Source organism: Polypterus senegalus, chromosome 9 (assembly GCF_016835505.1).
Source record: "Polypterus senegalus isolate Bchr_013 chromosome 9, ASM1683550v1, whole genome shotgun sequence".
Taxonomy (NCBI): domain Eukaryota; kingdom Metazoa; phylum Chordata; class Cladistia; order Polypteriformes; family Polypteridae; genus Polypterus; species Polypterus senegalus.
In genome coordinates this window covers 14008381-14080469 of record NC_053162.1, presented here as the reverse complement: position 1 = coordinate 14080469, position 72089 = coordinate 14008381, and the positions used below count along the sequence as shown (strand labels likewise).

Genomic DNA, 72089 nt, shown 5'->3' with positions numbered 1-72089 from the left:
GTCTGCTGTGTCTCCCAGCACAGTCTCAAGTGCATGGAGGAGATTCCAGGAGACAGACAGGCAGTTACTCTAGGAGAGCTGGACAGGGCCGTAGAAGGTCCTTTACCCATCAGCAGGAACCTCCAGTATCTGCTCCTTTGGGCAAAGAGGAACAGGATGAGCACTGCCAGAGCCTATAAAATGACCTCCAGCAGACAGGCCACTGATGTGAATGTATCTGACCTTGGACAAAAAGAAACAGACTTCATGAGGGTGGCCTGAGGGCCCAACATTCTCTAGTGGGCCCCGTGGAGCTTGATTGACATTTGTCATAGAATACCAGAATTGGGTGGCCTGTGCCTTTCACAGATGAGAGCAGGTTCACCCTGAGCACACATGACAGACGTGAAAGGGTCTGGAAAAGCTGTGGAGAACGTTATGCTGCCTGTAACATCATTCAGCATGACCACTTTGGTGGTGGGTCAGTGATGGTCAGGGGAGGCATATCCATGGAGGGACGCACAGACCTCTACAGGCTAGACAATGACACCCTGACTGTCATTAGGTATTGGGAAGAAATCCTTGGACCCATTGTCAGACACTATGTATCTTATGTCATGTCCAAGGCAACCCTCATGCCTTTATTTATAATGTAATAATTAATTTTATAATAATATAATTGTATAGCACAGCTCCAGCTGATTCAAAACTCAACTGCAAGAGTCCTGCCACAAACCAACAACAGTGAGCACATCACAGCCATCCTGCCCTGCTCCCTGTGTCTTACAGGATTGAAAATCAAATTTTATTATTAACCTGCCCACTAAGGTCCTCTCATTCTGTGCCCCTCACTAACCTGCACTCTGTGGGTGACAGCAGGGCCCTCAGCTGTATAGCGCCCAGACTTTGGAATGACCTCTCAAAATTAATGAGGTCAGCTCACTCCAGTCATTTTTGTTTTTTTAAGTTATTAGTTTAGGAAGACGTTAAGCAGACCTGACATTCTGCCCCTTCTTTCAGTTTACCCCGTCTATCTGTCCAGGTACACAGGGTTTGAATTTTTATCACAATTTATGTATTTTGTTCAAGATTTTTTTGTAGTATTATATGTTGTATTTTAGTCTGCATTATTGTCTTTTATTCCATTTGAATGTTTTGTATATCCTGTATTTATCTTTATTTAGTGAAGATATTATTTGTAGCCAATGTTCTTCTTTCTGTATTTTGGGCATAGGAAGGGTGCTATATAAATAAAATGTGTTCTTATTAGTATTTTTTTTTTCTTTTGATGACCTATCGTTTATAAATAATAAGTGACAAAAATTAGAGTGGTTCTATATAAGGCAATTAATCCATCCATCCATCCATTTCCTAACCCGCTGAATCCGAATACAGGGTCACGGGGGTCTGCTGGAGCCAATCCCAGCCAACACAGGGCACAAGGCAGGGAACCAATCCTGGGCAGGGTGCCAACCCACCGCAGTAAGGCAATTAATATATAGCATAATTCAGTGTAGAATATGTATTGCCGTTTTCTTCACATATACATGTTTAAAAATATTAGATTGGCTTAAATGTTTATTCTAAATAGGTTTAGAAGAATATTGCACGGTACATTTTAAAAAATGTAATAACTTTTATTATTAATGTTTTACTAAACTCTAGCGTGGTGTAAACATTGTAATTATATTGTATATTTCATTTTATGAATGCAAACAAAAAACTATTTTCAATTAACACAGATCTTGATAATTTTAATTTTGTCGACATGTTAAATGGTTTCCACAGACCCGAACACAACGTAAATGTTAATAGTTTATTTCACAGAAACAAATTAAATTTACATTTATGTTTACTTGTTTGGTTGACACATTTATCCAATGCGACTTACAACATTAATGATACAATTGGCTACATTTCTTTTGGTCAGTTGTTTGGAGCACAGGATATATATATTATATTGTATATAATGAATATTATTATGGGGGAGTTGCCCGAAATTACTGGGCGAAATTACAGATTCATCATGAAGTGTCTGCTGCAAAAGTGGCACTTGATAGCCGAAGGTTTACATCATTCTAACGACGATTCACAATCAAAAAAACAGGACCCGCTAGAACACGCCCTCTCTACTTTGCCAAGTGAAAGTGAAAATTTTCATTTCAGGGCTTATCTCATCTTGCATGTGTTGTCACGGAAAACAAAGTAAACAAAGAAATAAATACATGAAAAAATAAGAAACACAATATATTTCGCAATACACTTAATCCTTTATAATTACATTTCATGTTGTTATCATGCATTTATTGTCACATTTCAGAGAACTTTTATTCCTTGCAAATTTATTTATTTATTGTTACCTGACCTATTCCTTCATATATATAAACGTATCTAGCTGGAATATCTTCTGACTCAGTATCTGCCTTCATTTCAGCCAACAAGGAATTACATCCTTTGTCTGACAAACTCACACTGAGGACTTCCAGCCAATGGGTTATTCAGCAGAAGTGTGTCAGACGCTACAGGGGCTCCTTCATACCAACAGCAATACTTCTGCATAAGGCCTCACTGGGACTGCGACTGACACAAAAGATGTTTTATTTTTAATTGTCTTGATTTTTAGTCATTCTGGTATGTGTTCAGACCAAAGTGTGTGTGTATATTTATGTATGTATGTATGTATGTATGTTATGGCATAGCAATGGATTGTGCAAAGCACTAGGGCCTACAAGCTTGAGGGGACCCACTAGGGGCCGTATAGTTTAAAATAAAAATAAATTAATAACTAAAACAGCGTTTTCACAGTCTCGATGCAGTGGCTTCAAGGTTCAATGTCTTGTTACCATCAACACTGACCTACAGTATATAGTAGTATCCTATCAGCCAGTGTTGTGGTTTTAATCTGGTACAAATTGAAATTGCTTCATTTTATAGCACAGAATAGTTTCTAATTTCCAGCTTATGTTACATTTTAATCATCTTCCTTCACAAAGTTGACTTGCAAAAGGAAGCGGGTCCACATTTTACATATATTTATGAATATTATTATCCACGCCTCCCACTCTCCATTTCCACAGTTTTTTTATTTTTGCTAATTTACAGCAGCTATAATAAAGCGATTAAAAAAGTTATTGCAGTCTTCATTTAGAGAGCTGGTTTGTCACCAGTGTGTGATCTGATAGTGATGTGGTCGCAGATGTCACTTCCCAGCCGGCCCCTAGGATCTAGTGGCGAATAAATTACTAACAATTATGCTAGACAGGAGGGGTCCACCTCAGGACTATCTATCTATCTATCTATCTATCTATCTATCTATCTATCTATCTATCTATCTATCTATCTATCTATTATATACTGCCTTTCCTATCTATCTATTATATGCTGCCTTTCCTATCTATCTATCTATCTATCTATCTATCTATCTATCTATCTATCTATCTATCTATCTATCTATCTATCTATCTATATTCTCATGTTGTATGTGTTTTCTATTATTACTATGATGCTCCTGTCACTAATCCTATGGAGATTTACAAATTCCCTTGACAGATATGGAAGGATATGCTAATCAAAATGCGACACCTTTCCAAACTGTCGAGCGGTGATTAGTCAGAAACAATAACCATAGCTCAAAACTTCTAGATTCTTGTGTGCTTTGTTTTATTAATCATCTTCTGTTAAGTGGATGTCCACTGTGAATCTAAACAGGGAACTGTCCAACCTCTGGTCTTAGCTCATACACCACCCTCTATCTAGTCATTCAGTTGTGTGCTTACAATGGTCTAAACACACATATTTTGTGCTAAGACATTGTTAAACGCATATCTCTGGAAAATCAAAGTAGTCCACAAACAGTAAGCCCCCTCACATGGGATCACATTTTTGAAGAGAGGGCTCCTGACCAATGAATGAGAGGGAGGCGTAGTAAAAACACAATCCTGTATGTAGGTGTAGCCTTAGCCTACATGTTCCAGGAGAAGGCACTTGATAGAAACCATTAAAACCTCATATTTTCTCAATACAACAAAGATTCTGAACACTAAAAAATATATCTGGCTTTTTACAGAAGCTCTTTAAACAAATTAAATTTACATTTATGTTTACTTATTTGGTTGACACATTTATCCAATGCGACTTACAACATTAATGATACAATTGGCTACATTTCTTTTGGTCAGTTGTTTGGAACACAGGATATATATATTATATTGTATAGAAAGAAATTTTAAAAAGAAAGAAAACTTCTGACTTGGCACTCCCAGTCCCATTATGCAGACATGTTGCTATTGATATAAAGGAGTCTTCATCGTGTTTCTTGACCCACGTCTGCTGAATATTCATTGGCTCAAAGTCCTCTGTGTTGTTGTGTCAGAGAGAGGATGTGCAGCGTTGTTCATAATAGCAATCTATGAGTTTTGTTTTACTTCTCTCTTCTGCTGCAACCTCCAGGGCGTCCAATATGCATCACATAACTGAGTCTGCCCTTTTTATTAGCATGTTGATTCGATGGTCCTCTTTTGAAGTGATGTTACCAGCCCAGCACACCACTTTGGCCATCACAGATGTGCAGAAGGTGTGAAGATTGTCATTAGTGACATCAAAGAAAAAGAGTCTGCTTAGTCCTTTTTATTACAGTTTCTCTGTGTTTCAAGACCAGTCCAACATGTCAGTGATATGGACCCCCAAGTACTTATAGGAGTGGACCACCTCTACATCCCCTCCTTGAACTGTGACCGGACACAGAGGCTTTTTCATGTGATGAAAGTCAATAAGCGGTTTCTTGGTTTTGCTGATGTTAAGTTGCAGACAATTTCTTTGCACCAAGAAACAAAGTTCTCTCCCAAGACTCTTCTCTTCTGTCTCATCCCCCTTATCAATACACCTCGTAAGTGCAGAATCATCTGAGAATTTCTACAAGTGACCCAGCCTGCTGTTGTATTTGTAGTGTGAGGTGTGCAGAGTGACGAGTAAAGCAGACAGGCCTGCTCCTTGTGATGCTCTAGTATTCCTCACACAGTCCTTGAGTCTCACAAACTGTGGCCTGCTTGACAGACAGTCCATCATCCAGGACCCCACAGGTTCATCCACCTGCATATCTCGGAGTTTACCCCTTAACAGTAATGGCTGGATGGAGAAATCAAAAAACAGAATCCAAGGTGGGGGTTGATTTGTTTCAAATCTAGTTTTGTTAAACTTGACTTGCTTGTATGAAATGTTATTTGACTTTAATAAAACCAATAAAATGCAAAAATAAATAAATAAAAACAGAATCCTCACAGTGCTGCCAGCTTTGTCCGGCCTTGTGTAGATCATTTCATCCTCCACTCCAATCTTTGTCTAACAAGCAATCTGCGTTGGGTTAAGATGGTCTACCACCATTGTAGTCCAGGACCAGTCTGTCACATGGATTATGCAGCATGAGTAACATGAGATATTTCTGTATGTACATTTTTGATACTCTTTGCTGTTGTCCAGCATCACCAGTGGGTCCCATTCTATCAGAAACATACAGTTATGTGAACCCTTTAGAATTTTCTATATTTCTGCATAAATATGACCTAAAATATCATCAGATTTTCATTTAAGTCCTAAAAGTAGATACAGAGAAACCAGTTAAACAAATGAGACAAAAATATTATATCTGGTAATTTATTTATTGAGGAAAATGATCGAATATTACATATCTGTGAGTGACAAAAGTATGTGAACCTCTAGGGTGATCAGTTAGTTTGAAGGTGAAATTCGAGTCTGGTGTTTTCAATCAATGGGATGCCAATCAGGTGTGAGTGGGCACCCTGTGTTATTTAAAGAACAGGATCTATCAAAGTCTGCTCTTCACAACACATGTTTGTGGAAGTGTATCATGGCACGAACAAAGGAGATTTCTGAGGACCTCACAAAAAGAGTTGTTGATGCTCATCAGTCTGGAAAGGTTATAAAACCATCTCTAAAGAGTTTGGACTCCACCAATCCACAGTCAGACAGATTGTGTACAAATGGAGGAAATTCAAGACCATTGTTACCCTCCCCAGGAGTGGTCGACCAGCAAAGATCACTCCGAGAGCAAGGCGTGTGATAGTCGGCGAGGTCACAAAGGACCCCAGGGTAACTTCTAAGCAACTGAAGGCCTCTCTCACATTGGCTAATGTTCATGTTCATGAGTCCACCATCAGGAGAATGGCAAGGTTGCAAGGAGAAAGCCACTGCTCTCCAAAAAAAATTTGCTGCTTGTCTGCAGTTTGCTAAAGATCACCCGGACAAACCAGAAGGCTATTGGAAGAATGTTTTGTGGACGGATGAGACCAAAATAGAACTTTTTGGTTTAAATGAAAAGCGTTATGTTTGGAGAAAGGAGAACACAGCATTCCAGTATAAGAACCTTATCCCATCTGTGAAACATGGTGGTGGTAGTATCATGGTTTGGGCCTGTTTTGCTGCATCTGGGCCAGGACGGCTTGCCTTCATTGATGGAACAATGAATTCTGAATCATATCAGAGAATTCTAAAGGAAAATTTAGGACATCTGTCCATGAACTGAATCTCAAGAGAAGGTGGGTCATGCAGCAAGACAACGACCCTAAGCACACAAGTCATTCTACCAAAGAATGGTTAAAGAAGAATAAAGTTAATGTTTTGGAATGGCCAAGTCAAAGTCCTGACCTTAATCCAGTCGAAATGTTGTGGAAGGACCTGAAGCGAGCAGTTCATGTGAGGAAACCCACCAACATCCCAGAGTTGAAGCTGTTCTGTACAGAGGAATGGGCTAACATTCCTCCAAGCCGGTGTGCAGGAATGATCAGAAGATACCGGAAACGTTTAGGTGCAGTTATCGATGCAAAGAGGAGTCACACCAGATACTGAAAGCAAAGGTTCACATACTTTTTCCACTCACAAATATGTAATATTCGATCATTTTCCTCAATAAATAAATGACCAAGTATAATATTTTTGTCTCATTTGTTTAACTGGTTTCTCTTTATCTACTTTTAGGACTTGAGTGAAAATCTGATGATGTTTTAGGTCATATTTATGCAGAAATATAGAAAATTCAGGGTTCACAAACTCAAGCACAACTGTAGTTATGAGAGCCTTATTCTCTCTTCAGACATCTTAAATAAGGCCTCCATTACTTCACATACTGTAGATTAGGGTCATACCATGTCTAAATTCAGCCCTGCCCATACTGTATCTAGGGCTCCCCATCTGAAGGTGTTATCAATAATAAAATGTGTGTTGAGAAACGCTACTGTTTAAGCTAAGAGTCCCGTTGGACGCACCGATGTTGTGTTAGGACTGAGGCTGCAAGCTCAGCGTCACACGCTGCTGAATGTTTGCCAGATCTTTTAAAAATATGACAGTCTTCTTCAGGGCCTTTGGATCATGAAGGCCTAGTTTCTACTAATTCAGGTTATTTGATTAATTGCTCGAGAAGCTTCTAGTGGAACACATGTTTTTCTTCTTAAAAATAGCTGCAGATTTCCAGTGCGGTTTCAAACTCTGGGCACAACAGACACAGAGCGTATGTAAGGTGGTTCTGTGGGCGCCTTGTTACAGACGTTGTGTGCCCTGCACGGTGTGCTGAACTCTTAAAACCTGACACAAACAGATACAGACACAAGTTCTTTCACAGCAAACAAGTGTTTTATTCGTGGGAAATGCTTTTTAACTGTTTCTCACAGCTCAGTGCCCAAGTACAGTAAAGCACACAATACTTTCTTTTCTTAATTTTTTCTTTTTCTCTCTTTCACTCCTCTACCTCCACTGTTCCCAGCAAGCTGTGTTCTCCATCTCCCAATTCTGGCTCATGGAGCAGTGGCACCAGGCTTCCTTTATTCTGCACACAGCAGTGCTTCCAGTGCCCCATTAGCATGGTATGCATAGTAGGGCTACGCAGTCCCTGTATTACCCAATGGAACCCAACAGTGTTGTACTGAACTCCAACTCCCATGAAGCCCTGTGGGAATCCGAGGCACTTATGCAGCCCAGGGGGGCAGACATCTAGTGTTCCAGGTGAAGCAACGCCCGATTCCTGTTTTCTCTCCCGATCCTTCTTTTATTAAGGTATCTCAGCCAGGTAAGGGCCCTGGTTGTCCGCCATAATTGTTAAAGTGATGTGATCCATTTTATGGCACCACTTCTTTTTCTGGCCAAGCTTAGAAAGAGACAAAGTCTACCATTGCAGCAAATATGAGCAAGATAGTGGTGGTGCATATGTAGCTGACTGGAATCTGACTTTCTCTTTCCAGAAACAAAAGGTGAAAAAAAGGGCATCACACAAATGGCTTCTCCCCTAAACCCTCAACAGTATTTTCGGTGCTTCTCTTTTCTTTAATAACACATTACATATAAAACTATTTACAAAATATTGTTCAGATTTCCTAGAGAAAACTATTTACAATATGCTTAGCCTCACACAATAAAAAATAAACTTTATAATGATAGATTCTTATCAAAAAAATAGAGTAGTATACCTTTCCAAAAACAAAAGGGAAAAAAAAAGAATAGGGCGTCACACAAGCAGCTTCTCCCCTAAGCCTATTAAATAAGAAATCAAATCAATTACAAATTATTGTAAAAAAAAGTTTTTACTACAACATAAATAAAATATGTACAGTAGAATAAAAATGAAAACCCAAAATACATATTTGGTCAACTGTACATAGCACCTGTGAACTTGGATCCGGACACAGACAGACGGACATCTTTGTTTCCACCACACACTGTTTATTTACAATAATATTTACACAAATAAGTCACGTGCACAAACCCCAGTGCCTCCAGCACCGATTCCCCCAATGTCCAGGCCACACAGTCCTGTGCCTCTTTTCCTCCTGTCCTCACTCCAGCTCCGTCCTCTTCCACCCGACTTCCACTGCTGACTGGAGGGAGGTGGCCCCTTTTATAGGAACCCGGATGGGCTCCAGCTGCTTCCCGGCAATCTCCCGCAGACACACCCCTGTGTGGCGGAAGTGCCGGCTGCGCACCCGGAATAATAAGGCACTGGGGAGCCACCTGGAGGTGGCCACAGGCCCCTACAGGGCTGGGCTTCCAAGCCCTTTACCCGAGGCCCCCAACATAACCAGGACAGACGCCCCCTCACGGTCTGGAGGAGGCACAAGCCCTCCTCTCGTCCTCCTGGGCGTCCCGGCCGGGGACCACACACCGAATTACATTAACACGCTGTTCGCGATGCTAAAAAAAAATATAACCATTAACTTTTTCTTAATTTTCAAATGTAAGCATTCAAAAACTACATGTAAGAGCTAGGGAAAGATACACATAACTGAATATACACTTTGAGGACTTGACCCGGACACAGACAGGCGGATATGTCGTTAATCCTCACTACACGTTTATTTACAATATTTACAATATTAATAATGGTCACTCAGACCCAGTCAGTGCACAACACCCCAAATACTCAGTCCTGGCCACACAAAATGCCTCTCTTCAAACCGCCTCCACACCTCTCCTGTGCTTTGTCCTTCCGCCTCCCGACTCCAGCCCTGAATGAATGGAGACGGCCCCTGTTATCCAGTTCCCGGATGAGCACCAGATGTTCCTGGCATTCCTCCCTTGGCCACGCCCCAGCGTGGCGGAAATGCCGGCTGTCCTCCCGGCAGCTCTCCGGGTGTTGTCCTAAATCTTCCTCCCAGCACTTCCTGGTGTGGCGGAAGTGATGGGGCAACAGGTCCCCAAGGCATTGGGGCGCCTCCTGGCGTTGACCACGGGCCCCTACAGGATGGAGCTTCCATGCCTTGAACCCATGGCCCCCAAAGCAACCAGGAAGGCAGCCCCCACGTGATCCCAGATGGGCGCATGCCCACTTCCGGTCTACCAAGGTGTCCCGCCCGGGTCATCGCCCCTGGCATCCACGACAACTTGAACATTTTCAAATAATATACACGACAAATAAAATAAAATAAAAATCAGAAAAAGTTTGGGGAGAGCTGATAACACCACCTACCCCCAACAGCATCCACCGCGCATCTGGCGGCAGAGCCAAGAAATGTGTTGCATGCAGGTTGTGAGATGTAACACTAATTAACGCCTGTACCATAACACATTATACAATCTGTATGCTATTATTTACAAGAATAATTGATTTTGGGGAAATTCATAACTAAAACAAAACAAAATTACAAGTGACAGATTACACTTTGCTACACATGCACGTTGTGGACTCGAGAGCAAGCATCTCAACCCACCAAGACCCAATACATCAGCACATAGTTTGTGTGGAGTTGTCCAGCATTGACGATTTTTCTAACAAGACAAATCAGGTTTCAGTTCAGCGAACATCATAGAATCTTCATAGAGGAATGCCACTGTAGCAAATGCAGCACCACCTGACAAAACCACAGGAATATACCATAGTAGTCGAAGCCCGCCGTAGCATACGGTGGTGTAAGAATAGGAACGGAAAATGGTGAGAAAGGAATTCAGTATAACAAAGGCTTAGAAAACCACCGTCGCAGTATAACGAAAATAGCAAGGAGCGAAACCAATGCCAATGGTTGAGAGAGTACCTTCTTGCAGCAGGCTATGGAAAACTTAGACATATAAAGATAGACGCCCAGTCGACACGATACGTCAGCGCGTCTATCATATTGCGAGTGGTAAAAGTGCCATTTAAACTAATACAGGTAGACGTGGAAACCGGGTTTTCTGATGAAAAAACAATAAAGTTTTAAACAGTATCGTTTACATACAACAGATTTTGGCAAATCGTTTACATGCAATTATTTATATCCATTTATTATTATTTATATCCATCAGTGTGTGTGTCTCTCGCACGCGTATCTATGTGTTTCTTTCTCTTTCGCACGGGCATGTCTGTGTGTGTGCGTGTGTGTGTGTCTCTCTCTCGTGCGAATGTCTGTCTGTGTGTGTCTCTGTCGCACGTGCGTGTCTGTCTGTATGTGTGTGTGAAATAATTCCACCCGTATACAGTAAGTAACATTTCTCGGACTGCTTTCTGTCGTGCGTTCCCCATGACGCGAGAGGAGGATTAGAGTGGGCGGGCGGGGCTCTGTCGTGTGTACCCCATGGTCGGGCGACTTGGTCGATTATATATATAGAAAAGCAGCCGGTATCGAAAAGAACAATGAAAAGTCAACATGGCTCTGAGATTCATATGGACTGTAGCAGAGACGAAACCGACTGACGCTGTGTTTGGTGAGGCGTTCCGTGCGGGAACATGAGCAGACAGTTCGCATGCTTCGAGAGCGAGGGTGGACGGGGCAGGAGAGTTAGAGTTGGCGGGCGGGGCTCTGTCGTGCGTATTCCATGGTCTTAGAGTTGGTGGGCGGGGCTCTGTGAGTTGGCGGGCATGGCTCTCTGTCTTGCACTCACTGTCTTGCGTGCCCTAAGTGAATTATATATATATAGAAGTGCTGCACGTACAATAAAAGTACATCATTATATACTGCTGAATACACTTTGATAAAATTTCTTTAATTTGGAAGCACTATACAGAGTCATACACAAGTCCCAAATAACAGGGAGTGCATTTCCCTGCAGCACCCTTTTGTGGCAACCCCCTGGACCCCAGCAGGGCTGCATTTCTGGACTACAATCCCCAGCATTCCCTGCTGGTGTCTGAAGGGCGCCACTATCCAGGGCTGCTGCCATCTAGCATCCTGGGGGAATGAATATCCCTTAGAGCCAGGTCTTTGGTGTCCTTCCCTTCCACCCTGGCCCAGAGAAGATACTACAAATATATCCGGTCGGGACACCTGTCTATCTGCCTGGGGCTTCCCATCCGGGTAAGCAATCTGCAATTCCTGGTTGGGATGTCTGTCCATCCACCCAAGAAGTCTGTTTCGGGTCTGGCACCTTTCTATTCTCTGGAAGACTCCTGTCCGGGTAAGGAACCATCCTCTCTCCTGGTTGGGAGGCCCATCCATCTGTATATATATACTGTAAAGAAATAGATAAAAAATTATAAAGGTTTGGGGTTTCCCACCCCATATACTGTAAAAAATCAAAGAAAAATAGCAAATTATTGCCACGGTCAAGTACATGAAATCAATGTAACATTTGACAGTCCAAAGATGGCGGCGGAGGAATATTTATGTAGGAGGGGCTGGAAATAGAGGTATGCTGGGTAGGAACTGAGATGGATGATGGGATCGATGACGTCATACGGAGCAGACAGAGGAAGGGCGGAAGTAGTGCAGTATGGGAACTGGTGAAGGTAGACTCATGGTGGCGGTGCGTCTTTCTTTCTGTAGGAAACAAAGAAAGAAAGGTTAGTACCCCGCCACTCCCTCCTGGCATATGACTTTACAATCTCATTTAGGTCCATCCGCGGCCCCCTATCCGCGTGACAATAAAAATCTTTGGTTGAGATGTGATCATCTCGGAGAGACACTTTGAAGTCCCGCAAGACTTCTTGCACGTCACGCCCTACTTACAAACAATTTCTCTGAGACACTTTAATGCCCCACGAGACAAGGAAGTGAGGCATAAGGACAGCTGCTGTACAGGCTTTTAAATGATCGACGCGCAGTACAACATGCAGAACATGCAGCTCGCTAGCAGCTAGCAGACAGCCAGCAGCTGATCCATCCACATCTCCTTAGCATGCGTTCAGCCCCCCCCCTTCACAACGCAAGCGGCAGAGACGCAAAGTGGGTGGCCCCTGGGGGTGGGGGTTATAGGGTGGGTGAGTGAAGCGAGTAGGGGCACAGACCCCTAGTATATAGATATATATATATATACACTGTATATATATTAGCCATCCCCTACACCCATGTAGTAGTGAAACAGGACAGTGAGGAGGGGCCGCCCGGCTCCCCACTGCTGACGTCACGCCTCCCCCTCCCATCGGCCCACAGCCTCTGTCTCAGAGTAACACGAATATATCGCTCCTGCAAGCGAATTATGATTCTTAGCGCGATGAGAGCTCGTGAAATCAAATGGAATGTTCAAGCAAATTATAGAAAGAAGCTAAGCAGAGGTGAGATACATGCCCCGAGGCTGGCATATGAGTGAGGAGGGCCCTGTCCCATACTCCTCCCCTCAGCCTGCTGCATATCTCTCAGATTTGCGCAAATAAATCGGTACCACAAGCGAACTATGATACTTAACATGATGAGAGAAGCTGCAAAATCAACCGGAATGTTCAAGCAAATTATAGAAAAAAAAACGATCTAAATCCGTTAAGTAGTTCACTCGCGAAAAGTGGACAGAGAGACAGACAGACTTTTAATTTTACTGTATATATATATATATATATATATATATATATATATATATATATATATATATATATATATATATATATACTGTGTATATGCATACACACATATATACACACACACACAGTGGTTTCAGAAAGTATTCAGACCCCATCACTTCATGCACACTTTATGGTGTTGCAGATTTAATTTTAAATGGGTAAATCTGACATTTTTGCCAGTCAATAACCCGTAATGGCAAAGTGAGGATGTCATGAAGTTGCTTGGGTTCAAAAGCACAGCTGCCAAAAACAGTCGAAACGGCCCACTAGAGGGGGAAAACACCATCAAAATACCCCATCAAGAAACCCAAAGGGTGAAGACAAAGCTTAATAAAAGCTTAATAAAAATAAAAGGTTTATTTTACAAAAATGGTTGTGCGAGCACAAAGCTTCAAAGAGCACAAAGGAGATGCCTGAAAAGGCAAAGCAAAATTCTGAAACAGAATCCAAGAGGCAAAGTCATAAACAAAGCACAGGGTCAAAAATCCAGAAAACACAAAGTAAAGCAGTAGCACAGGAACTCGCCCAAACACTCTCCACTCCAGCTCGTTCAATGAAACGCCAGGAATTATGGGGAGGCCCGCTCTTAAAACCTCACAGTGTGTGGTGCTGGGGTGTCACCCCCTGCTCTTGGGTCCCAATCCAGGTGGTTTGTTGTGTGGTGGGTGCGGCACCGTGCTATCAGAGAATGCTCCCAACAAACCTCCCTTAAATAGGGAGGAGGGCCATTCCTGGTAGTGATGGACAGGTGGTCCCGCCCCTTGTGAGACCACCCACAAAGCACAACAGACATAACTAAATCTCTCTCCCTTTTCTGAAAATATATTTCTCTGTATAAATATATAAAATCCAACATCTGTCTGTCTGTATTTCTGTCTCTTTTCACGAGAGAACTACTTAATGGATTTAGATTGGGTTTTTTTCTATAATTTGCTTGAACATTACGGTTGGTTTCTCTCATCGCGCTAAATATCATATTTCGCTTACAGGAATAATTTATTCGCGCTAATCCGAGACAGAGGCTGCAGGCCGAGGGGAGGGGAAGCGTGACATCAGGAGTGGGAAGCCAGGCAGGGCCCTCCTAACCTCACACGCCGGTCTCCGTTCAAGTCAAACTACCTCTGTGTTTTGGAGTGTAACGTGCCTCTGCTTAGCTAGCAATACCTGTTTGTTAATTGATTTTTAAAGTTTGTTCTGTTTCACTACTATACGTGCGGAGCCATTGGGAACGGCTAGTAAGAAATAAAATGAGCATTAATACAAATAAATGATAAAAAATGAAACAAGACAACAACAACAAAAACAACATTTATTTATATAGCACATTTTCATACAAACAGTAGCTCAAAGTGCTTTACATATTAAAGAATAGAAAAATGAAAGACACAATTATAAAACAAAATAAATCAACATTAATTAACATCGAATAAGAGGAAGGTTTAATGGCCAGGGGGGACAGAAAAAACAAAAAAACTCCAGACGGCTGGAGAAAAAATAAAATCTGTAGGGATTCCAGACCATGATACCGCCCAGTCCCCTCTGGGCATTCTACCTAACATAAATGAAACAGTCCTCTTTGGATTTAGGATTCTCACGGAAGGACTTGATGATGATGATGGTCACGTAGACTTCTGCCTTTTAATCCGTTCATCATTGTTGGAGCATCATGAAGCTTTGAGTAGGTGGAGGTGGCGCAGGCCACAAAGAAACCGGAAAAAGAAACAGAAAAGAGAGTAGGGGTCAGTACCGATTTTAGAGCCACCATGAATAGTTATTATTAAGACAGACATGAAACACAACAATGAACAACAACCAAGGGGAAAAAATGCTGTCTGAAACATGACAGAGGACATGTTCTCCGAAAGGTTTCAAATGTATTAAAAATCAAAAACTAAAATCTCTTACCCATAGAAGTATTCAGACCCTTAATTCAGTACTTTGTGGAAGTCCCTTCGGCAGTAATATGTTAGCTATTAGGTAGAGGTACAGAAATATTTCCCCAAACACTAGATTACCTCTTGAAGTGCCAATACGGAGACACTTTTGATTGATAGATAGACAGATAGATAGATAGATAGATAGATAGATAGATAGATAGATAGATAGATAGATAGATAGATAGATAGATAGATAGATAGATACTTTATTAATCCCAAGGGGAAATTCACATACTCCAACAGCAGAATACTGATAAAGAACAATATTAAAGTGATAACAATGCAGGTATAACAGACAATAACTTTTTATAATGCTAACGTTTACCCCCCCAGTCTGACGCTGAAGCTGCTCCTCTGTCTGGAGATGATCCTGTTCAGTTGATGCAGTGGATTCTCCATGATTGAGAGGAGTCTGCTCAGTGTCCGTCGCTCTGCAACAAATGTCAAACTGTCCAGCTCTGTGCCTACAATAGAGACTGCCTTCCTCACCAATTTGTCCAGGCGTGAGGCGTCTTTCTTCTTTATGCTGCCTCCCCAGCACACCACTGTGTAGAAGAGGACGCTCACCACAACCATCTGATAGAACATCTGCTGCATCTTATTGTAGATGTTGAAGGACGCCAGCCTTCTAATGAAGTATAGTCGGCTCTGTCCTCTCTTGCACAGAGCATCAGTATTGGCAGTCCAGTCCAGTTTATCATCCAGCTGCACTCCCAGGTATTTATAGGTCTGTACCTTCTGCACAGTCACCTCTGATGATCACGGGGTCCATGAGAGGCCTGGGCCTCCTAAAATCCACCACCAGCTCTTTGGTTTTTCTGGTGTTCAGTTGTAGGTGGTTTGAGTCGCACCATTTAACAAAGTCCTTGATTAGGTTCCAATACTAAAAAGATACAGTTCTGACCATTTGGCTCTTTCAGTAAAAGTAACAACTCAAAGATCCAGGCTTGTAAGTGGAATGGCACTTTATAAGATTCCCCAGAACTGAATTATATATTTCTGACCTGCCTGCTAGTGGACCTCAATCCTGTGTTTCAGCAATAAAGGTTCCTGTGTGTATATTTTGGGCTCTTTTGGAGGTTTGTATTCCAAGTCAGTGCTGCATTATATACTGCATATGCAGATCTTCTAAAACAGGGGTCCCCAACTCCAGACCTGGATGGCCGCAGTGGCTGCAGGTTTTCATTCTAACCCTTTTCTTAATGAGTGACCTGTTTTTGCTGCTAATTCACTTTTTTTAAACTAATTTTACTTAACTTGCTCTTGAAGACTCAGACCCTTTAATTGTTTCTTTCCTTATTAGCAGCCAAACAATAATGAGATACAAAATGAGCCAAAACATGACCAGCAAACTGTGTCCATCATACAATATCTGAAAATAAAGAAAGATGAATGACTCAGGAATGCTGATCTGCTCAGGTCCACTAAACATTCTACCAGTGCTCTTAGAAAAGAGAAAATCAACAGTTTCGGAAATGTCTGCTATTGCACAATGAAAGCAGCAACAAGCCATGGAATTAAAGAAGGGGTTTAATTAACAAGAAGAATCGGCGCCTGATTGAGCAACTGGTTGGAGTTTTGATGCCCTGACTTAGTTGGTCTTCTGTTGGCTCCCGCACTTCACATTTCATTTTTGTTTGGGTGTCATTTAAGGAAAGAAATGAAGCCATTCAGAGGAACGATAAAGAAATCCAGGGAAACAAACCTTAAAAAACAAGCCCATTAAAATGAAAGGAAAAGCAGTTAATTAACAACAAAAACTGGTCACCAATTAAGAAAAGGGTTAGAATGAAAACCGGCAGCCAATGGAGCCCTCCAGGACTGGAGTTGGGGACCCCTGTTCTAAAACAAATAACCATTGTAAAACATTATAACTCGGAAACTGCAGTGAACTGTGCATGCAAAAGGGGAAAGGTGAACATTTTTCTCCATACTTTAAACATCTCAGAATGACTGCCGTCTATCAAAGCCATATGTTGTTTTTCTCTGTACCCTGTTAGTCATGTCTGGTGTGATGACCGAAGTGAGAAGTTTAAAACCAGAGGTGCATTACAAATGTGAAAATACTCAAGTAAAGTGAATCAGTCAGAAGCCGAGTTCATTCTCATGACTTGTTCAGATGACCCCAAACTCAAATATGCCTAGGAGGCCAGCAGCTGGATAAAAGAACATTTTTATTATAGAAAAAGGCAATTACAAAATACACAAGTTAGTAGGTTAATAAAAATTAACAGGAAGACAGGATAACAAAAAAAAAATACGTCCTCAATCTCTCTCTTGATAGGTCTCCTGCCTGCTCCTATTAATCTGCTTCTCTTTCTTTCTTTTGCCACACTTCCTTCCACCACTAATCCTCCCAACTTGAAACTCTTCTTTGTTGGCATCTAGAAGAGCCTTTTGAAACCTGTGTGGAATGTCCCTCTTGGGAGGGCTCTGGGACTACTACCATTCCCAAGCCGAGACCTCCTGAGGTCATCTGTGGGTGGTTGAGCATTTAGTTTCAGGGCCCCTACACTGTGGAGTGGTTTGGCTGCTACTATAAGAGATGCCCTTTCAGTCTCAGCATTTAAATCTCGGCTGAAGACTCACTGCATCAGTTTAGCACACCCTGACTAGAGCTGCTGATTAACTGTACAGACTGCATCTCTGTTGTTGGTCATTAGCACTTAAACATAGTATGATAGTTAGAATTTGTTCCTAACCCTCACCTATTCTGCTTCTCTTCTTAGTACTCAAATGTGGCCCTTGGTTGTTTTACCTGCCTAAGGTAAAGTCTTCTCTGATGGAGGATCGCAGGAATCATCAGGTAGAAGGGTCCTTTCATCGGATTGGCTGGCCCAGTACTGACTCAACTGTGGAATGGCCAATAGGGGGAGGCAGGTTGATGGCCGAGGTCTCCAGGACTCTGAACAAATCCAAATCATATTATGGGATGTCATCTACTGTTGAATTCTGCTCTGTACTTGTAATATTTCTATTGTATTATTATACTGTATTGAGGATTACTTGTGTTCTGTTCTGTGTATTGTATTGTATTTATCCCTTTTTTTGACACCCACTGCATGCCCAACCTACCTGGAAAGGGGTCTCTCTTTGAACTGCCTTTGCCAAGGTTTCTTCCATTTTTTCCCTACAAGGGTTTTTTTGGGAGTGCTGTCAAGAGGCAGGGCCTGTTAAAGCCCATTGCGGCACTTCATGTGTGATTTTGAGCAATACAAAAATAAATTGTATTGTATTGTATTGTACCTGGGTGGAGCGGAGTGTAGTGGCCTCAGAAATACTTGCATGTCTGGTTGTTATACTTAAAGGGCTAGGCCATTCCCAGGTGAAGACAATGTCACATTAGAAGACTTTTGTGGGGATTTGCAGTCTTTGGCTTCATTTATATTATCTTAACTAGTCGAAGGTATTCAGAAGAAGATCGTCTAATGTCTAACTAGTCTGTGAGTGGCTACGATGAAATCAAAGACATAAAAAAAAATGCAAATTTATTAAAAAAAAAACAAAAAACAGATAGTACCCCAGTTTACTTTGGTGTCTTTTTTATTAATAATATTTTATTTACTCTTAGCATACATTCAGTTACAGGACTGAAAGCAGCAATTGTAAAAAGAATTGTAAAGATGATTGCCTTATAAATATTCAATCATTAGATTTGTTTTACTAATTAGGGCTTAATTTTAAACGTTGCATTTTTTCGTTATAAGTCATTGCACTATTTAAAGGAATGCCTTGCTGTCTCAAACAAATAATACTGTGCAATATCCAGAACTGTCAAACAGATGGACAAATGTGAGGGTTCATTTTTTTGTCTCTTTTACTGCTTCACCTCTCCAATGATACGGCACCTGGTCGAACGCAAAATCACCACGGAGCACCACGTAGGATTACAAATAAATTCCTTTAGTGATTGTTATTACAGTAAAATACTATGTAATTACTACTTTGCACTGCAGGCAAAAAAAAAAGAATGGAGAGCGCCCCCAGTTTACTCTGGCGTCTTTTTATTATTATTTTTATTTAAAAACTCTTGTATTGGAAAAAAAGAAATGGATGTCCACATGTTAAAGTACAACATCACGTACCTACACTGGGGACCTGTGATCGCCAACAATTTAACTGACTTGGACTGACAGACAAACCATTGCCACCAATCAGTGTTTGCCTTTAGTTTTGCCAAGGTGCCTACCATTTCCGTACACTTTTACTTGTCATCACCCCTCTGATTGTGAGCACGTCATCGCTAATTTTGAGCAGCACCACATTTAATTGTGAGCGTCATCTCGTTTGAGTGTGTGCGTCACCTTAAGTGTGCGTGTCACATTCAATTGTGCGCGTCACCTTTTTTAATTGTGTGGCACCACATTTAATTTTGAGCGTCACCTCGTTTGAGTGTGCGAGTCACCTTGTTTAATTGTGTGTGTCACATTTAATTTTGAGCGTCACCTTTTTAAATTGTCTGGCACATTTAATTGTACACGTCACCTTGTTTTATTGTGTGGCACCGCATTCAATTTTGAGAGTCACCTCAGTTGAGTGTGCGCGTCCCCTTAAGTGTGTGAGTAACCTTGTTTAATTGTGTGTTTCACATTTAATTTTGAGCGTCACCTTTTCAAATTGTCTGGCACATTTAATTGTACACGTCACCTTGTTTTATTGTGTGGCACCGCATTCAATTTTGAGAGTCACCTCAGTTGAGTGTGCGCGTCCCCTTAAGTGTGTGAGTAACCTTGTTTAATTGTGTGTGTCACATTTATTTGTGAGCATCACCTTTTTAAATTGTCTGGCACATTTAATTGTGCATGTCACCTTGTTTGATTGTGTGGCACCGCATTTAATTCTGCACGCCACTTTGTTTAATTGTGCGCATCACACCTTTCAATTTTTTGTCACTTGCCTTTCGAGGCCACCGTACCATCCATCTGTTGAGATTGAGATTGTATAAAAAAGTTTTTTTTGTGTTTTTTTAAACGATTTTTAAAATTTGTGGAATTTTTAGGTCCTCCCCTTGCATCTACAAAAGGCCCTTTCACATTACAAGACTATTAAAACTATTTCAGTCACAGCCTTCATTTACAAATCCATAGGTTTGATTGTACCTTAGTCGTAGGGTCAGCACTGTGTTTTCAGGACAGCAGACAACGACAAACAACAAATACTCATCCGGAAGAACAATGCATAAAATGCAGCAACCAGGAATGCAGAACGCGGGTGTTTTGAACTCACAAACAAAACAGAAGCTCATCTGCGTGACGTCTTGTATTTCATGTACCATGATAGAATGGAAAAAAGAAAAAAGGGCAAGGACTGAGGCTAAACTCGCCATACCTTTTAACCTGCCACACGCTATTGGGTGTCAGAAAAAGGGCCGAGTACAACTGTGTGAAAAGGCGGCCTGCAGTTGTGTAATTTGACATGCCCGTGGTTTTCAGTTGTTATAACTGACATGGTCAGGCGATGAGATCAAGTCTGACAAACCCTACAGTTAGAAGTGGCGTAATGTGACAGTGGCCTAAGGTTTAAATGAAAACTAATAAAATCCATCCTTCCTTTAAATGTTCATGCAGAGGCTACATCATTCTCTTTGGTGTTTGCTAAATTATAACATTTTAAAAAGGACGCTTTCGCTAAAGGAAATCTCTATATTGATACTGATATGGAGGTCAAACCAGCCTATGTTGTTTGAAAGAACTGCTCCAAATATGGAGGTCGCTACCAGGCACAGGACATCTCCGATGCTGCGTCGCTGTTTCGCCGAGTGTGGACAGGAGACCAGCCAAATTCAGTTAAAGCATCCCCAGCAGCCAAAGGCCTTTGCCAATTGTGATGCTGTTTTCCATGTTGCTTCCTCTTCCAGGTTCGAGGTTTTGTGTTCATCTGCAATGAAAATAATCACAAAAGATTTGTATGGAAACAATATCTTGGAGTGCTGACCTTGTAAACCATTTCATGTTCCAAAATATAGACAAAAAGAAATGGGAGGAGAGGCGGCAGGGTGGTGCAGTGCTGGCATTGCTGCCTCACAGTAAGAAGGATAGGGTCTGCATCCTGGTCTTCCAAGTGTGGAGTTTGCATGTGTCTCCATGTCTGTGTGGGTTTCGGTTTTCTCCCACAGTCCAAAGACACACACGTTAGATGGATTGGCGATGCTGAATTGGCCTGTGTGTGTGTGTTTGTCCTGCGATGAGACAGTAGCAGGATTTGAACCCACAACCTCAGGATCCGAGGTCCAAAGCCTTACCCACCATGCCACAATGCCTGCCTTGTTGAAAGGAAGCAATGAATTTCAATGCTATCTGTGAATGTGGCAGCCCAAGACATGCAGTGGATTCAGTGCGTACATATTCAAGTAGAGCAGTGCGGTGGTGAGAATTTTGGCAAAAGGGAGGAATTTTGGTGCTTGTTGTGACGTATTTGAGGTGATTTGGTGAATAAACCAACCTTTATTTGAACCTGGCACTGTGCTTGTGTGTTCGTGTTGGGGTTTGGGACGTTGACACTCTGGTTTCCATCACACTGTCACATTGTGGTGATTTGACAAAACTTTAATATCACTTAATCAAAAAGATTTTTTTTTTTAATTAGTCTACATTGGTCTTTGATCGAAAGTCCAATATGCTAACCATTTGACCAACACCGCTAATTCAAATATATCTCTGTTGGCTAAAAGCTACAGTACAGTATATGTGGGTGTTTACGGAAAGTATATTAGGAAGTGAGACATTTAAATGTGACGTAATTAACGTACAGATCTGGGTCAAAATTGATGAAATATTGCATTGTCACCGGAGATCAGTACACGTGCAAAGCTTGAAGGAAATCAGTTTGATAAAAGTGGGTAAAAAACTTGATCCAGTCAAACAAGGAGGGCAAGCTGAATAAAGTTGTGTAATAATCTCTCTATTGTAAAAATAAAATCTTGGAAGGAGATGAGACATGATTTCCTCAGAAAGACACTTATACATCCCGCGAGAAAGAGATTTAACCAATCCCAGGGCCGGAAATAAAAAGACAAAGACTAGATGACAAAGTAGAACGTTGTAAAGAATTAAAAAATGTTGGTACGATACACATGCAGAGCAGGATAGTACGAAAATTCCAAAGTCTCAAAAAAAGGATAGTAAAGATCTCATGAGCGCAAATAAACGGAAATTATTACTCTGAAATAATGGAACAGCGAAAAGAGATCGAATATATTGTTTGGATTTTAACTGAGACTTGTAGATCATCTAATTTGTGTTGCCATCAGGGAAAAAAAAAAGTAGTGTTTCTTCCCAATGAAGAGGCGTATCTGCGAGAATTAAAAGATTTAAAAAATGTTGGGGCAGTCAGTACACATGCAGAGCAGGTTAGAGATAATCAAAGTACGAAAACTCAAAAGTCTCATAAAAAAGGATAGTAACGATTGCATTAGCGCAAACGAAGGGACATTATTACTCGGTGAAATCGAGAGTAAAAGACATTGAATATATTGCTCGGATTTAAGCTTTAAGTCGGAGACTTGTAGATCATCTAATTCAGGGGTGACCAATATGTCGATGGCAATTGACCGGTAGATTGGAAAAGTAGTGCAGGTAGATTGCATTGCATTCAAAAAACATTTTTTTAAACGTTAGTCTGTCATGCATCCTCCCAATGGCATTTGCCACTTGATTGACATACAGGGCGGCCAGTCTGAGATCTCTGAGGTCTTCTAACACACTGGTCATCCCGCACACACGATCACACGTGTGAGCTACTGCAAAACTCCGGCTATCTAAGTAATCTAGTTAGCCTTCCGATTTATATCAACTAAAGAAGGGATTTAAAAAAAATTGTTGTTTATGGGCTGGATGTGGAAATGGAAGAGGTTTTTTTTTTCTCACAATGTCACAATCGAAGTGCGTTTGTCTGATCTGTCAATCTATCATTGCTATTCCAAAGAAGGAAAATGTGGAAAGGCACTTTTGAACTGTTCATAAAAACTAAGAAACTGACCTCCTTCCGAAAAGCGATCTGAGAAAGAGAAAGGAGAGGGAATTAAAATCGCAGTTAATCGGACAGTCGTCATTTTTCACTCGGCTGAATTCAAAAGCAAAGGCAGACATGCCGAAGCATCATTCTGGGTGAATCACTTGATCATTAAGCATAAGAAGTCCTTCCAAGATGGAGAGATGATAAAAGAGGCCGTCGTTGAGTTAGACGGCTAGGGAGAAAATCCTGCTGAGATTTCAAGACCCCTAGCCGGGGAAAAAGGAGTTTCTCCTTGTCATTAAACATGCAGAATACAAGCAACTTAATAACGAGCAATGGCCGCTAGACTTGGTGTTTTTTTTCTGATCTGACCAACATGCTGAATGAGCTTAATTTACAGCTGCAAGGAAAAGAGAAAACCAATATGGTCAATATGATTCGCTGAGTTAAAAAATGCAACATCCGTCCTCAAAGCTGCAGCGCCTTGATTTGGGGAACATTCAAAACCTCGTGTCAGAGCTGGAGACGCAATGGAAGGCGTGTGCACAACTTGACAACATAGGCCACACTGAGCAGATTGAAAATTGTCTGTCAGACTTTATCTAATGGAAAAAAAGTAACGAGTTGAGTGTTGCCTGATGTAGTGGAGTAAGAGTAGCGTTTCTTCTTCACAAATGTACTTAGATAGATAGATAGATAGATAGATAGATAGATAGATACTTTATTAATCCCAAGGGGAAATTCACAAATTTTAAGTAAAAGTAAAAAGAATGGTGCAGTAAAATTACTCTTAGAAGTACAATTTTTTTAAAAAGTTACTCAAGTAAATGTAACTCGTTACTACCCACCTCTGATACTCAGTATATATATATACAGTATATATACAGTATATATATATATATATATATATATATATATATATATATATATATATTGTAACAGATTCAGAAGGAGACAGCAAAAGGTTTGGGGTTTTCCGGCCCGTATATTGCAGATGATCCACAATAAAGAAAAAACAGGTCAAAATACAAACAAAACAGTTCATATGCGCGACGCCGTATCATGGCGTCGGTGGCCATTTTATTAGGGAGGAGCCAGAAGTGGAGGAATGCTGGGAAGGACCGTGAGGGAGGATAGGATTGATGATGTCAGGACAAGATGGCAGAGGAAGGACGGAAGTACCGGAAGTATCCTTTCTCCTATGAGGAAGCAGAGGGAGAAAGTTAGTACCCCGCCATTCCCTGCCGGTGAATGTGTCCCCAGGTGCGTTTGAATCCGTCCGCGGTCTCCTACTCGTGCATGCGTGACAATATATATATATATATATATATATATATATATATATAGCATTTTTAATGTAGGTAGATCATTTTGACCTGGTCATTTTAAAAGTAGCTCGCAAGCCGAAAAAGTATGGGCACCCCTGGTCTAATTTATGTTACCAGCAAGAATTAAAAGATTCCAAAAAACGTAGGCGCGGTATTTAGACCTGTGAGACGAAGACTTTTAACATGAGATCCTTTCAAGTCACGCCTGACTTACAACTATTTTCAAACAAGACCACGGTCATCTAATCTCAGTCGTGTGAATGGTTTTGTCAGACGCACTTCCTCTGCTCTCAGGTCTTATAAATTTTATCAGGACAATAATTTTATATGTTCTAGATGACATGTCAATGACAAAGCGCAGAAGAAAGAGCATTCGACAAACATTTGAGAAAGTCGTTTTATTTATTAGAGAGAAGGAAACGATATTCACTCACAGGCAGTTATACGTTGTGTTGTCAAGATGCAAGTCCAAACACGGAATCAAAATTCAATGCAATCTTGAAGAAAAGTTAATTCCAAATTTTGTTTTTACTAAAGTTTTAAAGTAAAAGTGAAAATAATGCATATGGAACAATTCCCATGAAAAATTCCCAAACCCGGGGGTGAGCGAACGGAGCCCCCCTAGTAATAATAATAAAACAACAAAAAAAGATTGTGTTGTTGGGACTGACAATGAGGTGGAATTGTTATTGAGAGTAACACACGAGTGGAAAGTGAGCAAAGAGGATCAGAAAATGCCGTGAGCAGGATCCAATCTGGATAGGGTCACGTAATAAACACAACCTATCAGAGTCTGCGTTTTCAAAGCGCTCCATTTTCACACATCCACATTGCAATGCTGAGCTTGAAATTTATTAAATATACGCCTCTGAAGAGCATTTCCAAAAGTCTCCATTTTCATGAGTTTTAAACCCAGGGGTAGAGTGGAAGAAAGGTGAAACAAGAGAGTAGTGCCTGCATTGTTTAAAAGAAATGGAGGTAGTCTGAGGTGTGCGCTCCTCTTTTATTTCCTCACCTCCTACGATGTGATTGCTTTATAAGAGACAACGGCCAGCAACACTGCAAGATGGGTTTGTTCAAATGCAGGAAGCACATGGAAGAAGGGGGTAGGGGCAAAATTCAGGATAATACCCAACAGTCTCACAATTTGACAGGAATGTGCATTGTACTCACCTGGACGAAAATAGTAGTGTTCATCTGCAGAGCTTCCATTCGCTCATTCAGTCTGGCCAGCCATTCTAGGTGATCCGCAATTAAAGGTTTCAGGTCAGTACCTTGCTGCTGAACGGCGCCAAATCCACAGTCACTGCTGGGACACAGAGCCTGAATGAAACAAGGATGTAAATTTTCAAGTGTGATTGAAGACCCATTAAATGTTCCATTAAATAAACCAAAAAATGTTTATATAATTGGATCATTAGTTAGTATCAGCCAATTGTCCTCTCTGGAACTATCAGTGTGTCATCTTGCATGAGAAGACTTTGCACAACCAAAGAAGTTGAGAGCCATCAATGAGCCTATGGAGTACCTCATACCCACCCAGTGCAAAAAACAGTGCATTGTTTAGTCAATAAAATTAGTTTAGTTAGCTAATAGCTGATTTGCCCCAGCGTTACATTCAAGTCTTTTTTAAAAATTCATGACTTGCAAGTCTGCTGCAAGTTTAATGATGGTATCAACACTCACTGGCCACTTTATTAGGTACACCTTGCTAGTACCTGGGTTGACCCCCTTTAGCCTTCAGAACTGCCATAATTCTTCATGACGTAGATTCAACAAGGTGCTGGAAACATTCCTCAGGAATTTTTGTCCATATTGACCTGATAGCATCACACAGTTGCTGCAGATTTATCAGCTACACATCCATGATGGTAATCTCCCGTTCCACCACATCCCAAAGGTGCTCTACTGGATTGAGATCTGGTGACTGTCATGTTCAAGAAACCATTTTACGATGATCTGAGCTTTGTGACATGGCACGTTATCCTGCTGGAAGGAGCCACCAGAAGTTGACACTGCGGTCATAATGGAATGGACAGGTTCAGTAACAATACTCAGGTAGTCTGTGGGATTTAAATGATGCTCAAAAGTGTGCCAAGAAAATATCCCCCACACCATTAAACCACCAGCAGCAGCCTGAACTGATGGTACAAGGCAGGATGGATCCATACTTTCTTGTTATTGATGCCAAATTCTGACCCTACCATCTGAATGTCACAGCAGAAATTGAGACTCGTCAGACCAAGCAATGTTTTTTCAATCTTCTATTGTCCAATTTAGGTGAGCTCGTGTGAATTGTAGCCTCAATTGCTGTTTTCAGATAACAGGAGTTGTACCTGGTGTGGTCTCCTGCTGCTGTAGCCCACCTGCTTTAAGCTTCAATATGTTGTGTGTTTAGAGATGCTCTGCTGCACACCTCGCTTGTAATGAGTGTTTATTTGAGGTACTGTTGCCTTTCTATCAGCTCAAACCAGTCTGGCTATTCTCCTCTGACCTCTGGCATCAACAAGGCATTTTCGCACAGAGAACTGCCACTCACTGGATGTGTTCTCGTTTTTGGACCATTCTCTGTAAATTGCGAATGGCACTTGCAGAGTTTTAACACAAATTTGAATGTGTGCCCATTTAGGAGATGCTAATTCCAATTAAGTCAGATCTTCAGCAGTGCATTCAAAGTCTACAGTCACTTTAATCGTTTAATTTTACTTATTTTACATGTCTCATATCTCATACCAATTTGATAATTAATACGTCGGCCTAATTTTTTTTTTGCCTTCTTTTCAACTTGCCTTTCAGGAAGGCTTTCGAAATCAGGTTGTATCTGCTCAAGTCGTATTTTGTTAAAAGGTCAGAATTTAGTTCATTGTTTAAGTTTAAACTATGCCATTGATTTTTTAAATTCCTTTGTGTTGATTCGACATTAACTTTGTGATTCAGTGAGTATTTACTTCATGATTTATGTATTAATTTTATAATTACATGTTTTAATGTTAGATTCGATTCATTGTGACTAATTACCTACATTTATGTGACTATTTACTTCATTTTTTCAATCGATTTCCAGCCCTAGTTTTAACTTTATGTCATGTTTTTCTGTACTCTTTTCGGACTATTTCACTAATGGTTATTCGGCCATTGAATCGAGGCAGTATTAAGTTTAAGGTTTTGATGCTACTTTGAATGAATCGACTTTAAATCACCTTTGTAACATTACTGAGTACGGCTTTAATACGGAGTTGTGCTGCAATCTCTTTTTCACGCCAACACCACTGAGGACTGTAGGTGGCCTGTTCAACAGTAAGAAGTGAGCTGATAATTAGTAACATCGTACTTGTGATAAATCCGACTAACCAACGATATTGACTGGAATGGGCAAAGCCAGGTAACACGTCTAGTTTTAACCTCCTTAGCGTTAAAATTTTTCTCAAAAAACATGTAAAAAGAGTTGCATTTTTTGATTCGAAAAATGACAGACATGTAAAAAGTAGAATAATAATACGTAATTGATCATAATTATATGAAATTAGTGTTAATAAGTATATGAAATTAATAATAAAAAATAAGATAATCATATGAAATTAGCGTTAGTAATATTTCTATGAAATTAATAATAAAAAATGATTATTAATATTATTACTAGGGGGTTCGCCCCCTGCTCGCTTCACTTAACAAACACCCCTGCCTGCCAACCACTTTGTGTCTCTGCTGCTCGCGTTGTGAAGAGGGGGGCTGAACGCACCCCAATGAGACGCAGTCACTCCTCTGAAACCCCCTCTTAAACGGTGATACAATGGGAAACAAATACAGTTTATATTTTAACCTCCTCTTTGCTCGATCAGCTGCTGCCGTTCCACGTGATCTGCATCTCCCACAACGCTTCGAACATTTAAAAGTTTGTACAGCAGCTGTCTTTGTCATCTATAGGGTGGTCCAGATCTAATTATGCAATTTTCATTACGCTATAACTTATTACATTACAAGTTTATTACATAGAAAATCACTGCGGTGGGTTGACACCCTTCCCGGGATTGGTTCCTGCCTTGCGCCCTGTGTTGGCTGGGATTGGCTCCAGCAGACCCCCGTGACCCTGTGTTCGGATTCAACGGGTTGGAAAATGGAGGGATGGGATAGAATATCACCTGAAAAATCCTGGACCATCGGGAAGTGTGCGAACTGACGACATGAAGAATCGTCATCACACCGAACTGGAATCGTCTCCGCATAAATCAAACGATCTGGATCTGCATAATTAGATCTGGACCACCCAGTACTTTTTGTCTTTTATTTCTGACCCCAGGTGAGGTTAAATCTTTTGGCACAAAGTCTCGTCTCGCAGGACGTGAGTTTTTGATATTTTTTAGTTTATAATTTAAAAATGGAATAAGAACCTGAAAATCTTAACACCATCACGTTAACACTCGATAAATTCTGAAAAGAATGATACCAAACATATACAGTATACGTAGGTCTTAAATTAAGTCCAATTTAAAGCCTGACAAAAAAAGTGACATAAAAACATCACATAAAATCGTTGCACTTTTAGGCTTACAATTTATATATAGAGTAGATTATTATTATTATTATTATTATTATTATTATTATTATTATTATTATGCTAATACCAGATATTATCAGCAGCTGCTGATAATATGTGTTTGAACAGGAAAACCGTTTGGGCATACGGTCATTTATTTACCCGACACTGTTCAGCCTAACGGTTCGTAAAAACAACAATTCTTTCGATCATGTGATCATCAAGAAATAACTTTAAGTAAGTAAGTGGATCTTGACTGTCAACATTCACTTTTATTCTTGGCAGACCCACAAAATCAAAATGAGGTGGTGCTTCCTGGTTTTTTGAAGCAGGGTCAGAAACCCAAACGCCATCGAACGTCACTTTCGGATTCATCAAACTCACTTTCGGTTTCACTGTCCGCTTCAGTTTCACTGCCTGAAGTGAGATTCACTTTGTCATCACTGCTGATGAGAGGCTCCTTAACATTTCTGCTCGTATCACCGTTAACAACCTGCAACACCTGAGCTGCTCAAAAACATTACTTACGAGACGTCATTATGAGGCTACGAGAACATGCATCTACACTGTTGCCAGGGTAACTTTCTGGCTTGACGCTTATGTAAGACACGCCTACACCGTTGCCCGAGTAACGCTCAGCACTATCGCTGTTAGCAGTTTTACTGCCTGAGTAATCCTCGGGTCTAAAGCTTACACAAGATGCGTCTATACACGTATATATATACGTGACACTCTGGACTAACGCTAAGGAGGTTAATTTAAATAAGTTGTTAATATATTGTACTTCTATGATGAATGAGAATGAGTTGAGACTCACACTTCGGGTGATTCCTGCACGTGCTCTTTATAAATCTACCCTCATCGGTGAAACAAAACATGCTAATGACACACAAGCATTCATACCCCACTGAAATCCATCCATCCATCATCCAGTCCGCTATATGCTAACTACAGGGTCATGGGGTCGGCTGGAGCCAATCCCAGCCAACGCAGGACACAAGGCAGGAAACAAACCCCGGGCAGGGTGCCAGCCCTGCAGGGCACACACGCACACACACACACCAAGCACACACACACCAAGCACACACTAGGGACAATTTAGAATCACCAATGCACCTTACCTGCATGTCTTTGGACTGTGGGAGGAAACCGGAGCACCCATAGGAAACCCACGCAGACATGGGGAGAACATGCAAACTTCACACAGGCAGGACCTGGGAAGCGAACCCAGATCTCCTAACTGCGAGGTAGCGGCGCTACCCACTGCGCACCATGCCACCCCCCACTTAAATCGACTGAATGAATTCATTCATACTTGCAAAATGATTTGTATGATGTCCTGAAAAAAACTTTTCCAATAGTATGAATCCTTTGTGAATCACCCGTCACTATAACGCATGGCATTCACTTAAGAAAATCATAAAAAATCACAGAGGTGCCAATTTAGTCCCCAACTGCTAATCCCTCCAAGCCTCAAAACATAATTTTCAGCAGAATGGATTATGATAACTGCTACGCTGTACCCAGCGTCCACAAAGACAATGCTTTATCATCTGATTTGGAGCATCTTTATATATTGGAATTATTTTGTGAAAAGGGTTATTATACATACCAGTGTCATGTTGTCTTTCACCTCTGCAATGGAGAGACGCAAGTGCTCCAGCTTGTCAATCTGCTTCTTTAATCGCTCCTCTAGTTCTTTCATCAGGACCAGGTTTTCGTCAATCTTTAGAGAATCTCTTAAAGCCATATTGGAAATCTGAAATAGTAATGCATTGAATATTAAATATGCCAGCTAGAGCTGGAATCACATTTGAATGTTGTGTTCTAGCTGACTCTTTTAAAATGACTGGGAGAGATCTGAGACTGGAGATGTCAGCCAAATCGGCCAGCTGGAGTGACCAGCACTAACACGGCAATCCTCCGAGTTGAGACGGGCATTTACTGAAACCAGTTTTCAATATCATGTACTACGCTTTCTCAAAACACATCTGTTAGCAAGCAATTATAGTTTTTTAATCGTTTTCACACTAAAATGAATTAAATATTAATATTTTAAGTGCATGACAATTTGTTTGAATGTAATATTTTCTAATATTTAAGTCTATGTTTAAAACAAAACAGTTATTTTTAATTCTTATTATAACAAACTGAACAGGTTTGCTGAGTCACAGCAGCAGGTGAAGCCATTAGAGGAAAAACAATTCCAAGGTTTTCTCTGTGAGAGGAACAATGGAGCCAAGAACTGACATTGGGTTCAGAAGAAATGGCCAGCAAGAAAAAACACTCCAGCATGGTGTACAAAAACCCATCCACTATGTTTTATAAGTGTTATGAAGACCTAAAGAAGCACGAGGTAAAGTCTTGATACATAACAGTAAATGAGTAATAGATGGATTTGTACAGGACCTAAACTAAATCCATTCTGTCTATCTGTTATATAGTGCCTTTTACATCTATGTATATGTTATATAGTGCCTTTCATATCTATCTAGTAATCCATCTGTTACATAGTGCCTTTCATATCTATGTATATATGTTATATAGTGCCTTTCATATCTATCTAGTAATTAATCTGTTATATAGTGCCTTTCACATCTATGCATGTTATATAGTGCCTTTTATATCTATCTAGTAATCCATCTGTTACATAGTGCCTTTCATATCAATGTATATGTTATATAGTGCCTTTCATATCTATGTATATATTATATAGTGCCTTTCATATCTATCTATCTATCTATTATATAGTGCCTTTCACATCTATGTATATGTTATATAATGCCTTTCATATCTATCTAGTAATTAATCTGTTACATAGTGCCTTTCACATCTATGTATATTGTTTTAACTATTTTTGAGCTATGCTATTAGCAATACCATTTCATGTTGTGTTTTTCCAAATATCACAAATATTTTGGGAAAGGGGGTGGCATGGTGGTGAAGTGGTAGTATTCCTGTCTTGCACCAAGGAGACTGGGGTTCACATCCCAGGTTGCTCCCTTCACAGAGTTTGCCTGTTCTCCCCGTGTGTGTGTGTGTGTGGCTTTCCTTCCACAGTCCAAAGACATGCGCGTTAGGTGGACCGGTGATGCTAAATTGCCCACGGTGTGTGTGTGTGTGTGTGTGTGTGTGTTTACCTCACAGGGACTGTTCCTACCTTTCTGCCCTAAGCTGATTGCTCCCTTGTGACCCTGCTCATACATACTGTATATACTCAGACATATTTTGCCTTGACTGTAAATGATAAGCTCTTTAAAATTCAGAAGCCCTCATTGACTTTTTTTCTTAGAATACCATCAAAAGGTTTGGTGGACAAAAACAGGTCAAGATTTCTCAGACCTTCACATTTTTCTTCTTTAAAAAGGAACCATTCAGTATTTAAAATCTGAAAACACAAGTTAATTAAAAATTAACTTAAAAAATGAAAATATAGCTAATGCTTAATTCAGTATTTTTCACTGTGTATGCATGTGTATGTTTACGTTCTCTGTCTTGTATTTATTTATCTCAGGTGTGTGTACTTGTCAACTGTGTGTATGTCCGTCATGTAACTAAAGTTACACACGCTGATGTTAGGAGCACACGCTGGTACAGCGCATTGCCACATCCACCAACTCAGGATCTCAGATTAGGGAGTATTAAAAAAAAAAAGAAGAAAAAAACGGCAGTCAAATTCCTCGAATGTGAACAGCCCCGGCCAATTAATGTGATTCTGATGATTTTAGAATTAGTCTTTCTTAAATGAGGATGCACTTGAAAGAAGGTAAGACTATTCGGAGATTAACACAGAGTACCAAATAGCAAAAATAAACTCTCAGCACATATGGACTTCTACTTTACCTGACTGTTACCTCCTAACGTGTAACACATACATCTAGACCAGGGGTCTCCAACCTTTTTTCCCCCTGAGAGCTACTTTTCCAAAATGAAAATGGCCGAGAGCTATCTTGTTTCTTAACGTTTATTCTCATAGCTTATTTCAACCCAAACAAATTGAATAAGCTTGTTTTGCCTGAACGTTTACAAATTGTTGGTGTCCACAACTCACATTTTGCATTAAAACATCACAAAAAAATATTGAGTTCATCTGCAAGTGCATTTTGTATGTCTGTATGCATTTTCTAGTGTATCTCACACTATTGAATTAAAACATGAATGCTGTCACAACAAAACAATGCAATTCCAAATACACAGATCTGACTTGTTTATTTGTCATTTTGTCACATGTCACTGTGTCACTTTATTCACAGGTCCAGTTACAAGTGTGATGTGTTTTTTAGTTCGTCAGATGACTGGCACTGAGGTGTATGGTGGAGTGGAGCCCCTTAGGTTCACTCTGATGGAATCGTTTAGATGTTCGACTGTCAGTCTTGTGCTGATCTTTGATTTCATGACATTCACGTCAGACTCACAGAGGTATGGAGACCCAAACAAAGCAGACATTTTCAGAGCTGCTTGGTGAAGATTCTTATAGTTATCTGGCTCCACTAAGCTCCAGAAATGCTGTTGAGACTTTAACTGCACATTATTTTGAAGGTTTACTAATATATAAAGTCCAATGTCTGTCTGCTTTTGATGAGACAACTATTTAACGGATTTAGATCGGGCTTTTTTTCCATAATTTGCCTAAACATTCCGGTTGATTTTGTGACTTCTCTCATTTCACTATGTATCAGAGTTCGCCGATTTATTTGCGCAAATCTGAGATCCACGCAACAGGGCCTCTGTCACTCACTCGCCAGCTTCGGGGCGTGTGCCTTAACTTCGCTTAACTAGCGAACGAGAGAACAATTGAGTTCAACTCTGTTTGATATTTTAAATAAAGTGTTACTTAGGTCTTGATGAGTTTGGGTCTGGATATTCTCTTAAGTGTATGCCACATTGAAAAGACAGACTGCAATTCAGATTGTGGATCGTGATTTTGTGTTAAAAAGGATCGTGATATGATTTTTTGGAAAGATCGCCCACCCCTAATTTGACAAATCAAGTTTTTAAATTTATGTAGGATTCATTAACCCTTTGGCGAGCTACTTGGAAAGGGGTGGTGAGTTACCGGTAGCTTGCGAGCGACGTGTTGGACATGTTGGTGTCGATCTCCAGTCCTGGAGGGCCGCAGTGGCTGCAGGTTTTCATTCATCTCTTGGTCTGGAATCCCTACTGATTTTATTTTTTTTGTTTTTTCTGTCCACCCTGGCCATCGGACCTTACTTATTCTATGTTAATTAATGTTGAATTATTTTTATTTTTTATTGTGTCTTCTATTTTTCTATTCTTCATTTTGTAAAGCACTTTGAGCTACATTTTTTTTTTGTATGAAAATCTGCTATATAAATAAATGTTGCTGTTGTTGTTGTCTTAGTGACGTGAGGGCTGTTCCACGAAGCGAGCTAACCTCAAAATCCAGGCTTATTTCGATAATCCCGGTTTAATTTCTCGAAATTCGGTTCCACGAACGAGGCTAACCTGAAGCTCCGCTTAATTACTATGCCAACATATGCTCTTGGACAAGCCTGCTCCGTGGCAGGTTAGTTGTGAAGCTTAGTTTAGCTTGATGAATATGATTGGACAAGCCATGTGATGTCACAGCACGACATTCTGCGGGGCTGGGATTATTCTGCTGCTGTTCACTCCCTCTTTCGCACACATCGACCCTCCAATATAAAATTATTACAGATTACATGCAGGCGATTCTAATTACTTAGAAAGTATAAAATGACAAGGAGTGCATTGAAGGCTTTTACATGAATAACCATGGCGTGCCCATTTATTCATAATCCAGTTGATGAGGGAGCGAGGCTCATTCGTAGAGCTTTAAGGCAACAGGTTCCACAATTACTTGCCCAGGATAGATCCGTTGCATTTTGGATGATTATTTATATCTGAGCTATAGATTTAGTAGACACAGTATTGCATAGTTGTGTCAGGTATTGGAACCTTACATTTCTAAAAACACACGTCGCTCTAAAGCCCTTACGGTTGCACAGTCTTTGTGTATCGCTTTGCGTTATTTTGCCAGTGGTTCATTTCTGTACAGTGTGGGGGATGCTGAACATTTAAGCAAAGCTACAGTGTGCCGTGAAATCAGGAAGGTTTGCGTTGCATTAAAGTCCTTTTTAAATATATTCATTACCTTTCCTGGCCACCGAGGAATTCTTGCCATTAAGGAAACTTTCTTTGGAATTAATGGTGCTTAATCTTTAAACATCTACTCATTTACAGCACATAAATCATTACCTGATAAGTAACTGAATTTAATTTGTCAGGCTTTCCTAACGTCATTGGAGCCATTGACTGTACACACGTGAGGATAAAGGCTCCAGCAGGTCCAACAGAGCCTGATTACATAAACCGCAAATCATATCACAGTATTAATGTACAGGTAAGTACTGATAATATCTCACATTTATATACAAGAGGTGAAAGTGTAGTCGTCCAACATTAGCAATGTATGTCATTACCATTTCCTAAAATGTTTCAGATGGTATGCACTGCTGAACATCTAATTTCAAACATTGTGGCAAAATGGCCAGGATCAGTACATGATGCCAGAATTTTCATGAGTCTTCACTGGCTCAAAGCCTCAGACAAGGCAAGTCAACTAAAATTCACAAATATACTATAGTTTATTATACTACAGTCTAATGTGTCTACTTTCCATTATAGGAATTTTCCTGGTGTGCTGCTTGGTGACAGAGGATACCCATGTCTACCGTTTCTTCTCACACCATATACAGATCCTGCAACACAAGCAGAAAGACATTTCAACCATGCCCATTGTAAGACAAGGGCACACATTGAAATGACATTTGGACAGTTAAAATCTCAGAGTTACACCAGACAGAGCGTGTGACATTGTAGTAGCCTGTGCAGTTTTGCATAATGTGGCAATACTGCAGCAGGAGCGTATGCCAATAATGACGCATTCTTCACTTGCTGCCAGGACCTTTTGTTCCACTCATGTTGCTCCTGAAACCAAGCATTATTAATAATTATATTAATAATTACAATTATATATCACTTTTTATCCAAGATGAACCCATATAATTAACATGCTGTCCTGTTTATCAATGTGTTAAAATAACCTTAAAGTACCTTACAACTGGTAACAAAATGCATATGTAAAAGGAAATTTTAATGACTATACATTTTGAAGGCTTGAAACTGTTCTCATTTAGTTGTTAAATAGTTTGACATCCTTAACACAAAAGTTACGAAAATCATGTTCTTACGCATTTAACTTGTCAGCTATTTTCTGCCATGCAGCCTCACGAGCTTTGATAATACAGCTTGTGTTCCCCTTTCTAGTTATTATAGCTTTGTAGTCCTCATAGGCTTGTAATAATAATTCTTGCTCCGCCTGCAAAAAAAAAGCAGCTCTTTCCTTAGTTTCCATTCTTACTTATCCAGCATCGATTAACAAGGCTGCCTTTTATATCGCATGGACGCGCACGAGCTTCGCTTATCAAGCTTGGCTTGAATTAGCGGAGATTAAATACACCTGAATTTTGTTCGTGGAACTCAATGAGCCTGAAGTGAACTGTTAGGCTAACTCAAGCGAGGCTATTACAAATAATCCTCGGTTTTATAAGCTCGCTTCGTGGAACAGCCCTCAGTTTTTGATGCTAATTAACTTCTTTAACCTTAGCTTTAATTAGCTTGACTCAGGCCCCTTAGTTGTTTTTTCCTTAATTAGCAGCCGGACAGTAATGAGACATCAAACAAGCAGGACATGATCAGCTCATCTGTACCCATCACAAAATAACTGAAAATAAAGATGAAGGTCTCAGTAAGGTTGATCCCTCAGGTTATCAGCAGTTTTGGAAATGTCTGCTGTGGCAAAAGGAGAGCAGCATCGAGCCATGGAATTGAATAACGGGTTTAATTAACAGCAAGAATCAGCTTCTCATTAAGGAACTGGTGGGAGTTTGAAATCCCAGTTTATCTGGTCATCCGTTGGCTCGTTTCACGTCTCATTTCTGATGGACTCCAGTCCTGGCAGGCCGCAGTGGCTGCAGGTTTTGATTGTAACCCTTTTCCTAATTAGTGACCAGTCTTCACTGCTAATTAACTTCTTTTGCCTTTGTTTTAATTGACGTGACTCGGACCCCTTAGTTGTCTCTCTTTTCTTAATTAGCAGCCAAACAATAATGAGACACAAAATGAGCCGCCATGTGACCAGCTAACCTGAAAATAAAGAAAGGTGAAGGTCTCAGTCATGTTGGCCTGCTCGGGTCACCCAAACATTTTGACGGTGGTCTTAGAAAAAAACAGAAAATCAACCGTCTGCTGTGGTAGAATGAGAGCAGGAACAAGCCATGAAATTAAATAACGGGTTTAATTAACCGCGAGAATCGGCTTCTCATTAAGAGATTGGTGGGAGTTTGAAGCCCCAGTTTAGCTGGTCATCTGCTGGCTGGTTTCACATCTCATTTCTGTTTGGCTGTCATGTAATAAAGAAAGGAATCAATTCAGAGGACTGAATCCTTAAAAACAGGGCTATTAGAATGAAGGGAAAAGAAGTTCATTAGCAGTGAAAACGGGTCACTGATTAGGAAAAGGGTTAGAATGAAAACCTGCAGCCACTGCAGCCCTCCAGGCCTGGAGTTCGATACCCCTGCTTTAGAGACACCCATGAGAGAATTGTGCTTAAAAGTGGGTGGGAACAATTAGTGAGCTCACTGAGTGTCACATTTCTAAACCAATCCAACGCGTTAATGAAGGCGGAGCTCGAAGCAGGGGGTGAGGATTGTGAACTGCAGAGATCAGAGGGGATCTCATTCACCAGGGGCCTCATGCATAACGCTGTGCGTAGAACTCGCACTATAACATGACGCACGCACAAAAGCCGAAGTGTGCTTACGCACAGAAAAATCCAGATGCAGGAATCTGTGCGTACTCCAACTTCCAAGTTCTTCCGCTACATAAATCCCGGTCAGCATGAAAAGTAACACTCGTGCACGCGCCTGCTGTCCCGCCCCAAATTCTCCCAGAATTACGCCTCTATGAATATGCAAATCAACATAAATAGCCCTGAAGCTCAACCATCTGTGAAAAGACAATGGGAAAAGCACGGGGGAAAATATAAGAATTTCAGCGAATACCAAGTGGAGGCAAAGGAAAAATGTACTATTTGTTCAAATAAACAGTGGAATAAACAACAAAAGGAAGTTGATCGAGTGACATAGCGTGTCGGAGAAACTCAAACGCTCAAGTCCACAAAGTCGCACAGTACCCGAAATAAAAAAGAAGTTGTCACAAATCCAAGTCGCCGTGAAAAGGCGAGTCATAGCCCAACGTCTGAGTGTCGTATGAAAGCTAATTAGGGTACAGAGGAAAAAAAATAGGCACACAGTGGGGAAAAAGCACGAAATGTCAACTTTAATCTCTAAATTTCCACTTTAATCACGTAGTTTATTTTGTCATTAAAGTAGAGCATCATAAACTTCATCTTAAAATCATTTAATTTACTAGTTTCTCAAATCCCATCGTAACTAAAGTAGCATGTTAAATGCTTTGTTTGTATTTGATCTTCTTTGTGCTCTATCTGTGTGAATCACTACGTGGTTCTTAAACCGGCCTTCTCTTCCTCCGACAGGACACAGAATCCATTACATTCGTGATATTACAGCTGTCTGGATAATTCAAATACTGAGATGTATACGTGATAACTTTTTCATGATGATAGGAATGAAAGCATGTTATTAAACATGGGAACACGGTGGCGGTACTGTCTCTTTCAAACGTACTAACCCCCAATTCCTGTCCTTATTTTACTGTCTCCAAATACCCAATCGCCACACAATCAGCTCTGTAATAGACGTTAAGCCATCTGTAAGCTTACAACGACGATTCTTCAAAACTTTTAAGGAACACTGAAATATCTTCGTAGTACGTGTTTAATTATTCTATCCATCTATTCTTCCAGCATACAGCATTCAATCAGGATCAATATGTGAACTAGCTAGTGCTGCGGCACCGTGTCCTCACTTGTTTAATTATTAACAATATAGATTATTTAAATTAAGTTAGTTTTATCTGTATAATATAATCAACATATTTTGCTGCATTTCACCTTAAAAATGATATCGTCATCATATGTAAATACGCACTTTATAAAGTGGCTCAGGTTGTGCGATATTATAACTGAAATGCAAGTTTACAGTGAGGTGATTGTACTTATAAGTACAGACAGTTCTACAAGGAGCACTTGATGGACTGATTGAGTGCGTTTAAAGTTCTTGTGATGAAACTGTTTCTGAACCGCGAGGTCCGTACAGGAAAGTCTCTGAAGCATTTTGCCGTGGCTGACGCAGCGTGTGCTTGATGCCGTATCCCGATTCTCTTTCTGATCAGCTGCTGCTGTGATTCCCCATTCAGATACAGTGATATAAATACTCTGAGTGGTGCAGTGAGAGTGTTATGGAAAAAGATGATCCGCTGTGACAACCCTTAACGGGAGCCGCTGAAAGAAGAAAAAGAAGGTGCAGTGAGAGATAACAACGCTAAAGCAGTTATGGTATTTGGAATACTATGGCTATTCCCTGGGCCATTATATTGTTGCAGGTTAATTACAATCAGATGCGTTACACTAATAAACAGTATGCGGTTAATTTCAGTGTATTGTATTTATAAAGCCGTGTCAGGGATGTGGATCTAAAAAAGAAAGGATAACCACACAGGAACAGTAGCACTGCTTTGACGATGGGTGCCGCCAGTCTCCAAAACCGAGCTGAGAACTTGCGTACGACAGGGTATGAGGTCCCGTGGAAATGTGCGTAGCTTTACGCCAAGTTTAGGTTTTATACATCGCGATTTGAACGTGGAAATGTTCTTACGCAACATTTCTGTGCATACACACCGTTTATACATGAGGCCCCTGGTGCCAACAGACAGCAAGCTTCTGTTTACGATGAAACATCCACAGTCGAGACGTCCCCTAAAAAAACTTGTATTAGACATATAAATGTGTGTCGTGTGTGCAGAGAGAATATTGCACATTTAAAAAAAAATAAAACATAACCTCATGCAAGGGAAAAACCTTTATGTAGCATCACTGGCATTCGGCGGCATCAACAGACCAATGGTAAACACGAACATTGCATCGTCAAAGGTGCTGTGTGCGCGCCCAGTTGTTCAGCGTTATGACGAGAGTGTAGGAGTCGATGTAAGCTTGAAAGAAAAGGCAGCTGCATTCATAAATACCGTGTATACTCGTGTTTAAGTTCTCCCGCAGATAAGTCGGGGCTTGATTTTACGGTATTATTTCCGGTATTTTATAATGTCGGCTGTTTAAGTCGAATGCAGAAAACTCACTCTATTGGTCCAAGAGATTATGATATGCTATGCCCACCTGAGAGAGTAACCACGGGGCACACGGCCTTTTTATGTATTGTGCCTACGTGACCACGCGCAGTAGCGGACTGGGTCTCAAAACCGGCCCGGGCATCCTTCAACGAATGAGGTGATGACGTGGTTGACCCACTCGGCCCATTATTCATTGTAATTTTCTTAAAATTTGTGATGAGTACACAGCTTGCTACTTGCTATGATCCTATGATATGAACTCTACTCGATAATCAAACTGCTCATTTACAATCCATTAACTTAACGATAAACTATAAATGTTTCGTCCTAATATGAAAAATTCCTATCCTGTTTTATACCTTTATTCCATCATACCAATAATCGCAGCTGAAAACCACTAATTATCACTCACGCCGACATCCAGAGAACAATAAAATGCATAATACATAATCTAAACTAATTATTAGTACCGAATAATTTAAATACTAGATATGACATCAAATAAATTGCAATAATGTAACCGAAATGTTGCGGTATCGAAACAGAAATCGGCAAAAGGCAGTTTTGACCAAATTGTTCGCTGCAACCTTGTTTACTGACAACTAAAACAACTTACTTATTACTTATTACTTAATACGTCGCCACAGCGGATCATCTTTTTCCATTACACCACGCCAAATCATTTTAAGCTTCAGTTACCTTGTGCTGCTGAGCTTTTGAATGGATATCAGCAGTTGTAACTTTTTATTTTCTTACAGCGTTAAATGTTTTGTTCAGTTATCTATCCATGAAACCTGACAATACGGACTAGAGGAACCGGGGGCAGGTATTCAGAGAAGAAGCCCTGTAGACGTAGACTCTGTAGCGCAGGATTTCGCCGCTATTCACTACACACTTTTTAACGGTGAGTCTCCAGACTTGTACTCAAACGAGAATACACCTCTGGCCCCGCGAGACTATTCACGCAATTGTAACAATTCCCTCTTTCCATTATGGACAAGATAACAAGACAATATATTTGAATTATGCCACCAGAACATCGAAACAGAAAACAGTAACATTGAAAAGTTAAAAAAATATGTTTTAATAGTAATCACAAAAAGTCTGTGTGTTATGTGTGAAGTGGAAGCTCCCGTTACGGGACAGATTATGACATGCAGACTTTATACAGAACTAAAAGCCGCGGGTCTCCACACAACTCGCTGTGTCCTGAAACCATGAAGATCAAAGCCGACCTGCGTTTTAACGTTCTAAATCTTCAAATATTGATCTCCGAAAATGTACCTGTTTGGGGGGTAGACACCGGTCTTTCGATCGCAGAAGACGCAGCCTTTTTGTCACAGCGGAATCACTGGAATGTCGTGACGTCAGCGGACCTCCTTCACTAAAGCCTGAAGGCGCGCAACGGAGAGGGTGGGCTTTAACCGCGACCCCCGAACACACACACATTTTTGTTCACGCCTGTTATGCAACCAGGTGTCTGTCTACATGTTCCGTGGGGGATTTTGAATAACAAGTGAGATTTCGAAAGGTGGCTTTATGAAAGCACTTCGCACAAACAGCTCGCTATGTAGACCGTAGTGACAGAGGGCGCTGCCTTATTTGGCAAGTAATAAGAAAGTTTAAACTGCAAGGTTTTCTTTTACCGTAACATTGTAAAAAATGCGCATTAAAAAGGGCAGCTGAATTTTTATCCTTACGGAGCATTTGACCACTTCAGCTATCAAGGCCATACCAGGTTAGGCTGCAGTCTAAAGAGGCTGATTGTCCTTAAAATACAGACTACTGACAGTTAGTATCTATCAAACGAGGGGCGTCAGAAGACCCCCTCACAATTCTGGTAGAGCATGTGGAGGTGGTGTAGTGCTACGAGAACGTGGGGGGCTGAACTCGTCTCATAACATAGAGAAGCTGTAATAATAATAATAATAATAATGCATTTGGTTCAAAGCGCTTCACAACGTTTTAGAAGAGTAGAAAAATAAGTTCAAGATGAAACTTGTATAGTATTATATATATATATATATATATATATATATATATATATATATATATATATATATATATATATTTAAAAACTGCTCAAAAAAATTAAAGGAACACTTTGAAAACACATCAGATCTCAATGGGAAAAAGAAATCATCCTGGATATCTATACTGATATAGACTGGGTAATGTGTTAGGAACGAAAAGATGCCACATCGTTTGATGGAAATGAAAATGATCAACCTACAGAGCCCTGAATTCAAAGACGCCCCAAAAATCAATTTTGCCAAAATTGAATTGCAGCAACTCCAAATTGTACGCAGCACTTTGTATGGCCGCTGTGTTCTTGTATACATGCCTGACAACATCGGTGCATGCTTCTAATGAGATGACAGATGGTGTTGTGGGGATCTCCTCCCAGATCTGGACCAGGGCATCACTGAGCTCCTGGACAGTCTGAGGTGCAACCTGGTGGCATTGGATGGACCAAAACATAATGTCCCAGAGGTGTTCTATTGGATTTAGGTCAGGAAAGTGTGGTGGCCAGTCAATGGTATCAATTCCTTCATCCTCCAGGAACTGCCTGCATACTCTCACCACATGAGGCCAGGAATTGTCGTGCACCAGGAGCCACTGTACCAGCATAGGGTCTGACAATGGGTCCAAGGATTTCATCCTGATACCTAATGGCAGCCAAGGTGCCTTTGTCAAGCCTGTAGCGGTCTGTGTGACCCTCCATGGATATGCCTCCCCAGACAATCATTAACCCACCACCAAACTGCTCATGCTGAATGATGTTACAGGCAGCATAATGTTCTCCATGGCTTCTCCAGACCCTTTCACTTCTGTCACGTGCTCAGGGTGAACCTGCTCTCATCTGTAAAAGCACAGGGCACCAGTGGTGCATCTGCCAATTCTGGTATTCTATGGTGAATGCCAATCGAGCTGCATGCTGCTGGGCAGTGAGCCCAGGGCCCATTAGAGGACATGGGGCCCTTGGGTCACCCTCATGAAGTCTTTCTGGTTGTTTGGTCAGAGACATTCACACCAGTGGCCTGCTGGAGGTCATTTTGTAGGGCTCTGGCAGTGCTCATCCTGTTCCTCCTTGCCCAAAGGAGCAGATACTGGTCCTGCTGATGGGTTATGGACCTTCTATGTCCCTCTCCAGCTCTCCTAGAGTAACTGCTTGTCTCCTAGAATCTCCTCCATGCCCTTGAGACTGTGCAGGGAGACACAGCAAACCTTCTGGCAATGACACGTATTGATGTGCCATCCTGGAGAAGTTGGACTACCTGTGCAACCTCTGTAGGGTCCAGGTATCGCCTCATGCTACCAGTAGTGACACTGACTGTAGCCAAATGCAAAACTAGTGAAGAAACAGTCAGAAAAGACGAGGAGGGAAAAATGTCAGTGGCCTCCACCTGTTAAACCATTCCTGTTTTGGGGGTCATCTCATTGTTGCCCCTCTAGTGCATCTGTTGTTAATTTCATTAACACCACAGCAGCTGAAACTGATTAACAACCCCCTCTGCTACTTAACTGACCAGATTAATATCCCATAAGTTTCATTGACTTTATGCTGTACTCTGATTAAAAAGTGTTCCTTTAATTCTTTTAAGCAGTATATATATATACACAGTGGGATGCAAAAGTTTGGGCAACCTTGCTAATTGTTATTATTTTCCTGTATAAATCGTTGGTTCATTTATATATATACACACACACACCTCTACACAGTACTTTCCCTTTCCCTCTTCTCCTCCTCCCGACTCTGGCTACCGGAGTAACGACTGTTGGCTGCTTTTATAACACCCTCGGAAGTGCTCCAGGTGTTCGTTTCCGAGTGTGGCGGAAAATCCCCCCCCAAAGAACTCAGTAGCTGTTGCAGCACCCCCAGATCCCTATAGGGCTGAACCATCTCCAACTCTCATGAAGCCCTGCGGGAGTCCGAGGCACCGCTGCAACCCAAGGGGGCTGCCATCTAACGGTCTGGGGTTTTTCCAGCGTGGAGGCGTCCCAGCTGGGAAAGGATCCCAGCCATCTGCCAAGGGTCCCAGCCATCTGCCACACACACACACACATACTTTGCATCTCTGCCTCCGGCGTATGCGGATTTCACTTTCGCAAAACTTTTAATTCCCGCGGAAAGGCCTCTTCATTGGGAAGAAACACTATTTTTCCCTGATGGCCACACGAATTAAACGATCTACAAGTCTTCGACTTAAAGTTTAAAGCCAAACAATATCTAACATACTTCTATCATATCACCTATGTCCATATATTCGATCTCTTTTCACTTTTACCTTTTCGTCAATATCGCACTGAATATTGATTCCGTGTTTGGAATTACACCGTGAGTGAATATCGTTTCTTTCTTTCAAGAAATGCGTCTGACAATAGCATTCACACAAATGAGAACTGATTGAACCGTGTGTGGTTATGTGGGCAGGACTTATTCAAATCTCTTTGCATAAGCTCTTGTCTCGCGGGGCTTGAAATTTTCCCTCGCTGGATTTCACTTTCACCAAACAACAAATCTTTTAATTCTCGCGGATACGTCTCTGCATTGGGAAGAAATACTACTTTTTTCCCAGATGGCAACACGAATTCGATGATCTACAAGTCTCCGACTTAAAGTTTAAATCCGAACAATATATTCGATCTTTTTTCGCTGTTCCGTTATTTCACCGAGTAATACTTTCCGTTTGTTTGCGCTCATACGATCTTTACTTTACTTTTTTTTACTTTTTTGAGACTTTCAAATTTTTGTACTTTAATTATCTTTAACCTGATCAGCATGTGTATCGTGCCAGCGTCTTTCAATTCTTTACGACGTTCTACTTTGTCATTTACTCTTTCTCTTTTAGTTCCGACCCGTGCGTGGTTAAATCTCTTGGCACAAAGACTCGCCTCGAGGGACGTGAAAGTGTCTCACTGAGAAAATTACGTCTCGTCTTCTTCCAAGAGTTATATATATATATGTGTGTGTGTGTGCGTCTGTGCTTTTATTCAGCAGAAGTGAAAGGAATGCTGCGGAGGGTGCTTCACACCTACCCCTTTATAATGCCTCACCTGGGCTGCTCTCTTATCTTTAGCCAAGACAGAATTTTTATTTTCTTCTTGTTTTGTAATTCTGATATGTGTGTTTCAGGTGGTTGTTGTTGTTTGTTTGTTATAATATTTCTTGAGTGTCATTAGAAATAAATCATCATATTAAATATCCATGTGCTATCTGTCTATCTATATTGTGCCTTTCCTACTATTTATCTATCTGCAGTGCCTTTATACGTATCTATGCATTTATCTACCTCCAGTATTTGCAATCAAGGAGCATGCCTGTCTCTGATTTGATAAGAAGCTGTCCAAATGACAGGGGGTCTAGAGTGCCTCCAATAACTGAGCCTGCCCTTTAAATGAACTTGATGATTCGGTGGTCCTCTCTTGAAGTGATGTGACTAGCCCAGCACAACACACACTGGCCATCACAGAGTTATAGAATATAGATATGAAGGATGTCACTTCCCATATTAAAGGGGCGCAGTTTTCTGTCTTTTCCTTGACAGCTCCTCTGTGTTCAAAGACCAGTCCAGCCTGTCATTGATTTGGACCCCCAAGTATTTGTAGGAATGGACCACCTCTCCAGAGTCTGCCCTGCTCTTTCTTATATAGTTGCTCTGTGTTTGAAATTTTGGGGGACAATCAAGGTGATCCCAACTTTTTTAATGGTTGCTATTCTGGAAAGGGGCTGCACGGTGATGCAGTGGGTTCGCTTCCCGGGTCCTCCCTGCGTGGAGTTTGCATGTTCTACCATGCTATGTTTCCTTCGGGCACTCCGGTTTCCTCCCACAGTCCAAAGAAATGCAGGTTAGGTTCATTGGCGATTCTAAATTGTGCTTGGTGTGTGGGTGTGTTTGTGGCGCCCAGCCCGGGGTTTGTTTCCTGCCTTGCGCCCTGTGCTGTCTGGGATTGGCTCCAGCATACCCTGTAGTTAGGATATAGCGGGTTGGATAATGGATGGATGTTTGGATTGACAGTTTTGCTGCACTCTGTTATTTTGTAGCGCCAGATTACTTTCGGATTCGTTACTTGCTGCCACCCTGTGGCACTTTTTGACATTGCACGTTACAGAAAGGACTAGCATTGTACACTGCAGTTTGTTACTGTATGGACTGCGAATGCACTCACTTATGTAGCTCGCTGACTGCATTTTTCCATTTATCACTTTTCCGAACCTGCTTATTCTATCACAGTGTCGAAGGGTCTTGGGATCGCTCTATCGGCACACCTAGACAATTTACCCAGGGGTAGATCAGCGCCCCATCCAAAGTTTGTTTTGTCATTCATACAAACGAATCGGGGGCATAACAAGATTAGGAGAAGGAAATCCATACAAATGTTTCATTTTTCGGTGCATAGATAATTCATTCAGGCAAAAAGACAATGACAGTGTCATAGAAAAGAAAGAACGAAAGAAAGTTACTCAAACCTATTCTCTTTTTGAAGACCCATGCCGTCACAGACCTTCACTAAGTTCATTAACTTAATCAAACGTAATTATCGATTTATTTTCTAGAACAAAAAACGGATATATTGTTGCTGTTAATTTAGAAGGTGTCGGCATGTGTTTCTACACGCAGTGATCGGAACAATCGGATATCCGGACACAGTTTGTATGTTATTTCATTGACGGGGTTTTGAACCGCATTCATTGTTTTATACATTATTTGGGCTTACTTTAGAGAAAAATCAGGATCTTTATATAATAAAGATTTGACAAAAAGCTCTGTTACAATGTAAAGCTCCGACGAGGGCAAAAGGCATTCAATGCTTGCAAAAGACGATTCCAAAATCAAGCAAGTTCCAATACAGAAATCCAATGGCAACGTCGGAAAAAAAAACAAAACAAAACTGCAGTGTTTTACAATAAGAACATCAGATCTACAATAAAACACGGGGGTCGTAGTGTGATGGTACGGGGATGCTTCTGCTCTCTTACAATCTTGTGGACTTGCCATTATAGAGAAAACCGTAACCGTGAATTCTGCACATTACCAGAATATCCATAAGACGAATGTCCGGTCATCTTCTGTCATCTGAGGTTGAAGCGTGATGAGTGTTGTGCACGACGACTACAAGCCAAAACACAAAACCAAATCTATAACAGAATCAGATGAAACAAAATGAGAGTTCTTGGAGGTGCCTATAGTCAAAGTCCTGACTTAAATCCAACAGAGATGCTGTAGCAGGACCTTAAATGAGCAGTTCATGCAAACCAACCAATGTATCTGAATTAAAGAAATTCCACAAAAATGAGAGTGGGGCGTGGCCTGGGATTCCTCGACAGCCATGTGAAAGAGAGAGAGAGAGAGAGAGAGGTTGGGAGCATGCGCTGACAGCGCCTTGCCAAGAACTACCTGGATTGGGACCCAAGTGCCGCGGGTCACACCTCAGCACCACACTGGAACAGAGTTGTTTTTTTATGGTGGCTGAAGTGCCAATTCTACCAACAACCAATGATATTTCAGTTCTGATATTAATTGTAGTTTTAGTTTTTATTTTACTTTATACATTTTTTTATTTTGTTCTAGTTTTCAGTGGAGTCAACTACCTGTGTTTAAATTTTTTGTTTTTATTTTATTTAGTTCTCTCCCTTTTACATAATATTGGTACAATTTTAGTTTTCTGTCTGTTGTAACACCATAAACGCCGGCCTACGCATATTTCAATGCAAGTTTTGTTTCAATGATCAAACAGATGAAGTGGCCTAATGAGTACAGTCAGCAAGATCAAACGTTGCAACCCAAGAAATCGGTCTATGCAAGCACGTTGCTGTTAAGCTTTAAATAAGAACGCATTTCGAGAGATTTGTTCATGTTGCAACGACGTCCGTTGCACAGATAGTCACACGGTGAAAATATTCGCTCGGCGAGCGCCTGTGATGCAGGTGCACTGACGATGTCCTCGGCCACTGTCGCCAGCAGACTGTATGTTGACGATTTCTGCTGCCAGTACTGAAGGGCAGTCCTGGTGCCAGAGAAGTGCTGGCCTTCCATTAAGTACCGATCCAGCTGGTCCTGCACTGAAACTCCGAGATTCTTTTTCTTCTTCTTGCAACCTACATTTCCTTTTATTGACATCTGCGCTCAAATTAAAGAACACGTTACATTCTCGCTTTCTACCCGCAAACACCTGTGCAAAACTCGGCAGCCACACTTGCTTACTGCTTCAACCCGACAGACCAAAAGTGCTCAACAAACAAACAACGGTATTTTACGGAAGATGCGCCACGTGACGCCAGTACGGCCGAGGTACGAGACCGCAGCTGGGTGAACAGCGCAACGTACGTAACTGAACGTTCTGGGCGACCGACAAACAACCCACCTGCACGACTGAACCGGATTGAACGAACATGCTATTACTGGGTTGGTTTTTTTTTCGTTTTTACTCAATTTTCGTTCTCATATCACTAATTTTTATTTAGTTTTAGTTTCTCTGTTTGCCCTTATTTCAGTTATCGTGCGTGTAAAACGAAAAACAATATTTTCAGTGCTAGTTCTCGTTTTCGTTATGAAAATATCACTGCCAACAACCCACACATTTTCCCTGCAAGTTGGATGACCTGTCATACCCAGAACGGAGCAATTACAGATTAACGGCCCAGTGGAGAAGAGTCACTTCTGGCGTTTACATTCGAACCGCTGCAGACCCCTAACCTCAAGCCATGTGAAAGACTAATATCAAACTATACAAAGCGGATTACTTTTTCACAAGTATGTGTTGAGGGAGGTGTGTGACGTTAAACGGTTTTAATTAAATCAATAATTCGGATCATGCAGGCTCCAGACGGGCACAGGTGCACGTGAGAATGTGCACGCGCAGCTGTGCAGATGACTGGGGTGCGCTTCGCTGAGCGCGCGTTCATGTTTAAGTGCGCTCGAGCCTATCGGTCAAGGGCCTACTTCACACCTCGGAGCAGGTGAATGTAACAATTACGGTCAGGGAGGGTTTAAAAAGTAGCCTGCAAGGCAAAATCAGGGTGGGAAGACCACCCAGTAACCTTTTTGGGGGGGGATACCGGCTCATATCGGTATTATAGGCAATGAAACAGTAGATACAATTGCAAAAGAATCCACAAAATACGAATAACCATAGTTAGTTGTTCTGAGTAAATCAGAAAAGAGAGGTATTGTAAAACAAATGAAGGAAAGGTGCCAAAAACAATGGGAGGAAGAAAGGAAGGGGCTATGGCATTATAGACTTCAGAGGAAAGTGGGAGAAATGAGACGTAGAGGGAGAAACAGAACTGATGAACGATTGATAACAAGACTCAGATTTGATCACACTGGTCTAAACCGTTCACTTCTTAGGATAAGGAAACATCATACCAACGTACGTGAATATTGTGGAAAGATAGAAACAACAGAACCAGGGAGGTCGCTCTGGAAGCTTCTGTAAATGATTCAGTGCAAAGCAGATGATTAACTCAGAGAAAGCTTTTCATTTATTAAAGCACATGAAACAAAACTTTACAAAAGACGCCCGTCTCCATTACTCTCCGTTACTAACCACACCCCTTATTTATTCATATATTTACCTTGGTTATCTGGTTCATAACAACTTTATTTAAAACCTTAATTCACAATATACCATATCCCCCTTTTTCTAAAAAAAAAAAAAAAACAATTTTCCATTTCTTTCTTACTGTTTTGCATTAGAGAATAACCAAACTATGTACACATGCACACAATTTCTTTTTCATTTTATCAGTTCACTGGTGAGTACTGTGTGCTGAGGCCCAGAGGTCTCGAGTACTTGGCCTACTCTTATATTTTACTGTTGCCAGCAGATGGCAGCATTCTAAATACAGAACGTACATGTTATTGATCGTCACTGAGATGTTTCTACACCTTCTTTGGAACCCACCTGTGGTCAATTCAGTTGATTGACATGATTGACAGGAAACGCAGACACCTTTTCCACAGCAAATCCTGCAGTTGACAAAAATCAAGCCATGAAGTCAAAGAAATTGTCTACAGAGTTTAAAGACAGGATTATGTCGAGGCACAGACCTGGGAAACACTGCAAAAAAAAAAAAAATGTTCCCCAGAGCTCAGTGACCTTCATAATTCTTAAATGGAAGACATTTGGAATGAGGACAATTTCTCCTGGGGCTGGGCACCTGGTTAAATGGAGCCATTATGGTAGAAAGGCCTTGGTAAGATAGATAGGTAGATACTTTATTAATCTTAAGGGGAAATTCACCTACTCCAGCAGCAGCATACTGATAAAAATCAATATTAAATTAAAGAGTGATAAAAATGCAGGTATAACAGACAATAACTTTGTATAATGTCAACGTTTACCAAGGTGGAAGTGAAGAGTCGCATAGTGTGAGGTCTCCTCAGTCTGTCAGTGGAACAGGACGGTGACTGCAGTCTGTCGCTGAAGCTGCTCCTCTGTCTGCAGATGATCCTGTTCAGTGGATGCAGTGGATTCTCCATGATTGACAGGAGTCTGCTCAGCGCCCGTCACTCTGCCAACGGATGTGAAACTGTCCAGCTCTGTGCCTACAATAGAGCCTGCCTTCCTCACCAGTTTGTCCAGGCGTGAGGCGTCCCTCTTCTTTATGCTGCCTCCCCAGCACACCACGCGTAGAAGAGGGCTCGCCACAACCGTCTGGTAGAACATCTGCAGCATCTTATTGAAGATGTTGAAGGACGTCAACCTTCTAAGAAAGTACAGCTCTGTCCTCCCTTGCACAGAGCATCAGTATTGACAGTCCAGTCCAATTTATCATCCAGCTGCACTCCCATGTATTTATAGGTCTGCACCCTCTGCACAGTCACCTCTGATGATCACGGGGTCCATAAGGGGCCTGGGCCTCCTAAAATCCACCACCAGCTCCTTGGTTTTACTGGTGTTAAGGTGTAAGTGGTTTGAGTTGCACCATTTAACAAAGTCCTTGATTAGGTTCCTATACTCCTCCTCCTGCCCACTCCTGATGCAGCCCACAATAGCAGTGTCATCAGTGAACGTTTGCACGTGGCATGACTCCGAATCGTATTGGAAGTCTGATGTATGTTGGCCGAACAGGACCAGAGAAAGTCCAGTCCCCTGTGGCGCTCCTGTGCTGCTGACTACAATGTCAGACCTGCAGTTCCCAAGACGCACATATTGAGGTCTGTCTGTAAGATAGTCCACGATCCATGCCACCAGGTGTGAGTCTACTCCCATCTCAGTCAGCTTGTCCCTAAGGATCAGAGGTTGGATGGTGTTGAAGGCGCTAGAGAAGTCCAGAAACATAATTCTTACAGCACCACTGCCTCTGTCCAGGTGGGAGAGGGATCGGTGTAGCATATAGATGATGGCATCCTCCACTCCCACCTTCTCCTGGTATGCGAACTGCAGAGGGTCGAGGGCATGAAGGACCCGTGGCCTCAGGTGGTGAAGCAACAGCCGTTCCATGGTCTTCATTACATGTGACGTCAGAGCAACAGGCTGGAAGTCATTCAGCTCGCCAGGACAGGATACCTTTGGGACTGGGGTGATACAAGATGTTTTCCAAAGCCTCTGGACTCTCCCCTGTTCCAGGCTCAGGTTGAAGATGTGCTATAGAGGCCTCCCCAGCTCCAGCGCACAGGACTTCAGCAGTCGTGGCGATACACCATCTGGACTCGCTGCTTTGCTGGCAGAGGTGACCAAGAACCAAGTTTCAGAATACCTGTGTGTGTTGTGTTGATGGGAGAAAGTTCCAGAAGCACAGCCAGCAGTACAACACTGCAATAATCTGAGCTTCATGGCAAAGTGGCCAGACGACATATGGAAGCCTGCTTGGAGTTTGTAAAATGGCACGCAAAGGACTGTCAGACTGTGAGAAACGAGATTCTCTGATCTGATGAAACCAAAATTTGTGTCACATCTGGAGAAAACCAGGCAGCATAAGCATGGAGGTGGCAGCATCTTGCTGTGGGGGGAAGACTCCAAGCTGTAGTCACTGCCATGGGGGGCTTCAACTACAGTAAGTACTAAGTAAAGGGTCTGAATACTTGTGCCAATGGGAGATTTAACTTTATCATTTTTAATAAATTTGCAACAATCCCACAAGTTTATTTGTCATTCTTGGGTATGGAGTGCTGCCAGGAAAAATGGGATCAAACTGCTCAAATCAGGTGTGCCAAGGTTTTAGAGACTGAACCAAGAGGACCTGAAGCTGAAAATGCTACCAAACGGACTTCTAGAAAGCACCGAATTAAGGGACTGAATACTTACATACTTAAATGAATGAGAGATCTGTCTGTCTGTCTATCTTTTATATCAGTGAAAGGCAACCTTTTTCGAGTTGCGGAGCACTAAGTCCAAAAATTGTCTTTCGCGGCGCACACAATAGACAATCGCCAATAAAAAGTTAATTTTAAAAATTTGACAGACATTTTATTAATAAACGAATCAAAGGATAAATCTTAAATTTAATTAATGTGAACGTTGAGATTGTTTTCAAGCACATATGAGATTAATGCGAGGATCAATTTTCGAAAGACAGACGCGCATTTCCTTGTCGATCATTTGAAGTCTCTCGCGTTTCTTAGACTTCATTTCCGTAAGTGTTCCGTTATCTGTTTTTCCAACATATTTTTTTTTTTAACATTATCTTTTTAATCAACCAAAGTTCAAAAACACTAGCAATTTTAAATATTTTACAAAAGTCTTCGCAGCGCACCGGTTGCCCGACAATGTTTTATATAGTGCCTTTCGTTTCTATCTATCTATTAATCATATAGTTGCCTAAGAAAATGTGTAAAAGGTGAGGGGCTCTGAGTGCTTTCTGAAGGCACCGTGACTTATCTGTGCCTTTTTAAGTACTTAAATCCAGGGCCGCTGCTGGCCAAATGGGTGCCCTAAGCAGAAATTTACTTTTGTGCCCCCTACCCCAAATATTACGGAAGTAAAAATAAAATAATAAAAAAAACACCTACTATAGGGGCCAAAATAGAACTTTATTCAAATAAAAGTAAATACATGAGGGCGCGCGTCATCACGTGTGCTTAGCCTACTCTGTGTTCACCGTAAAATGCAATATATACGTTTATATTTTTGTTTATTTGTATATGTATATTATTAATATTAATTTATTATTATAATATATAAAAACGATTTTTTTGAGCAGCTGGGATGGTGCCCCCCTGGGAGTTGGTGCCCTACACAGACTGCGTACTCTGCGTATAGGGAGCGGCGGTACTGCTTAAATCACTCGCATAATATTCAAATGTTATGTCATAAATTGAGATTTTCTAAGAATCACGGACATGGGTGACTAAAAAATGTTGCGCACGCTGTTACAGAAGCATGGAAGTAAGGCCAAGGACTCAACGCAGCACACTGCAAACAATCAAACTCCTAATTAATGTGAAAATATTTGTGAAACAGTTAGCTTGAAGGTTATTTATTAATTGAAACCTTTTCAAAATTTCATTATCATAAACGTCAAGGCAAACATCCTGACATATTTCGAAGAGCTCTTTGCTGACCCTATTGAAGAACCCCATAGTTTCTTACTGCTCAGGACGCACTTGAGCACAATTCGGACAGACACAGAAAGGGGCCTGTAAACGTCTATGAAGGAGCGATTTCAGTTTTTGGGGTTTTAATAACTTTGCAGACCTCCCTGAAAACAGGCGGCAGATCACCTTTTAGCATAACAAAGTCCCGAAGCGTACAGTCAGGACAACACTGGAATAGCACTGAGTGACAAAGCCCAGAGCTAAACCCTACCTCTGGAGAGACCAGAAGATGGCAGTGTAAGTCACAGGCTGGGAACAGTCCTTTAAAAACTCACATTCTTCTAAAACTGATCTCTCCTCTTCTTACCCTGCACAGGATCTTCCAGCCGAGGAGACGCCTAACTGACAGGTGTAGCCAACCTTGTTCACAGGTTTGGGTCCTTAGCAGGGTGCCACGCCGAGCCTCACTCCTTCATCTCCTGCTGCCACTCCTGGGCCTTACGCTGGAGCCCCCTTACAAGCCTTAGGTCACCCCAGCTCTCTTTTCTGTTCTCTTTCTGTCCCAATCCTGATTTCTTTCTTTTCTCTCCATCTTTTTCCTTTTCCTTTTTCTGTTTCTGTCCCCCTCAGCTGTGCGGGCTCCTCTTATATGAGCTTGATTTGGCACTGAAGTGATCCTCCCTTTACACATGAGCACACAATCAGCCAAGCGCCACAATTATATATGCACCCGCTCTGAGCCTGCATTTTCTCAGGATGTTGATTATTTATTTAAAACCTTTTCTACGTCATGAACCACTTATCTCACAGACGCATCCCATCCAATTTAATGGATTGAGAGGATCTGCCAGGATAAATGGGATCAAACTGCTCAAATCAGGTGTGCCAAGGTTTTAGAGACTTAACCAAGAGTAGCTGAAGCTGAAAATGCTACCAAACGGATTTCTAGAAAGCACTGAATTAAGGGTCTGAATACTTACATACTTAAATGAATGAGAGATCTGTCTGTCTGTCTATCTTTTATATAGTGCCTTTCATTTCTATTTGTCTATTGATTATATAGTACCTTTCCAATCTATCTACTAATCATATAGTGCCTTTCACATCTATTATATAGTGCCTTTCATATCCATCTGTCTATCTATTGATCGATTATATAGTGCCTTTTCTATCTATTTATCTGCTATATAGTGCCTTTCTATCTATCTATCTGCTATATAGTGCTTTTACTATCTATCTATCTATCTATCTATCTATCTATTGCCTTTCACATTTATGTATTATATAGTGCCTTTCACATCAATTATATAGTGCCTTTCATATCTATCTATATGTTGATCGATTATATAGTACTTTTCCTACCTATCTATCTGTTATATATTGCCTTTCCTATCTATCTATCTATCTATCTATCTATCTATCTATCATAATAATAATAATAATAATAAAAATAATAATACATTTTTTTATTTATAGGCGCCTTTCTAAAAACGCAAGGACACCAAACAACAGACAAAACACAGATTATAAACAAAAATAAAATACAGAAGTTAAAATCAGACAGAGCAATTGTAATCAAAGTGAAAAGTGAAAATGATTCAATATTTCTAAGCTCAGGTGGTAGTGAGTTCCAAAGCTGGAGAGCAGAACAATTGAATAGTTGTAAGACGGACGAAGGGGACAAAACTCTATCTATCTATTATAAAATGCCTTTCTTATCTATCTATCTATCTATCTATCTATCTATCTATCTATCTATCTATCTATCTGTTCTTACCTCTAGCTTCTTATCTCCTTACCTTGATTGTACTCGTTCTGTGGCTGACAGATTTCGTCCACCACAGTTAGCGCAGCTACTGTAGCACTTTAACAATCAGCCTGTCTTTGCCTTTATCCTTTGCAGCATTTAGGCGAAATAAATTTACATACAAAGTAATAGCAACACTAATAACTCATGAAATTTACTTGTAATAATGCAGAAATTACTCATACTCTCTGTAGGTGCCCTTCTTCCATTCTTAACGGTAGGTGGTAGCTTCCGTTACGTGAACTACAAGTCCCATAATACCGCACGGGTTAACCGCTTTTCTTTTCTCTTAGCGCTGGTCCGAAAGCACAAGAGTGAAGGCTCTTGGACATGTGCACATTACAGGTGCTTTGGCGTGATGTCTCCGGTGCTCGGATAGGATGATCCGCGGAAACGGCGCAAAATGTTCCTGCAACTTGTGATCGTGCTCATCTCAGGTTGGTGGATTTGTTGCATTTTTTTCTACTCGGCCGTCAAATAAAGCATTTTGCAGGATTTGTTTTTTGTAACTGGTTGAAGGATTGGCGCATCTTTGTTTAAACAAGATCCCGCTTGTCAAATCGCGATATCTATTATGATTTTTTTTTTAAATCGTAGTTTTGTTTCTTAAATGCGCTGTTTGTGAGAGTTGGTTTGGACATTGGAGTTGAATTCAGATTTTGCTGAATTGAAGCGGCAAGGCAACAAAGAAGTCCGCGGTTGGTAATGATTAGAAACAAACAAATCGTTGTGTAAAAGCCTATTTGTATCAAGTAGTTTTTAAAATGCGCTTTAATTCAATTAGAAAGTGTTAACTGAATAGCAAAGCTTAAGCTGGTGAATAATTTTAGTGCTGCACTCTGTGACTTTAATGTGTAAAATATTATAGTTACTCACTTTCAGGCATTGTAATATTTGACTTATTTTGCTGGTAACAAGAAAAAGTATTGTTTTATTTTTTAATAAACTATACTCCTTCAATTGAATATTAATCTCCATGTTATTTTGAAGCTTGAGAAGTCAGATATCGAGAAGGCAGGGTGGCGCAGTGGTAAGTGCTTCTGCCTCGTAAGTCCATTGATCTGGGTTTCAGTAATACACTGCTCAACGTTCTTGCAGAGTTTTTCATCTTCACCCCATATCTGCTGTTAAGTTTATCGGTCATGGAAATTGGCCCCCATTAATGGGCAAAGATGGATATATCTGGGTATTTCTTCTGGCATGGTTCCAGTCTTGAATTTTTCATATCTATCTATCTGTCTATCTATCTACCTATCTATCTATCTATCTATCTATCTACCTATCTATCATTATACATCCCTTTCATATCCATCTATCTATCTATCATAGTGTCTTTTGCATCTATGCTTTATATAGTGCATTTCACAAATATTATATAGTGCCTTTTATATCTATCTATCTATCCATCTATCTATCATTATATAGTGCCTTTCACATCTATCTATTGATCTATCATATATTGCCTTTTATATCTATCTATCTATCTATCTATCTATCTATCTATCTATCTATCTATCTATCTATCTATCTCTTGATTATATAGTGCCTTTCACAACTGTCTATCTGTTCATACACACACCATATCATAAGAGGTGCCAGTAGCGAGGCACATTCAGGCACAAACAGTTACAGCCAGCCATATTAATGTTGCCAGTTAACTTTGCCTATTTTACTTTAAGTACGTGTGAGCAGAATTGAGATGCTTGTAGGAAGACCCCATGCAGTCACGTAGTAAACCTGCTGCCTTCAGAGAGGGGGGTCACCAGCCGTCCCAGCTCTGCGTTAAAGACCCCTGAGGCCGCAGCGTTAAGCACCTCACAAGTGTGCCGCCTGCTCTGATCAGTCAGACATTGATATCCAGCGCCTTCAGTGAATATTCAGAGCCCCCTCAGTTTTTCATGATTTGTTCTGCTGAAGCCTTATGATAAAATCTTTAAATTCTTTTTTTTTCCACATCAGGTAAACACCTGATACCCCAGAATGACAAAGCAAAAACAGGATTTCAGTTTCTGAAAATGTCTGAGCAGTAGCTAGCTGAAGTACCCCTTTGAGACCCCCCATGCTCCGCCCGTTTACTCAGTGCTGTAGTTCCTGGAAGGCCCTTGGTCTTCTTGGCCATACAAGCTTTGGGGATTCTCTGATGTTCTTCTCTGCCGATCCTTTCCAGCTCTCCGGCAGGTTGATGCCAGGTGGGTAGCTGTTTTCAGGCTTCTCCAGAAAGGCTTGATGGGTTTGGCTCACAGAGCCCCTCCTGTGTTGTCTTAGCTTTGTGTTTTGTGTTGTTGTCCTGTCCTGTTAGAAGGTGAGCCTTCAGCCCAGTTGGAGGTCCAGAGCGCTCAGCAGCAGGTTTTCATTAAAGGACAGGATGTCCTCTCAATTCATCTCTCCTCTTCCAGTCCCTTCTGCTGAAACATATCATTCCCCCAGCCCCCCAACAAGATGCTGCCCCTCAACACCAATGGAACTGGAATTTGCAGACATAACCCTAAGTTTGATTTCATCCAACCAGACAGTCTTTGGGTCCTTTAGGTGCCTTTTTTGCAAACTCTCAGCCACCTTCCATGTGTCTTTTTACTGATAAGGGGCTTCCATTTGTCCTCTCCATCATAAACCCAAGATCAGTGGAGCGTTGCAATGACAGTTGTCCTTCTGGAAATTTCTCTCATCTCTGGAGCTCAGCCACTTTGACCATTTGGTTCTTGGTCACCTCCCTTGGTCACCACGGCCCTTCTCTTCTGATTGCTCATTTGGCACCTCTAAGAAGTCTCCCGGTTACTCCAGACGTTTTCTATTTAAGAATTATGGAGACCACTGTGGTGTTAGGGACCTTCAATGCTGCAGACATTTTTTGTGGCCTACCTATCCCTGATCTGTGCCTCGACACCATCCTGTCCCTAAGCTGTGCCGGCAGTTCCTTCGACCTCATGGCTTGGTTTCTGATCACCTGTGGGGACCTTCAGCAGACGGCTGTGAGCCTTTCCTAATCAGTCCAATCAATCGAGCTGACCAAAGGTGGACTCGGTGATGATCAGTAGAATGGGGAGGGGGGGCACCTGAGCCAAGTTTCAAGGATCATAACAAAGGGTCCGAACTCTTCTGTCAATGAGGTGCTTCAGTTATTTTTATTGCTAATAAATTTGCAAACACCTTCTGGGGTGTTGAATGTTGATGGATGAAGAGGAAGAAGCAACTTGAAATGAATTAAGCACAAGGCTGCAGCATTGACAAAATGTGAACAAAGTGGGCATGTGAAGACTTTCTGAAGGCAACGTCTCATATTTTCATAAAAGATCCAGACCTGAACTACAGTGCCCGCCATAATGTTTGGGACAAAGACACATTTCTCCTTGATTGTCCTGTCTGCTCCACAGTTTAAAATAACAAATCAAACAATTCAGACATTGTGATTAAACTGCACACATTGCTGACTTTCCTTTGAGGGGATTTGCAGACATTTTAGTCCCACCACACTTTGTCTACGTGGTCCCCCCATTTTAGGACACCATAAAGTTTGAGACAGTTGGCGTCACAGGTGTTTGGGATTCCTCGGGTGGGTTTCTTTGCTTCATAAGACACCTCAGAGTTGCTTCTCCCCTTTGGAGTCTGTAGTTGCCATCGTTCACCATGAGGACAAGAGCTGTTCCAAAGGAAGTCAAAGAAGCCATCATGAGGCTGAAAACGAGAATAAAACCATTGGAGACATCTGTTAAACCATAGGATGATCTAAGTCAACTCTCTGGAATATTATGAAGAAGAAAGAACACACTGGTGGGCTCAATAATCACAAAGGTACTGGTAGGCCAAGAAAGACCTCCACTGCTGATGACAGAAGAAACCTCACTTTGGTGAAGAAAACGCCCCAAACGCCTGTCTGACAGACCAGAAACAGTCTTCAGGGGGTCGATGTGTGTGTCAGGGACGACTATCAGCAGAAGTCTTCATGAACAGAAATACACACTGCAAGATGAACAATCACGTAAACAGGAGGGCAGATTACAGTTTGTGAAAAAGGACTTCAAAGAGCCTGCAGAGTTCTGGGAAAAAGTCTTATGGACAAACGAGACAAAGATGAACCTCATCAGAGTGATGGTAAGAGCAGAATGTGGAGACCAAAAGGAACTGCCTAAGATCCAAAGCAGACCACCTCTTCTGTTAAACATGGCAGTACTGGGGGTTATGGATTGGGCATGTATGGCTGCCACAGGTCCTGGCACACTTCTCTTCATTGATGATGGAACTGCTGACGGCAGAGGCACTGTGAATCCTGAGGTGTGTAGAATCATCTGATCTGCTCAAGTTCAGTAGATGATTCCAAACTCGCTGGTCGGCACTTCATCCTACAACAAGATAACATACTGCTGAGGCCACACAGGAGTTTATCAAAGCTAAGAAATGGAAAAGTCTGGAATGGCCAACCCAGTCACCCAATTGAAATCCAACTTAGCAGGCCTTCCATATGCTGAAGAGAAAACTTAAGGAGACAAGCCCCCAAAATAAGCAAGAGCCGAAGATGGCAAAGCATCACCAGAGAAGACCCTCAGCACCTGGTGATGTCTATCGCATATCTGCTTGAAGTCTGTGATTCATAAAGTTCTAAATATGACAACTTTAATAGACCTGCCATTGCTGGGTCCCAAACATTATGGTGCCATGAAATGGGGGGATCATGTAGAACAAATACTGTGGGACCAAACTTACTGCAAATCCACTTAAATGAAAGTCTGCAATGTGCACTTTAATCACAATGTCTGAATTGTTTGATTTGTTATTTTAAACTGTGGAGCAGAGGGGGAAACCAAAGAGAAATGTGTCTTTGTTCCATTATGGAGGGCGCTGTATGTAACATCATCTGTCTGTCTCAGTCTTTCTATACACCTGCGCTTGGGCAGTTTAAGCCCATGGAGGGCCACAGTGATGTCCGCCTTTCATTGTGACTGATCTCTTTTGGTTGGAACTGAACTCATTTGTTATTTCTTGTCTTGTTCCTGGTATGCTTGAATTTGTGGCACAAAGCATTCAGAATTAGGGAGCAGTTTGAGGAGACTCTGGAGAGGAGAGGAATGAAGGTCAGTAGGACCACCAAGACACACAGAATACATGTGTGTGAATGAGAGGGAGGTCAGTGGAATGGTGAGGATGTAGGGAGTAAAGTTGGTGAAGATGGAGGAGTTTAAATACTTGGGATCAACAGTACAGAATAATGGGGATTGTGGAATAGAGGTGAAGAAGAGAGTGCAGACAGGGTGGAATGGGTGAAGAAGAGTGTCGGAAGTGATTTGTGACAGACGGGTATCAGCAAGAGTGAAAGGGAAGGTCTACAGGATGGTAGTGAGACCCGCTATGTTATATGGGTTGGAGATGGTGGCACAGGACACAGAGTTAAAGATGTTAAGATTTGCACTGGGTGTGACGAGGATGGACAGGATTAGAAATGAGGACATTAGAGGGTCAGCTCAGGTTGGACGGTTGGGAGACAAAGTCAGAGAGGTGAGATTCTGTTGGTTTAGACATCAGCATAGGAGAGATGAGGGGTATATTGGGAGAAGGATGCTGAGGGTAGAGCTGCCAGGTAAGAGGAAGGCCTAAGAGAAGGTTTATGGATGTGGTGAGAGAGGACATGCAGGTGATGGGTGTGACAGAGCAAGATGATGAGGATAGAAAGATATGGAAGAAGATGATCCGCTGTGGCAACACTAACTGGAGCAGCGGAAAGAAGAAGAAGAAGGAGAATTGCATCTTCTGTACCCAGTGGTACTGATGCTGATTCTGCCGTATGGTTAGCTCTTATTGTCAGTCCGCTTTAATGAAGGCACATCATGTGGGTCTTCTCTGTGACTTCTTATGGATTGAATGATCTTATGCGGGACATTTTACATGTCATGTGATGGTGTTGTCTTTTTAGGCCCTCAGTAAAATAAACAACAATACATACAATTTACAAACACAGAAGTGTACATGAGAATTATAAAAGAGAGGTCTCAGTGGTTTGGAGTCGAGACAAGGATGTATTTTGTCACCATGTCTGTTCATCTTGGCACTGGACCATGGTCTGAGGGAGTTGGTGAAACAGATCAGTGCTTCCCAAACTTGCTCCTGGGGGACCCCCTGTGTGTGGCTGCAGGTTTTTCTTCAAGCCAGCTTCTGTTTTTAATTGGACTCCTGGGCTATTTAAGTTCTGTGTTTTGGGTACAATATAGAAATTAGAAACTATCCATCCATCCATTATCCAACCCGCTATATCCTAACTATACAGGGTCACAGGGGTCTGCTGGAGCCAATCCCAGCCAACACAGGGTGCAAGGCAGGAAACAAACCCTGGGGAAGGTGCCAGCCCACCGTAGGGCGCGCGCACACACACACACACACCAGAGCACCCGGAGGAAACCCACGCAAACACGGGGAGAACATGCAAACTCCACGCAGGGAGGACCCGGGAAGCAAAACCAGCAGCGCTAGCCACTGCGCCACCATGCCACTATTAGAAAACTAAGTTTGGTTAAAAAAAAAAAAAGATATTAAAATGTACCAAGCAGTTATATGGGCATAATGTATTTTTTTTTCTTTTTAACGATATTTACAATTTACTTTTCCAGGTGTTCTAATTGTTTAGTAAGCCATTATTTACTAATTAGTGGGTCTGATACTTGGTTTGGTGTTGTTTGCCTGGGTGTCTGCCCTGCTCTGCTTGTTTTTAATTGTCATTATTAAGATAAGGTGATGGGGGAAAACTGCACAGAGAAATGGCAAAATATAAGGAAATCAACAAAAGAGAGTTAAGCATTTAAATCTGTAGCAAAAGCAGACATATTTCTAAATGTAAAAATCGAGCTGCTGTGCTTTTCTGAATGTAGAATAAGAGGAAAAAAAAAATACCAGCTAATTAAAGTTAAAGAGTTATCAGGAGTTGTCTCTGATTATGGAGCTAGTTGGAATAAAAACCTGCAGCCACAGTGGGTCCCCAGGGCCGAGTTCGAGAACCCCTGGCGTAGATAATAGTGGTGGTACTAGATATCAGCAGTCAGCAGGAAGAGATCTTGACTATGCGAACGATACGGCGCTTCTGGCAGCGGGTATAAATGGAGAGTATTCGGATTGGAATCGGAGGAACTAGGGATTAAATATAAGGATAGCCAAAACAAAATGGGTGAAGATTGGTGACCAGGTTGCAATATAAAGGTCAAGAGATGGCGAGAGCAGAGAGATTCACATATGCTACCAGTCAGAAGTTTTACAACACCCCCATTTTTACAGTTGTTATCGACCTTTTAAACACTTCAAGTTGCATCAAGCTGATGCAAACAATTCCTACAGGTGTCCCAACTATTGATGATTCCTTACAAACTGTCTAGCCGTTTAAAAGCGACGTTGGAACAAACTAAGTTGCTACACCCTCTGAAGCATTATCTAGATGATATTGCTCTGTATACTGCTATCATAATGGTGAGAAAAAATGGCAGTTAACAGCCCTTAAAAGTGTAGGTCTCTCGTTTTAAAGAAATTGCAAAGAAAGCCAATATAACAGCAGGTGCAGCTTCTTATGCCATTGAAAGGAAACTCGGAAACCAAAGGAAACTCTGACAGCAACAGATGAGTTTCTGACAGTCAACAGCTTGTGTGAAAGGCACCTCAAAGGACAACAGCTTCATTGTTTATTTGCTCAGTGCTTTAATGTCAGAGTTCGTTGAGACTGGCAATGGTGCCTGGCCCAGCCAAGTGTCTTTTTCTCATTTTGCATTTTTAGCAATGGCTTTCTTACTGTCATTTGACCTGTCTTCTCTTCACTGTGGTGACACTTGCTTACTTCGACTGCTGTCCTGTTAGGCGCCCCTCACGTGAGCTGTTGACTCTCACAAATTTGTCTTCTGATTCGGCCTTCCTATCCCTGACAGAAGTTTCTTCAGTTTCAGTTCTCTTTCATGGTGTAGGAAGCTGTGCCTACTGACACCTGGGCTTTCATTACAGTTTTTCTATTTGAAGATTGTGGGATGGCAGATCCACGGCTAAACAATCAGGAGCCCATTTTAAATGATTGAATGGCCAGCTCAATCTCCGGGGGTGAGTGCGCTCGTGCAGTGTTGTAGCAATAATTTCCGCAATACGGTTTGGGGGGCCCCCCTGAGCTACCACTCATATTGCACTTCACCCTGCATCGCTCTTCACGGCCACTTCCCTACTGTGCCACACCGTGCACTGCATCAAAGCAATAATCACTTCACCGTGAAGCCATGATTGCTTCTAAACAATAAAGTCTGGGGGTCCCCATGAACTCCTGATCAAACCGCACTTTACACCACATCACTCTTCATAGCCGCCTCCTTGGTGCGCCTATTGAAGCAATAGTCTCCCCCTTGAAATCATGATTACTTCAAAGCAATAAGCTGCAGGGGTACCCCCTCAAACTTCCGATCACACATCACTTCGCAACACATCACTCTTTATAGCCACCTCCCTAGTGCACTGCATCGAAGCAATAATCTCCCCTGTGAAATCACGATCACTCCGGAGCAATAAAGTGCAGGAGTCCCCATGAATTCCTGGTCACACTGCACTGTCCACCACATCATTCTTCTTTGCACGTCACATATTCAGCATAAAGGTTACAGTGCCTGTTGTGCAGTAGGAACACAACATACAAAAGTGGCAAGGGACCACAAGTGACCCTGGGCCTACATCGCACTGTATAGGAGCTCATTGGTTCCTGAGATCAAAGTTCCTGTGGTGGGAAAAGACCTTTACTCAGGATTATGGAGTGTCTGAATCATCCCAGCTGCACTGAATGTAAGGCAGGAATCGCGAGTTTCACTGTAGTCTCTACACCTGATAACAATGGCTCTTCTTCTTGTTCTTTCTGCTCTTCTTCGTGTTCTTGCTACTTTTCTTGTTCTTGCTGTTCTTCTTCTTGCTCTTGCTGTTATTCTTGCTCTTGCTCCTCTTCTTGCTCTTGCTCTTCTTGTTCTTTTTCTTGCTGCTCTTCTTCTTGTTCTTCGTGTTATTGCTGCTCTTCTTGTTCTTCTTGCTCTTCTTGCTCTTGCTGCTATTCCTACTGCTCTTCTTCTTGTTCTTATTCTTGTTGCTTTTCCTCTTGTTCTTGCTGCTCTTCTTCTTGTTCTTATTGCTCTTCCTCTTGTTCTTGCTGCTCTTCCTCTTGTTCTTGCTGCTCTTCCTCTTGTTCTTGCTGCTCTTCTTCTTGTTCTTGTTGCTCTTCTTGTTCTTGCTGCTCTTCCTCTTGTTCTTGCTGCTCTTCCTCTTGTTCTTGCTGCTCTTCTTCTTGTTCTTGCTGCTCTTCTTCTTGTTCTTGTTGCTCTTCTTGTTCTTGCTGCTATTCTTCTTGTTCTTGCTGCTCTTCCTCTTGTTCTTGCTGCTCTTCCTCTTGTTCTTGCTGCTTTTCTTCTTGTTCTTATTGCTCTTCCTTCTTGTTCTTGTTGCTCTTCTTGTTCTTGTTGCTCTTCTTGTTCTTGCTGCTATTCTTCTTGTTCTTGTTGCTCTTCCTCTTGTTGTTCTTGCTGCTCTTCTTGTTCTTGTTCTTGCTCTTCTTCTGTAGCTATTTCCATTTTTATATGGGGTAGTTACAGTATTTCTGTTGCCTAGACATCTCCAGTAAAGGTTTTCTCCTTGAGTTTTTATGGCCGGATGCCTTTCCTGACTATATAGGCTAAATAAGGTCCAGGGGATTGCACACACATACGGGGGATCAACTTAAAGTTAGCCTCACAAACATGGCTGCAGGAGGTGAGGAGAGAACCAGACAGTGAAAACGCACATGGAGATGGGGAGGCTGTGCGCATAGTCAGTGCCAGGACTTTGTTTTGAGCCCAGACTCACAAGCTACAAGGCAGAAAGACTAACCACTGTGCCGCTCTGTTGTTCTTATGACTTTTTAAAATATTGTACTTCTTGCTTAAAATATGGTGCCAATATTAGACAAAGACTGAAAGACGCCATGTTTTAGTTGTGTCCCTTGACATACGGACGGTGCGGTTTTCACTTCAGTTCAAAGGTTATTGTCATTGTGATTTTTTTCTTGCTTTTTATGAATACCTGCTTATTGATTTTTTTTTTGTATTATCAGATATGATAGAGAAATGTTTACTTTATGCCTCCCATTTGAACTGTCTTATAAATACACCACGGATAAAGCAGCTCTCCTCATTTTGTAAGTTATCCATCTTCATGACCTGCACTGGTCATTTCAACAGACGGCGTACCACAAGCATTTGTAGTAATAAAATGTGTTATTATAAATGTTTGTGATGCCCCATCTCCAGAGGGTAGAACAAGCTGAGGTATCTTCTGCCTGCACTAACGATGCCATGAAACACACCTGAGGAATCACAAACACCTGTCACACCAATTGTCCCAAACATTATGGTGACCTGAAATGGTCGGGGTGTATGTGTATAAAAAGTGTGGCGAATGAAATGTATGCAAATCCCATTAAATGAAAATCAGCAATGTGCACTTTAATCACAAATCTGAATTCTTTGATTTATAATGTTAAACTGTGGAGCAGACAGTGGGGGAAAATCAAGGGAAAATGTGTCTTTGTCCCAAACAGAGCCTGGTGGGAGTAGTGAGGAGAGGTGAGGGGGTGGGGAATTTTGTCACTTTGATACCCTGGGGCCCATGGGGGGTCTTAATCCTGCCTTGGTAAAGTGATTAGATTTTATCACCAAAACCCCCCACCTCCCCCAGAAATGACTGCTCCACACTGCACCCTGGCAATCGGTCTCAAGTGAGGCTTCCCTGCAGCCACTTTTGAAGACATCTTCACACGTTTCCCTGAACGTTTTCTTACTCACTGCTCTCGACATATTTGTGTTTGTGTGTAAAGATGAGTCAAGACTGATCTTCACATTCCCAACAATATATTCTCATTTTTTTGTCTTGCCCGGTGAAACAAAACAGCACATTACCGTTATAATTAGCAGCACGTTAAATGCCATTCTAGCTTTTTAGCAGTTAATAACTTGAGATGCAGCTTAATCTAACGTTAGATTACTAGCTTGTTGCTCAGCAACTAAATACTTGAATACAACTCACTGATGGAAAATAGAGGTCACATTCATAGCCTTCTTTGACCAGGCACTTCAGATCGCATTGATAAAGCTCCCCGAGGATGGTCTGCACGCTTTCTTTTACTGTCGCCCTCCACTGCGTTAAGAAAATCTTTTGTACATATGTTTTACGGAAAACAATGCAGGATTATGTGTTTGGGATCAGGCAAGAGTCAGTTTAGCTTGGCTCTCACGTCTTTTAAAAAAAAAAAAATTGACCTGTCATGCTAATCTGTTATTTAATATGTACAGAGGGGCGAAACACGACGGAGGAGACTCGGGTTTCTCAGTTCAAAGGCAGACTATTAACACTCATCAGATTTTAGCGTTATACAAGTGTTCATTTTACAAAAAGTACAGAATTTAGGTTTATTTCTCACCTTGGTGTAAAATGTAATAGTTTAGATAGATAGATAAAAATGAAAGGCACTATATAATAGATAGATATGAAAGGCACTCTATAATAGATAGACAGATAGATAGGAAAGGCACTATATAATAGAATAGATGTGAAAGGCACTATATAATAGATAGATAGATAGATAGATGTGAAAGGCACTATATATTAGATAGATAGATGTGATAGGCACTATATATTAGATAGATAGATGTGATAAGCACTATATAATAAATAGATAAATAGATAGATATGAAAGGCACTATATATTAGATAGATATGATAGGCACTATATATTAGATAGATAGACAGATGTGAAAGGCACTATATAATAAATAGATAGATAGATATGAAAGGCACTATATCATAGATAGATAGGTAGATGTGAAAAGCACTATGTTGTAGATAGATATTAAAGGCAATATATGACAGATAAGAAAGGCAGCATATGATATAACGATATAAAAAGCACTATATCATAGATCAGGGGTCCTCAATCACAGTCCTGGAGGGCCACAGTGGCTGCAGGTTTTTGTTCAAACCCAGTTGCTTAATTAGAAAGCAATTCTTGCCAATAATTTGATTTCATGGCTTGTTAGTGCTTTAACTCTGCTATGTCAGGTAATTCTCATGTCCTAGGATATTTTTCCCCTTTCTAAAGATATCATCCAAATGATTTGGAGGATAAAATGGATGAGTAATTCTCAGTCCTTCACTTTTTTTCTCTTCACTTTCCTTCCAAGTATTTTAATTAAACCCAATAGTGCATGATAAATAAATACCGGTGTAAATAGTAACAAGTTAAATGGGGAAATGCTGGTTTCTTTTGTCATTTGCCTGTTATTGCTAATTAGGAGCCATTAAAATCTAAGAATACAGCTGTTTAAGATTAAAATAAGCAATAAGGGTCAAAATTTTAACGAGTGTGACAACTAAAGTGAAGCAGAAGTGTTACTTGAGCAATAGGTGCTTCTTATTAAGCAATTGGGTTGGAGCAAAAACCTGTAGCCACTGCGGCCCTCCAGGACATAGATCGATGAATAGACGTCCCTCAACCAAGAAAAACAGCCTTTTCAAGACACTACATCCCCCGGAACGCTAGATGGCAGCGCCCCTGGATGGAAATGGCTCCTCAAATTCCCGCAGGGCAGCATGGGACATGGAGTTGTATCCTCAGCCCTGTTGGGTACCGTGGGTGCCGCCAGGGGGAGCTCACCAAGATCCAGGGGGATATTATGAGGACGTCAACCCGGAAGTGCTTCGGGGTCACGAGGACGGAAGCCCGCAGTACTTTCAGGACGATTAATAAAGGAAGATGTGATAGTGACCCGGAGAAGAAATACTTCCAGGTCACGAAGTATAAAAGGACTATGGAAAGCCCCAGCAGGCCGAGCCAGAGTTGGGTGGGAGTGTGACGGAGCTGCTGGGAGTTGGAGAATTGGATTTGTGTTTATTGTTATCGTGTATTATTATTATTAAGAACTGTGGAGATGCGGTGCTTTGGGCACTTTATTGAAGAATTATTAATAAAATCTTCTTGGTGTTTTTACACGTGTGTCTGGGACATCTCTCTGACGGGTTCAATGGGGCAACAGCGACCCCTAGCGTCCACAATAGTGTCATAAGAACGAACCAGAGACATCAAAAAGGTATGGAGAAGCCACCCGTATAGTTTGCCCCGTCTGCAAATGGGTAATTTGTTGTGAGTTGTTCACCTTTCAAAATCCAAAACAGAACTGATTTAAGACTGTAAAAACTTTAAAGGCCGAGACTGAAAATGACCTCATCGGAACCGCAAGTGATGTCGTCTGGAATGGAAGTGACATCATCATTGGCACTGGAAGTGACATTGTCATATGCACCAGAAAACAGAAATGTCGTCATCATTGTCGTCGAAACTGTGCGGGATTTCCCGTGGAGGGTCTGCAGAGGATTGAGAGAGAAAGTCAGTGCACCTCACCACCCCCTGGTCTGGCATGGAACTGCCATTATTCATGCCCTTTAGCTGTCTCCCAATCGCACGTCTGTTCTGTGACAATAGATACATAAGGCACTTAATGATAGATAGATAATAAAGGCACTATGTGATAGATAAATATGAAAAGCACTATATGATAGATAGAACTGTATTTGAATTTTTACAGAAGATCTTTAAATAAATATATAGACAGAGAAATAAATATATACAGTATATAAACACTTTGGTCTGGACACACACTAGAGTGACTAAAAAGTAACAAAAATTTGTTAAGAAATAAAGAAAACATTTGACTTGGATGTCTCAGTCGCAGTGAGGCGCTATACAGACGTATTGCTGTTGGTATAAAGGAGCCCCCATTGTGCTGGTGTGTCAGAGAGCGGATGTGCATCGTTGTTCATAATGGTATTCAGTTTTGTTTACATTCTCTCCTTCACTGCGTCCTCCAGGGGGGTCCAGAGTGCCTCCAATAACTGAGCCTGCCCTTTAAATGAACTTGATGATTCGGTGGTCCTCTCTTGAAGTGATGTGACAAGCCCAGCACACCACACACTGGCCATCACAGAGTTATAGTATATAGATATGAAGGATGTCACTTCCCACATTAAAGGGGCACAGTTTTCTGTCTTTTCCTTGACAGCTCCTCTGTGTTCAATGACCAGTCCAGCCTGTCATTGATTTGGACCCCCAAGTATTTGTAAGAATGGACCACCTCTCCAGAGTCTGCCCTGCTCTTTCTTATATAGTTCCTCTGTGTTTGAAACTTTGGGAGACAATCAAGGTGATCCCAGCTTTTTTAATGGTTGATGTTCTGGAAAGGGGTGGCACGGTGGCGCAGTGGGGTTGGAGACCTGGGTTCACTTCCTGGGTCCTCCATGCATGGAATTTGCATGTTCTCCCCATGTCTGTGTGGGTTTCCTCCCACAGTCCAAAGACATGCAGGTTAGGTGCATTGGCGATCCTAAATTGTCCCAGGGGTGTGAGTGTGTCCTGCAGTGGGCTGGCGACCTGCCTGGGGTTTATTCCTGCCTTGTGCCCTGTGCTGGCTGGGATTGGCTCCAGCACACCCTCTTGACCACTTGTTAGGATATAGCAGGTTGGAAGAAGATGACTATTCTGGAAAGGGGACCATTCCTGTTTTGGAATTATATTCTTAAATATAATTTATTATATCCTTACGTGTCACACCTACACTCTTAGAAATAAGGGCGCCAGAGCGGTTCTTCAGAGTAATGCCATAGGAGATCTCATTTTAGTTCCCAAAAATCTCATCAATACGAAGATTCCAAAAAGAAGCCATAACAGTTTCCATTACAGTAAATAGTGAAGACTAGATGGTAACACATTTGTCAGATATCAATGGCTCCTGATTGCTCCATACAGTAACACAGGCTAAGTTCAGGATTTCTTAATCTGTTAGTGTCTTGCCAAGTAGCTTACCAAACATTAAAGACTTCATTTTTTTCTGACATATGAGGGTGTTTTTCAAAGAACCAACTTATAATAATAACTAGCCAACCCGCAGCGTACCATACGCCGCATAATCAGGCAGTTTTTTTAATGATTTTTAAGCACAGGGAGAAAATTAACATTTGAAAAATCGGTAATCTAATAAATCAGCAAGAAAAGCAACATTGTAACAATGCACGGAACGAACCAACACACAATCGTCCGTGACTGAAAACTGGCGGACCGCCATCGCGCCCTCTCGCTCAGTAAGCACTGCCTGCTCATGTGCCCACCGCCAACTCGTCACTTGAGTCGTTGTCGTTTTTGCACACTCCAGATGTACCTGTGACTGACGTAGACGTTTCATTGCTCTGTGCGGTTTTGGCTGCTTTTCTATATATAATCCACCAAGACACCCGACCACGGTAGTAGCGAGGTGGGAGTGGGGTGTGTATGAAGGGTAGGGACATAATGGCTCACCCACGCCTCTCTGCGCCGGGTAGACACACACTCAATCTCGTGCATAATTATTTACTGAATGCTAAACACTTCTGGAAAGACACGACGCATGTTTGTCGTGGATGCGAATTGCTGTATGTAGCGTGTAAAACAGTTTGCTATGGTGCACGCGGTCGTGTGTCGTAACCGAAAACTCGGTTTTTAAAGACTGCTTACTTCATTGTGTTTTAACCTCAGTTGTAAAGGATTGTTTTAAGGATCCCATGGGATACCCCTCGCAAACCGTTTTACACGCTGCATATGGCGACTCACCTCCGCGCGAAACATGCCTCTATGAACAGTCAACGTGGCTCGGGGGTACATGAGGCCTCTACGACAGACGAATATAAATGATGCCATTTTTCCTGTGTCGTCGCGTCCGAGTTGGTGGGCGTGGCTCTGCGAGTTGTCGTCATGTCCAATGGTCTTGGGTTGGTGGCGTGGCTCCTTCCTGCGTCGCTATAGGTGTCTTACTTGTCGGCGGCTTAGTGAACCCACGCCCCTTCCGGCGTGCTTTCCATGGGTGTCTTGCCTTAGTGAATTATATATCCATCCATCCATTGTCTAACCCGCTGAATCCGAATACAGGGTCACGGGGAGTGAATTATATATATAGATAATAATACATTTTATTTAACAGGCGCCTTTCTTAGCACTCAAAGTCATCTTACAATAAAATTAAACAACATTAGTAAAATAAGAACAAGAGAATAATAAATCACAAAGCAATAATTAGCAAACAAACAAAGATAACAGGCAGTAGTAGTGCAAAATTCACAACTGGTATGCCAGTTTGGAAAGAGAAGTTTTGAGGGCAGTTTTAAACTGTGTTATTGAATCGAGCTGACGAATATGAGAGGGAAGAGAATTCCTGAGTTGAGGAGCACAATGAGAGACGCTCGAGCTCCCATAGCACTGAGTCTGACGTGTGGTACAGAAAGTCGAGCTGCAGAGGAGGATCTGAGCGAGCGAGAGGAGTGTCAGTCTGGAGAAGATCAGTGAGGCTGTGGAGAACCCCTTATCAAGCAGGGTCATTTTTGCTAAATTGCTTGTAATTTGACCTCTCCAAATTAGAATCATTGCTGTTATTGAACTATCTGGAGTATAAACACATGTTTGGTCTCTTTGTAAAGGTAAC

General features: G+C 41.5%; 2 protein-coding genes across 3 annotated transcripts in view; one reads left to right on the top strand and one right to left on the bottom strand.

The window, feature by feature from the left end:
* Window positions 1-19776: 19776 nt before the first annotated feature.
* LOC120535117 lies at window positions 19777-41766 on the bottom strand. The gene is made up of 4 exons (XM_039762715.1): window positions 41569-41766; window positions 30590-30736; window positions 25617-25766; window positions 19777-21039 (listed from the first exon to the last, which is right to left on the bottom strand). The coding sequence occupies exons 1-4, from the start codon at window positions 41731-41733 to the stop codon at window positions 20875-20877; spliced, it is 627 nt and encodes a 208-aa protein (XP_039618649.1). The 5' UTR covers window positions 41734-41766; the 3' UTR covers window positions 19777-20874.
* Window positions 41767-55919: 14153 nt separating this feature from the next.
* LOC120535116 (protein crumbs homolog 1-like) overlaps window positions 55920-72089 on the top strand; it is a 311568-nt gene continuing 295398 nt past the window's right edge. For both annotated transcript variants that reach the window (XM_039762712.1, XM_039762713.1), the window contains exon 1: window positions 55920-56012. In XM_039762712.1, coding sequence (XP_039618646.1) covers window positions 55979-56012 — 34 coding nt within the window. In that variant the 5' untranslated portion in view covers window positions 55920-55978. The remainder of the gene's footprint in view (window positions 56013-72089) is intronic.

Excerpts from the sequence above, each read along its gene's own strand:
- LOC120535117 (XM_039762715.1), bottom strand. The coding sequence starts at position 41,733 with ATGTGTGTGTGTTCGGGGGTCGCGGTTAAAGCCCACCCTCTCCGTTGC. Across the intron at positions 30,737-41,568 it reads GGTGTCTACCCCCCAAACAG|ATTTCCAATATGGCTTTAAG; the intron begins GTACATTTTCGG and ends TTACTATTTCAG. Across the intron at positions 25,767-30,589 it reads TGAAAGACAACATGACACTG|GCTCTGTGTCCCAGCAGTGA; the intron begins GTATGTATAATA and ends TGTTTCATTCAG.